Below are 72,089 nucleotides of genomic sequence, written 5' to 3'. Positions count from 1 at the left end.
GTGACGCCAAACATGCGCATAAAAGAGCGTTTTCACACTCGTCGCTTGGCTTATAGATGGCGCTGACTGTCACTCCTACATCTAAATTCACATATAAACCCAAAACTGTGGGTGGAGGGAAAGCCGCTGTGGTGGCTGAGTGATTAGAGCGTCGAACGCGTTATTCGAAGGTCGTAGGTTCGATTCCTGCTCACGGCTGGTTATTCTTTCATCCGCTTTTCTTTCTTATTACTTACATTCCAATGGTTCTAATAACTTCCCCTGTATATTTCTTGGCATTACTGTCTGTTAGATCTCATTATATTATGTTAAAAACACGGAAAAACGAGCCCTTAGGTGTACACTTCTTTCCCTTATTCATTAACGAGGGTCTCGTACTGGCAGACTTGGTGTCATTAGGTTGTATACGAGGGACTATTGATCAGCTGCCCACTCGTAATAAGTTGGAGTGCTACGTGACGCCACACATGCGCATAAAAGAGTGTTTCACACTCGTCGCTTGACTTATAGATGGCGCTGACTGACACTCCTACTTCTAAATTCACATATAAACCCCAAAAAAGTGGATGGAGGGAAGGCCGCTGTGATAGCTCAGTGGTAAGGGCATCGAACGCGTTATTCGAAGGTCGCAGTTTCAATTCCTTCTCACGGCTGGTTATTTTTTCTATCTATCTAAAAAAAGAGGGCGGGTTGCGGAGCTGGAGGTGCAAGAAAGAGTGAAAGTACGAACAGGAACTACTATATAGCCAAAGTAAACGATAAAACCAGCTAGTAATCTTGTTCAGCGTACAGGATTACCAAGAATCTACAACGTGTCTTTCAAAAATAGTGCTTCAATCAAATCAAGTTGGCCTGGTTAGGCATGCTCCGAACTCTCCAGATAACATGCTCTTGGCCTGAACTCCCTCACCATGTGACTTTGTGTGCGAGCCAGATACTACCTTGGTGTGCCGAAACAGTGCCTGACATCTACACTTTTCAGTCAAATAACCTGGCTTGCTAACAAGCACGCGTAGCATTGGTGTCTTGAGTCTGACGTTGAAGTATTTTCTCGTCTGTCCGATGCAGCTGTTGCTCAAGAGAGTGGAAAAGTGAACGAGTGCATATTTGATAAGCACTCCGTGTGTACTATATAGGGCGAGAACAAAGCAAAAAAAATATAGCGGCAATTCTCGTGTTTAATTGTTCAATTTCTGAGCGCTGATTCTCCTGCACGAAATAGTCCGAAGTTCTTGCTGAAAGTGACAACAATGTGGCAAATAACGTAGGCGTAGTTAACGCCTTTACACGCCCGTATTTTGTCATGATTTTGAAAGGGCGAAACGGTGGTTGATATTAAACTCGTTCTCGCTTAGCCCGCAAAGGCACCTCTACTTTTCAATAGACTCAGAATATAACATAATATTTTTTACGCTACGATGGACCTCAGTATCTGCTGCCGACCAGTGTGTTCTAACGACAAGGAATATCTCATGTCGCAAAACCACGCTAATCTCTAAGAATAAAAAAAAGTTGCTTACAGCAGCCAATTAACGGCGAGAAAATAAGGATGGCTGCTACAGGGGTATAAAAATATTTGAGTATGTATGGTTACCACTCCCCTGGAGACGTTGCTTGCAAACAGGCCTATGTAAACGGAGAAAGGTTTTATAGAATAGTCTGCTCGAGGATATCTGGCTATCCTGTGGAAATATAAACGAAGATATGCTTCTTTCAATAAAGCTCATCTATCTATCTATCTATCTATCTATCTATCTATCTATCTATCTATCTATCTATCTATCTATCTATCTATCTATCTATCTATCTATCTATCTATCTATCTATCTATCTATCTATCTATCTATCTATCTATCTATCTATCTATCTATCTATCTATCTATCTATCTATCTATCTATCTATCTATCTATCTATCTATCTATCTATCTATCTGTCTGTCTGTCTGTCTGTCTGTCTGTCTGTCTGTCTGTCTGTCTGTCTGTCTGTCTGTCTGTCTGTCTGTCTGTCTGTCTGTCTGTCTGTCTGTCTGTCTGTCTGTCTATCTATCTATCTATCTATCTATCTATCTATCTATCTATCTATCTATCTATCTATCTATCTATCTATCTATCTATCTATCTATCTATCTATCTATCTATCTATCTATCTATCTATCTATCTATCTATCTATCTATCTATCTATCTATCTATCTATCTATCTATCTATCTATCTATCTATCTATCTATCTATCTATCTATCTATCTATCTATTTATCTATCTATTTATCTATCTATCTATCTATCTATCTATCTATCTATTTATCTATCTATCTATCTATTTATCTATTTATCTATCTATCTATCTATCTATCTATCTATCTATCTATCTATCTATCTATCTATCTATCTATCTATCTATCTATATACATTCGTAAGTTTCTCCACTGTGGGATACGCACTCTCTTCTTGAGTTTCTGCCATGCAGTTTCGTGATTTTGTATGTTTTCCATGACGTCGACGATCACATGTAAGCGAACTCGTTTCAAATACCTAAACCGTTAAAGTAGAGCAGACCATGAGGCAGTACTGACCGAGAGTTGAAACCAAGCGTACTCTTCAGAAACTGCAAGTGGACTTCAGAAGTAGCAAGCGGTAACTGAGATTGCGTTTTCTGATGGCACTTGCCCGAACACAGGTGTCATATTAAAGAATATGGAGGCGACCGTAGTATTTGATTCGGATATGTGGTAGTAGCATTCGAAGTTGGGAATTCGCCTGTCCTGGTGTATTCGTTTGGTTAACATGGGTTTCGCACGCCTCCGAAGGGGATCTCAGAGTCCACGCAGAAAGAGGCGCATGGCTATGTTCTGCTTCTCCAGGTGCATGTGGCGGCGATTGCAGCTGCTCGCACTCTGTGTCACCGTTTAGCCCTTCGTCGAACCTGGCTCCTCCATCCCAACTCCTTGATGGAGAGATCACAACACGACTCTAAAATTACTATTGAGTATCCGCATTTGTGTACTTGTATACATTCGAAAAGTTTATGTGCATCTCAGTAGCGAAATACATTTACGCTATACCGATTATGTTGCAAACTTTACCGGACATTATCCTTTTTTACCGTTTCACCGTTACCTTCCTTTTTTGTGAAAAATGAAAGAACATATTTGCAAAGGCCAAGGATATACTTTTTTTTACTAAAAAAGGCATACATGTGCTTTATGCCCCAGGAAGAATTTGCAGAGAGCTATCCACAAGCACAGAATGGTCTAGTTTATAAAACATATACGCCAATGCCGACTGCGGAATCGCGCTAGCCATATTTTCGATCATTCAGACTGCGTTTATTCGTTAATACTGGCACTTACGCTCGTCTGCAGTAGTAGATATACTTCTTTCGTCGGGAGGCTTCTTTTACGCCCAGCCGACGCTATCTAGAAGACAGGGTATTTCAAAAGCTTCTGTTACTTAAGCACATTTAACGCAACAAGCTGATCTGCGTGATGCTGGGCGTAAAATAAATGTGTGCTTTATCTTCATTTGGCTTGGTTCATTAGTGGTTCGAGTAATAAGCCATATGTGTTTGTGCTGCAGCATTGTTAACAGTATTATTCTGCACTTGATGCAAATCTTTGCGGTATATCATTATCCCCAATCTAGCGCATTTAGGTTGCTGTATTCTTGTATCCTTGTTCGGGGATACTTTTTCCTTTCTTTTTTTTTCAAATGTATGTTCGAGACATATCGTACGTAAAACACAAATTCATTTCAGCATTTTTAAATGAAGTACATGCATTTTGAAGTATGCATTCCTGCGTTCTTCTCGAGCTGTCTCTGACCAGCCCTTAACGTACTGAATATAACTGTTAACTTGAACCACAGTTATTAGTTTCTTTTTTAGACAACTGTTTTGAATTACAGGAAAACCGAAGTGCTGAAACTACTTGAAATAGACAGTGGGGCGTCATCCGGTGCACTTGTCAGTAAAATTCAGCATGGACGATTGGGTTGAACAGCAGCAGCTGGCGGATGCAGCCGCTACAATCATGACGTCGCAAGAAGGTTAACTCGACAATAGTTGGGGGTTTACCATTCCAAAACAACTATATAAGGATGAAAGATGCCATATATATAGAGGAGGTCTGCAGAAATTTTGACCATCTGGGGTTCTTTCACGTCCACCTAAACCTTAGTACATGGACCTCTAACGTTTTTGCTTCCATTGAAAGTGCGGCCGCCGCGGCTGGAATTCGATCCCGCGACCGGCGCTTTAAGAAAGATTTGTGAAGCTGGTTGTGCACAGCAAACGCCGTTTTTGTAATAGGGAAGGTGAGCGAAAGAAGGGATGTTGAACCCTTTCATTCTTTCTTACATTTGCCTTGTCTCTGCAGAATTATCGTCTGTTTCAATTGGGTGCCCTAATCAACGTTACCAAGATACAATTCAGGTTGTACTCACGCGTCAGTAAAGCTGCCACTCGGTCTGGCATGGCACCGTTGAGGACGCAATCACTCCCCCGAAGCAGATGTCCCTGCAGCTGTGCATGGAAAACAAGCAGCAGGTGGCGCGCTATTCTCCACGACCACCGCATGCCTCTAAGAGGGTCGTTGACACGGCCTACGTAAGTAGCTGGTGTCGCTGGCTGACGTCATAGTGAAGCCAGTGTTGTGAAAGCGGTGAAATATGGTACGCACCATCGGCAGCAGAAGAGAATTTTTTCAGTGATGCTGTTATGTTAGTTGACATTCTAAAAGATGGGTCATCCTTAAATTACTATTCCTGGCACATTTTGCGTATAAACGACGGCATGCAAGCCGACAACAAGACGTTCATTTAAATTGATATTAACATCGGCCAGCTATTTCAAGCTCCAAGTGGTGTTCACGGTGGCGTGGACAGATGTCTTACAGTAACGTGATTTCTATGGTATACTCTGCATTTAAAAGAAACAACCCACTGAATATAGCCGAAACACTCAGCAACACAATTTGTAGCGGTGTCCGTGTTTGTCTTTTTAAAAAGAACTGACAATTACGTAAGTTTCTCTAACAAAGTTTCTGCGCACCCGTGCTACTAGGTAATAAATCAGTGGGAATGCAAAATAGTTTGCTCAGATCACAGGAACTGCTTGGAATCGCTGTTACACAAAGCAACAAAACAAGCAAAACTTGGCTATGTGTAGTTGACCCTTTCACTTCGGGCCAAGTGCAACCTACTGCATCTACCTGTTTGTGTAAATTGAGTTGCGTCCGTGACGCCGGCTCGCGCAGCTCGGCACACTCACTCATGTGTGTGAGCAGAAGTGAGTATTAGTGTGAGTGAGTACTCAAGAGTATGAACATGAGTGAGTACTCATGAGTGTGAGTAGTTTGAGTATGAACGTGAGTGAGCGCTCATGTGTGGAAATAGTCGTGAACGTGAGCGAGAACTCATGAGTGTGAGCAGACGTTAGTATGAACGTTAGTGAAGACTCATGAGTGTGAGTGAACTTGAGTGTGAGCTTGAGTGAGCACTATGAGGGTGAGTAGGTGTGGGTATGAATCTGAGTGAGCACTCGTGAATTTAAGTAGAAGTTAGTGTGAACAGTCGTGAGTTTGAACATGAGTGAGGACTCATGAGTGTGAGTGAACCTGAGTGTGAACATGAGTGAGCATTATGATGGTGAGTAGGCGTGGGTATGAATCTGAGTGAGCTCTAATGAGTGTCAGTAAAAGTGAGTATGAGCGTGAGTGAGTACGTGAGTGAGTACTCATGAGTTTGATGAGTTACGAGTATGAACATGAGTGAGTGCTCATGTGTGGAAGTAGTCGAGAGTGTGAACGTGAGAACTCATGAGTGTGAGTAGTCGTGAGTATGAACGTGAGTGAAGACTCGTGAGCGTGAGTGAACCTGAGTGTGAGCGTGAGTGAGCACTATGAGGGTGAGTAGGCGTGAGTATGAATCTCAGTGAGTGCTCATGAGTTTCAGGAAGAAGACAGTATGAATGTGAGTGAGTACCCATGAGTGTGAGTAGTTGTGAGTATGAACGTGAGTGAGTGATCATGTGTGGAAGAAGTCGTGAGTGTGAACGTGAGTGAGAACTCATGAGTGTGAGTAGTCGTGAGTATGAACGTGATTGAAGACTCATGACTGTGAGGGAACCTGAGTGTGAACGTGAGTGTGCCCTGGGAGGGTGGGTTGAGCCGATGCTGGGTGATTGGATCTGGAAGGCCCGCCAGCGGCGGCATCACACCCCTTTGGCCCCGGCTTCACGTGAACGGCACCTCTGGGCTGACCCACCCAGAAAAAATCGGCAGTCGCCCTTTCCTATCTCTCTCTCCCTACATCTCCATCGTTATCTCCCACATTTTATCTGTCCTGTCATCTTCTCTTTTCCATCTACTACCAAATTTCCTGGCGGCAAGGGTTAACCTTGTGTGCTTATCCAACCTAGGATAAACCATATTAGGGTATAGTGATGGCGTACTGTTGGCGTTGCGCAGACGTGTTTACATGCTCTGCCACGTCCCCTAGTTGGGCTCCGTGTTGGGTGGTAGGCGCCATTTCCGAGCAAACACTTTCTTTCATGGGCTCACCAAACCCCTTACTAAGTGATCGCCCCCAGAAAAGGGAGCGCACCGAAGCAGCCTCACAGTTTTCATTTGGTCGTTGCGCTGCAAGACACCGCTCATCATCATCATCACAGTGTGTAATGAAGAATGAAGACTTGTTCGCAAAATATCATGTCATATATTGTGAAACCACAGAAAGAAAGCAACAAACATATCACCGTTTCTAGTTTCCAGATGCCTCACTGATACCATTGGCACTGGCTAAAAAGCCACCAAGATGGCCAGTGGGGACCTGTTCATAGAAGTCAAAGACAAAATACAGTATCAGAAACTAAGCAACCTTGTTGCATTTGGGGACAAACCTCTCACCGTTACCGCTCACTGGACATTGAACACAGTGAAAGGTGTCGTATGAGATGAAGGTCTTGTAGACCTTACCGACAAAGAACTTTTGGACGGCTGGAAGGACGAGAATTTCATACATGTGCAGCGCATTAAAATGAGGTGAAATAATGTAGAACTCTCCACAAAACACATTGTACTGACGTTTAGAACAAACACACTCCCAGAAACAGTCGCTACATGCCAACTCATGCTCCATGTTTGACCATATATACCAAAATCGATGATGATGACTGTAAGCTGATGACTGATGATGAAGCTGATGATTGTAAGTCTGGGGCTGAGGCCCATTGCGCCACCTGTGATGTTGACCATCCCGCTTATTCTCGCTCATGCCCAGCCTGGAAAAGAAAAAAAAAACATTCTCTCAATTAAGTTAAAAAAATGTTTCATGGAAGCCTGACAGCGCGCATCGCACACTTTTCTACAGAAGTCATTCTCTGAAGTGGTGCAAGGGGGGTCAGCACCACTACGGTTCTCGGCGAAGCCCTGGATGACGCCTGGCATGCCGAGGCATCCGCCAGCAGACCCCACAAGAGAAGCAGCCCTGGATGCTCCGCCCTCTTTGATCACGGCCTTACCAAAGGCCCTGTGAACCCTGGCAGCAGCCAGGGCAAAACACAAACTATAGAGGTCCCCTTGACCTCTGGCCCGGTGGGGGCGAAGGCTTTGTCTGCCAAGACAAAGCCTACCCCACGTACACGACTGTCTGGCGGCTCTCCCGAGGCAATAGACACCACTGAACCACCGGCGCCGATTGCGCCGAAGGAGCGGCGAGAGCCCCTTGACCGCTCCAAGAAAGAAAAAAAAACACCAAGTACAAGGCCCCCTAAAGGCTCTGTAGAATACGTCACCCCCAATCCGTACACACAGCACTACTTTACACCCAATATGAAAACTCAAATTATGCAATGGAACGTCAGAAGACTGCTTAAAAACCTCGAAGATGTCCAAGAACTTTTACACAAACACTCGCCAAAAGTGCTGTGTGTACAAGAAACACACTTGAAACCAAAACATACGAATCTCCTTAGAGACCACATCATCTTCCGCAACGATCGAGATGATGCAATCGCATCATCAGGTGGCGTTGCTATCATATTAGACAAATGCATAGCGTGTCAAGATTTGCAGATACAAAGGGCCCTCGAAGCAGTGGCCATTCGTGCTGTTGTCTTAGGGAAACTTGTTACCATTTGCTCAGTGTACATTTCTCCTCATTATCAGCTGCAGAAACAAGAATATCAGTATTTTATGGATCAACTACCTGAACCATATATCGTTTTTGGCGATTTTAGTGCCCACAGTCCTTTGTGGAGTGGCTCATGGAGTGATGCGCGAGGCCGCTTGATTGGGAACTTTATTCTTTCCACAGATGCATGCATTTTAAATAAGAAAGAACAACCATTTTTTGCCTGGCAAACAAAACGTATTCGTGCATTAATCTTAGCATAGTTTCTCCTAGACTTTTTCCTGATTTTAATTGGGATGTTATTAAAAACTCCTATGGGAGTGATCACTTTCCCATGTTACTGAAGACACCAAAAGAAAATGAATTTTTACCTCAGGCTCCAACTTGAAATGTAGACAGAGCAGATTGGGAGAAGTAGCAGTGTCTTAGTACTATATCGTGGGCCGAGATTTCCTCTCTAGGAATTGACTCTGCCGCTATGTACTTCGCTGCTTTTATTATTGACGCTGCTTCAAAATGTATCCCCCAGACAAATTGTGGTCCCTGCAGACGTCGTGCCACGTGGTGGAACGACGACTGCAGGAATGCTCGCAAAAAGCAGAATAAAGCGTGGTGCCTATTGCGTGACTACCCAACTGCAGAGAATCTGATCAATTTCAAACAAGTAAAGCCTCGAGGGCGAAGGACGCGCCGGCAGGCTAAGAGAAAAAGCTGGCAGAAGTTTTTGTCAGGCATTAATTTCTATACAGATGAATTTAAGGTCTGGAACAGAGTGAATAGGATAAGAGGCCAACAGATACACTCACTTCCTCTAGTATACCCTGAGGGTAACAGCCTTGAGGATCAAGCAGACTCCCTGGTAGCATACTTTGAACAGGTGTGCAGCTCATCGCATTATTCTCATACGTTCAAACGATACAAAGAAAGAGTAGAAAGGGAAAAACTTGAACGTAAATGTGGAAAAAATGAGCCATACAACAGACCTTTTCGCTTGGCTGAGTTGCAGGCAGCGCTAAACTGCCGCAACTCAGCAACTCTTGAAGGGACGACCATAAAGGTACGGGCGGAACTTGGTGATTGCCCACACGACTGCGAGGCACTCTTTCTCCGTAGTCGAATAATTCGCCTCGGCACGGGATAGAGAGCGGCTGGCGTAGGCTATCACTCTTTCGATGTCCTCTTGACGCTGAACGAGCACTGCAACGAGCCCAATGTTATTAGCGTCGGTATGGACCTCCGTGTCAGCATCATCGTCGAAATGAGCGAGAACGGGCGCTGATTGCATGCGCTGTCGCAGCTCATCAAAAGCTGCTTGTTGCTCGTTTTCCCAGACAAACGGCATGTCGTCCCTTGTGAGACGAGTCAGAGGCTCTGCTATCTGTGAAAAGCCATGAATGAATCGGCGATAGTAGGCGCACAAACCAAGGAAGCGCCGGACGGCTTTCTTATTGACAGGAGCTGGTAATTCGGCAACAGCGGCAAGCTTGTCCGGATCGGGACGGATTCCTTCGGCGCTAACTACATGTCCAAGAAATTTTAGTTCTTTATAGCCAAAGTGGCACTTCTGTGGCTTTAGTGTGATGTCCGCCGATCGGATAGCCTCCAGCACGCTGCGCAGGCGGTGAAGGTGCTGCTCGAACGTGGTAGAGAGGACCACCACATCATCAAGGTAGACAAGACAAGTCTGCCACTTGAGCCCTTTGAGGACAGTGTTCACCATTCGCTGGAAAGTTGCCGGTGCTGAACACAAGCCAAAAGGGAGCACTCGAAATTGGTATAGGCCGTCTGGAGTCACAAAGGCTGTTTTCTCACGGTCTCGCTGATCTACCCCGATTTGCCAATACCCGCTTTTGAGATTGAGAGAAGTGAAATAATGGGCACGACGAAGTCTATCCAGCGAATCGTCGATACGTGGCAGCGGATACACATCCTTTTTCGTCACGTTGTTAAGCTTTCGGTAGTCGACGCAGAAGCGTAGCGACCCGTCCTTCTTTTTGACAAGTACGACTAGAGATGACCACGGGCTGTTAGATGCTTCAATAACGCCATCGTCATTTGCGTACGTATCGCTTCACGTTCTTTGGCCGACACGCGGTAGGGATTCTGGTGTATCGGACGTGCGTCCTCGTGCGTGATGATCCTGTGTTGAGTGATGGACGTATGGCGGATCTTTGAGCAAGTTGCGAAGCAAGACCTGAACTCGAACAAGAGCGCTCGTAGCGCAGTCTGGTTAATGGTGGACAGATCAGGATTGATGTCAATATTACTCATTGACGTGTCGGCGGTATCCACTATTTCCGACGTGAGACAGTTGGTGACGTTTGCTACTTCGTGGGCAAACGCTATCGAAGTGCCACGGAAAAGATGTCGATGCTCGTTGCTAAAGTTGGTTACGAGCAATTCAGATCGGCCATCACGAAGGTGTATTACACTTCTAGCTACACAAATGCCTTGCTGCAGGAGGTGTTCTAAATTTGTCTCAGCCACCACATCGCCATCGCCCAAACCACGGCATGTTACGTCGACTAGAACACTTGTTCGTGGAGGAAGCGTCACACTCTGTTCAGAAATACGGAGTACGTCGACACGCCTTCCACCATCCTGCACGTTCATTGCTCGCTGGGCTGAGAACGTGACGCGGCGCTCTTGCAGATCAATGATAGCTCCATTTTCTTGTAGAAAGTCAACTCCCAGAATGACGTCACGGGAACATTCGCGTAGAACAAGGCAGCTTGCTACGAATGTGTACCCTTGAATCTGTACTCTAGTTGTGCAGGCACACAGTGAAGTAACGACGTGGCCACCAGCTGTCCGAATCTGCTAGTTATGCCACGGCGTGATGACTTTCTTCAGCTGCGTTGTCAGTTTCCCGCCCAGCATGGAATAGTCTGCGCCGGCGTCCACTAACGCATTAACTGCACAACCATCAATTGTCACTGCTATGTCGAGTGAAAGTCGGCCATCCTTTGCAGCAGTATGTGATGTCGGACCAGTTTCTGTACAGTTCTGCGTCAATAGGAGGTCTTCAGCGCTTTGACGTTCAGCGACCCCGCCCCCAGAGGTCGCTTGGGCTAGGTTTCCCGGCGGGGGCTGGGAGACCGTGTCGTAGAATACCGCTGGGGCGTTGATGAAAATCGCCTCGGTGATGGCGAGCGCGACTGGCGCCCGGCAGATGGCGGTGCATGCCGCTGGGAGAGGTAGTTTTCGATTTCGCGCCGTAACGGCGTGGCGGCGAGTACGCAGAGAAGCCGCGAAGCCCAAGACGGCGATATGGGCACTGGCGGTACAAGTGATCAGCTTCTCCACAGTGAAAGCACAGAAGCCGGTGATCAGGTGTGCGCCAAACACCAGACTTTCGAGGAGACGTGCGCCGATCGTCGATGTACTGAACTGGTTGCACTGAACGATGGGCGACAGAAGCACCAGGGACAAAGGCCAACGGTCGTGGCGTGTACGTGCCTTCGTAGTACAATATGTGCTGCGCTGACTCTAGTGAAACAGCAGGAACAGGATCGACGAATAATGGCGGCGATGCAGCAGGGCGTTTCAAGGCTTCCGCGTAGGTTGCCTCACGGCGGTATTCAGCAGGAGCTGCCACAGCTGTATCATGAGGCAAGGTGTCCCGGAGGGCCTGGTGCAGCTCATCCTTGATCACAGTTGCAATAGAGTTAACTGTAGGATGAGGTGTTACACCAGCCTTTTGTAACTCTTCACGTACTATATCACGGATGAGTTCACGTAGACAGTCGTTGTTGGTTCTAGTGGCGGTGAAAATGTCGGCAGTAGACATGCCACTGACTTGCCTGTCGTATTGGTTGGATCGCTGCTGCAGCATTTTTTCCATTGTCACGGCCTCGGACAAGAACTCCGCGACTGTCTTCGGAGGACTTCGCATGAGGCCGGCAAAAAGCTGGTCCTTGACACCGCACATCAAGTGACGCAACTTCTTGTCCTCCGTCATTCTTGAATCGGCCCGTCGGAAGAGGCGCGTCATGTCTTCGACGAACGTGGTCACAGTTTCGTTTGGCATCTGGACGCGGGCCAGAATAGCTCGTTCAGCTCGTTCTTGGCGATCAGCACTGTCATAGGTCTGCAGAAGCCTACGAGAGAATTCGGGCCACGTCGTCAGCTGTTACTCTCGGTTTTGATACCACGTACGTGCCCCGTCTTCGAGATAGAAGTAGACACGACCCAGTTTCGCCGCGTCGTCCCACTGATTCAAGGTGGCTACGCGCTCGAAATCCGCCAACCAGTCCTCAACGTCCTCGTGCTCCGAGCCATGGAACGTCGCCAGTGCGCGTAGGCTTTCCAACGTGTAGCGGTTCGACGTCGTGCTTCCCGTGCGGTTTGCCAAGGTTTGCACCGAAGCGCTGGTCATGTTTGTCGACGTGGTGGGAGCAGTATCGTCGGCTTCCGGAGGCAATCCCCTGATTCGGTGGCTGGTCCGATGCACGGGAGTATTGACTGGCACTGGACTCGTATCGCGGCTTCCAGGGGGGGTCTACAGCATCCGTGAGACTACCCAGCACCTCCACCAGTTTGTCACGATGAGTCACAAGTACTGGGGGATTTCTTAAACCACCAGGTAGCTAGCACTAGGACGTTGCGTCAGTCGTGGCTGGCTCTCAAGCAAAGAAGCATGCGATCTTATTTTTTCCTCCAGATTGAGAGCCGCTCTTGCTGTCAACCCACTACGTGCTGGTGGCAGTATGAATCTGAGTTAGCACTCGTGAATGTCAGTAGAAGTGAATATGAACGTGAATGAGTACTCATGACTGTAAGTGCACGTGAGTGTGAAGACAAGTGAGCACTATGAGGGTGAGTAGGCGTGAGTATGAATTCGACTTAGTGCTCATGAGTGTGAGTAGAAGGAGATATGAACGTGAGTGAGAACTTTTAAGGGTGAGTAGTTGTGAGTATGAACGTGAGTGAGTACTCATGAGTGGGAGCAGAATTAAGTATGAACATGAGTCAGTAGTCATGAGTGGAAATTTGGTTGAGCACTCCTTAGGGTGAGTAGGCGTAAGTGTGGACGTGAGTATTTAATGGTGTGAGTGTTCTCCATTATGAATGTAAGTACTCTTGAGTGTTAGTAGTCATGAGTATGTATAACGTGTGTGTTCATGAGCGTGAGTAGGTATTGCGCACAGAGACACTGTGACACACGCACCCACACACGCACGCACAAACACACACGCACACACACTGTGAGTTGTCGTGCTGAGGAACTGAGAAGCCCAAACGACGCTGGCGTTATCTAAGGGCAGTTGACTCGACAAGCAACATCAGGCCGCAAAAAATAAGTTCACTGCGATGCTGTGTTAGCTAGGTAACAGGCGTTTCAAGTTGTATGAAAACCGGAAGCTCAGCGATCCGAAAATATTTAAGTTTTCTTCCAAAGACAACTGTCACTTGTGTAGCGCATTTAAATCGGCTAGCGTGTCAAAGACGCTGCCGGGTACGTCGAGCATCACGCGGCTGGAATTCTGATTCTGTGTCGTCCGTGTACGCTGTGTGGCTGGGTACCCTAGGGCAACGGCGCAACGTCACGCAACGGCACCTTCTCTAGGTGGGGCCATCTGTTGAAGGGCGCTGCTTGTTTCGTAGTATTGCGGTCGAGAAACAGTTTTAGAAAGTTACAGAGATACGGAACACAGTTATGGCGCGGTACTACGGTAACGCTACTCTCCTCTAATTCGCGGTGCTTTCGCCACTCCCGATTTCAGTTAAGTCACCCGAACACCACAAAGGCCCTTTGAAAAATTACTGCCACGGTTGTTGTTGCCGGTCAGCATGTACATTTTTCACGATGCACGTTTCCATTGGGGAGGGGAGGCACTTTAATGATATACTTTGTTGGGCACGTTGGTTCATTATGAAATAGATTTGAGTGCCAAAGAATAAGAGACGTGAAGAAAAGACTATACACGGGCGCTCTTGTAGTCGCCTTTCATTTTTTTGGCTGGTCATTCCGCACTTAAATCTCTTCCAAGACGCACTTTAAGCACAGCGACTTGGAAATGAGGAATGCTACCATACTCGCGTATTATATTTGCGTACCATGTTTGCGCAACTTGCTAAAGCTTACTAATGTGGTCATATTCGGTTCCGGTCGCGATATATTGTATACGTGGAGGCTCCGTGTTTGAAATTACGCTTGAAGGGAGGGATATTCATGGTAACACACGGACAACGGGCACCGAAAAATTACCGGACGTGCGAATGTTGATAGGCAGATTTAGGCTGTGTTCTAATACTCACCGTGGACGGCAAATAGACAGCTAAATGAACGGCGGCCATCCTAAGTCCCATTCCGATTCTCACGTAGCTGGGAAATTAGGCAGCTCCGAGAAGACCACATCGTAGACAAATACGATGGAGGCTACTTTGCTGTCTAAAAAAGATGGCGGCTCAGTGAATCGCTCAGATAGATCAAATCTCGCCGGAATGGTCATCTGCACACAAGCAGACGCTTTACCAGACGCTCAATCTGAGTAACGTTCATTTGTTTTTGATTTCAACACGGAATAAGCCAGAAACTACAGCTGTTACGTTTGTTTATTTTAGCTTTTTTTTCCTCGACGTGCGGTGGCGCATCGTCGCGTTAAAGCCGTCCAGAAGTGTTTTGATTCTCGGACAGCTTGGGCTTGGTGCTGTCTTCTAAGCAGTCTACGTAGACCGTCTACGTGCTGTCTAAGAATTGGAACACAGCCTTAGTTGGGCATCTGCAGCAGCTCTGCGGACGCAGCTTGCGAACCACTTCATAAGGTATACGATGCTTCGGCAAAGATGTTGCTGAAACTACACTAAATCTGTCCATTTCGTCAATGAGAGCGTGCGCACGTGGGGCTTTTTGGATGCGCACCTAAATCTATATATCATGAACCGAGACCGTTATGCGCGTTTTGTACACGATTATTGATTGATATGTTGGGTTTAGCGTCTGAAAACTACCATAACATTGTGATATACGCCTTAGGGGAAGGCTCTAGAAATTTAGGCCTCCTGGGGTTTTTTAACGTGCATCCAAATCTGAGCACAGGGGTCTACAACATTTTCTACACGTTACCCTAACATGAGTTATTTAATCATTTATAAAGGTGAATTGTTTGTTGATTGCATATTGTGTGCTCTGTTGAAGGCACAATATATCACTTTCAGATGGGCTTTCGTGTAAGCTCTTGTAACATTTCCATCGATATTCAAGTTGCAGCTGCATAGGCATTCGTCTTTCCACGGGTGCTTTTCGCGCAAGCCCCGGGAAAAGCTTGCACGTTGACTCGAACGAATGGTCTCTCCATTTGCAATGATCTTACCAATGTGTTGTCTACTTCCACAAAGTGATTGCGAACAAAGAACACCCCGTACACTCCACCATCAATGATTTCCCCAGTTCTGTCCTGTTCAACAACTGCCCTGCCATAATACAGCCCTACGCACTTCGTGTAAGGACTCTAGCCAAAGGGACGGGCGTGCCGCTTCTTGAACACGGCTTGGCTTCTCCCGCTGTATATGTCTCGCCTTGGCAGTGGCAGCTGACAGACTGTGCTATGTCTTTTATACAAGTCACCAAGCACGCGCCAGATGCATATATTCATACACGTTTCCTAGAACTGCAGCAAAAATACTCATACCCAGAATTCTACACTGATGCCTCAAAAACTCGCCTTTCTGTCTCCTATGCAGCAGTTGGTCCATCTTTTTTAGATGCCGGTGTTATGCATCCGTACACCAGCATTTTCACAGCAGAGGCTTATGCTTTACTGGTAGCTGTTAAACACATAAAAAACTAAAACTACAAAGTGCAGTAATCTACACAGATTCCCTTAGCGTTGTGAAAACCCTTAAAACACTCAAAAAGCAAAGAAACCTCATTCTGATCTCCCTTTACTCAATCCTGTGCACAGTGTACGCACTAAATAAACATGTCATAGTCTGCGTGGTGCCAGGGCACCGTGAGATACAAGCAAATGTTTTGGCGGACCACTTCGCTGCAACCGCCAAAGAAAAAGCTGCCAGTAGATCAATAGTGGTTCCTGCACTTGACTTGAAACCTTTTCTAAAACAATAGCTCAGGGCCTATACGCAGAGCACGTGGGGCAGACACACACATAATAAATTGCATGTTATCAAGCCGCTACTTGGTCATTGGCCGCCATTATCAAAATTACGACGCACAGAAGTAACACTTGCAATACTAAGGACAGGACATGAATTCACTACGCACTCATACCTGTTGTTCGGTGGCGATCCACCTTTGTGTGAGAGATGTGGCGAAGCACTGACAGTGCTACACATTTTAATCCGGTGCAAAGAATTAGATACCCTAAGAAAACAACACTTTCCACAACAGTTTCCGCTTCACCCTGCAATGTTTGTCGGTAAGAAACCATTTTTTACACATACATCGCTGTTCGGATTTCGAAGACACCTAGGTACATTTCATGTCATTTACTCGGGCCCTCCGTAGCACGACCTATGAACTGAGGTCGCTGCTGCGGTGGCTACATCTCCGCTATGCTTTTATTACGATGTTTAGCCATTAATTTTCACTACACATGTTTCATGTCACCGTCATTATTTTAATGTTGCTATATTTTTACTCGCGTTAGCGCGAGGAATTTTAAGGCCTTTTACAGCCACCTATCATAACAATTATTCACTTGTCTTGACCCACGACCTGGCCCTCTTGGGCCATCGAATGGCCCTTACGCCATGAAACACCACACATCCTGATCATCATCATCAAGGTGCAGCTGTGTGGGCTAAATCTTACACACCGGAGTAGCGAGTGATTCTATAACTATTACAATTAAGTTTCGCGTGACTACTGTTAAAATATAGAAGTATTCATTTTTAGCCAGTCTGATGACACTTGCCGCTGTGGTGGTTACCGAAAAAACAGAGAGAGAGGGTTCATATTCAGAAATATTTTAATAAACTCATTCTGCGAAGCGATTTCGCAAAAGTAAAACAGGAAGCGCGAAAAGATTGTGCGTGATTTCAAGAAAGATAGTTGAGGTAGGCCTCGATTACATGCATCAGTGTGGGAATAGCCAACTAAAAAGTGCGACCGCCATGCGCATTGTGCCACATGGCGGGAAAGAATGCAGAAAACAGCGCGAAGTTTACGTATTACTTGGTATTCCCGGTCCCAAGTAATACCTGCAGCGTTGTGCGAATCCACCAGCGCGTTGCTTGCAAAACACATGTCATCGTCGTGTTAGGCCACTCGTCACACTCAACCACGAAATGAAGTGAAGTATGCGTGAAGAACGCGCAAACGTGTGCATACAGAGCGCGACTGCAAACGGCTGGGCTTGAGAGGGAGAGAGCTGACAGAGAGTGGTGTTGGGCACTTTAAATTTACCTAAAAGAACATAAAGTGTTACGCCCTGCCTGCTGCACCGAAGTATCGCAGGCTGCCAACTTTAAAAATAAAAAAAAATAAAATTTTTTTATAAAATAAAGAACAGAATAAAAGAAAGGGATGACTACCACCAGGGGAACGACAGCCAAGGGAGCGGACAGGGAAATCAGGGAACTTATTTTGTATTTACCATAAACTAATTTACATTCTATGTGTGATCTTCATCTTGACTTACAATGATTCTTCTTTTTTCCCCTTGGGCAAACTAATTTACACACTGTTTTTGTCTTGTTTCGTCTTGGCTAACAATTATTCTTCTGTTGTCTTCTTGTTATGTAGGCTTCTTGTACCCTTTGTAGTCTTAGCTTGGTGTCTTTCCATGGAGTCCTCCTCGATTCTTCACCTGTGTTGATCCCCCCACCTTTTTTTTCCTTTCCCTACAGTTTCCTCACCACTGCCAAGGCTCTTACATTTGACTCTTGATTTCGTATACACAATAAGTAAGGAATTGATGTGAGTTAAACATTCATACCCTCTTTGTTGTTTGTTTCCCCTTTTTTCTTGTATTTCTCCCTGTTTTTTCTTTTCTTTTTTTTCTTACTCTCTTTTCTTTTATCCTGTTTTTTGATTAATTTTTTTTCTCTTTTGTGCACGACATTTTCTTTTTTTGTTTTTTCTCTCTCTCTTTTTTGCATCCTGTTTTTGTTCTTGGTTTTTTTACAGGGCATTTTTTTCATTTTTAAACGCAAGGATCCTACTGTTGTGACATTGGTAATTTGTGTTAGACCAAGGCCGTCCAGGTGAAACGGTTTATTAATATTATTTTCTTTCATTCTCTTTTTGTTTTTTCTAGCGAATTCCCAGCTACGAACATGCCACTGGTATTAGGCCTTTCGAGGTTCTCGATTGCCACCAGTGCGAGATCTGCGGCTCATATACCACTGGGGAATTTTGTCTCATTTTGAAGACTGGTTGTGTGGAGTCCAATTGGTGGGCAAAGCCTTCGGATTTCACCTGGCTTCTCAGCCACATCCTGTGTTTGGAGAGAGCTGACAAGCGACATGCTGCAAGCAACACACAAATTTCTCTAATCCTTGTACTTACAGCTCCACCTGGCTGCACGTGGCTTGAAACTGCTTCTCCGCGATACGAAAACCAACAATTGTGCAGCAGTTGCATTTCACCCCATAAACCTTTTAGACTCAACAATTCAAATTGGGTCACGAAATTTGCAACAGTTTGTTTTTCTAGTCAAAGCAAAACCAAAACACAACAATAAAGAAAGCCGCCACTGCGTTCAAAAGCCCACAAAGACAAAGGCTAGGCACATTTGTGTACTAGCCATCATTCCCACCGTACCACTTTCGAATTCGTTATAGATGAGTTCGACTGTATAAGTATTCCTGTTTGCAGATGGTACAAAATGAAAAAAAAATCAACAGAAACAGTACTAATAAAGAGCCATCTACCAATTTCTACAAACTGTTTGTCTATTCAATTAAACCTGGTATAGATTTGGGTTTGTACATACTCTATTTATTTGTAGTGTTTTTTTCGCTTATTGCATTTACGTTTTTTTATTTTTGCTTATTCAGGTATGCTTTCTGCTATTTTCTGCTTGACGTAAAAATTTGCATTACAATGCTCACAGATTCTGCTCATTGCATTGTTCTTAACCGTCCAGGAGGTTGCTATTGCAATTATGTGGTAATAATCTTGGAAAGCAAAAGGGTAACCTCCAATGCAGCGAGCACGTAGCATGCGCGCGCCATCACTGGTGACATAGCTTGCGCAACGCAAGGTCATGGGTAGGTGGCAGCACCGTATCGTTCTAGCAAAGCGTAGGAAACATCCGTCTTTTGTATATGACGTCGCATTGTCAGCACAGCGTAATAAGCGCGTGGTACCTATATAGAATTACTTATATATGTTTTTTCAAGTATAAACCAACCATAGAATATTGAGGTGTTCATATTGTGCCTCAGATATGAGCAGTATTTGCTTTTAAATTGACAATGCATACAAGTATGAACGCAGAAACGATATCAAGATTGGTGGTCGTTGTGAAAAGTGGTAAACTTTAGCCTAGTAGCTGAATCGTTCCGGTTGACAGACAGACAAGTCGAACGACAGAAGGAAAGACAGATAGACTGACGAAGAGACCGAAACTTTTGCATTGAACTATTTAAAGAAAGACTATTGTAGTCTTTAAAGGGCCAGTAAACAGGCTCCGGAACGCGCAGGAAAAGCTCGCGCATCTTTCGAACGCCTCACCAACCTTCTTTCACACGCAGTGACGTTAACTCGGCGATTGGTGACGTTGACTAAATTACTCTTTATTGATACCTGGTTTAGACCAATCGTCGAGGTGCGTGCTACGTCACGTCGCTGATCGCCAAGTGGACGCGTTTCGCCAAGTATCCTGCGCGTTTCGGAGCCTGTTGACTGGCGCTTTAAAAGTAAGAAGACAAGAAAGGCTCAAAAGCAATGTACGCGCGCACTTTCCCAGTGCGAAAAGACACTTGTCAATGCTGTAGCGATTTCTGAACGTTCGTTCCGAATGTTTTTAGCTGTGCATAGGTCCCCTTTGATCGTCTGACTGATCTTCAGCGGAACTGTAGCCTCGAAAAACAGGAAGTAAACATGCTTATGGAGTTCGCTTCAGATTAAATCTTCCAAGCACAAGACTTACCGCTCTGGGTGACCACGTAAGATCCAAACCACCACTTCACAGTTTATTTTCGCTCGCAAGGTACATCTCCTGAGAACATTTCTGTAAAATCATTTACTAGTAACATTGAAATTTCTAGGGCATTATTCTGTTGCCATGAACGAATTTTCGGCCTATTGATGAAGGCGCCAAACAATACAAAGATTTGCTGCTCCTCAGGCTGCGTGCCTTCGTTATACAATTACGTAAGTGGCATTATGAGGATTCGTCCCCATAATAAAGATTCGTTTTTTTGCTGTATGGAAACATTCCACAGCTTGCTACGGGAAAATACGTGAGTAAGTGTAGGAGGGAAAGTAAAATGTGTGGAATTGACAGCGCTTGAAATTCCCTAGGGCGGAATGAACCATAACTGTGTAGCGCAGATAAAGAGTGAGACTTGCTTAGGGGCTTACGAAAGTGGCTGCTAATATTGCCAGCCGAGTTATGAAGCGAACCGAGCGCGCCTTATTAAAAAAACAAATACAAAACAAAATTGAGCATGGCTGATTACTTCCAGTAGCTTTGCGAGTGCAGTCGCGCGACTGAAAAATCGGTCAGGAAGCGACTAGCCAAAGCAGTCGCTTTGCGACCGTTTGCGATCATTCGCGACTGTTTGCGACCAGTCGCAAATGGTCGCGCGACCGCTGATAGTCGCCGGTGAGCTCCAGCCTTAATACTCAGTGAAACAGTTCGGGTACTTTGTACTGAAAATGGCGTTTACCCGCCTGAGTTTACCCGCCCCGCCATCAACCATTACTTCTATTTCACGGCTACCAGCTCCGTAAACATGGCACAAATTTGGTTTTGCTCGCAGTGGTGAGTTTTTCGGAAGTATTCCTTGAAAGATGAGCAATGCCGGATTTGTTCCGAAGATGCCTGAGAAAACGTTCTGTGGTGGCATCAAACTTCAGTGCCAGTGGCACAAGGGTCAAGAAATAGCATTTAAGGACGCTTGAATTGATGGTTGCAGTTTAGTGTTTTATAAAATTCGTCATAAAGGCATTCACTGACCTCGCGCATCAGTGCGAAAACTGCGAATAGCAGATCAGACACCAACGCTTGCTTGGTCAGTATTCACCTTTCAGTTTGCTTGCACAGAGAAAGATGCCACTTAGACGACAGAGAAGCATACATTCTGAAAGCCCACATGTGCGCAAACATATGTGCATGCATCCGCGAGAATAATGAATGTGTTGAGCAGAGAGCACACTAGAAAAATTCATTTTATTTGCAGTTTGGTATTTCGAAATGACATGAATGGCTGACGGATGCACTTCGCAATCTTTTTACTAATGTGGTAGGTGTGACTGGGGAAAAAATGCGGTGAAATACGCGGTAGATCGCATGTATTTTCTCTGGTTTTTCAACTTTTGTTCAAGTACAACTGAAGCACATTCTGGCAATGAACATTTATATACAAAAATATTTCTTGGAAGAAATCAGAATAGTTATATTAGTCTGACAGAATAGACATTTATTAAAATTAGGAAGTGTCTGATATTGCTTTTTCGTAAAGCATTTTGTAAAACGTGGAACACAAAAAAAGTTCAAACTTTTTTAATACGAGGTTTGAACAGAACCTCTATAGCGGCCCAAGGTAATAGAGTTTTGGGGTTTACCATACAAGAATAAGTTTCAAAATAATTGCCCCAATACTACAGGCGTTCAACAACAAAAAAAAAGAGCTGTAATCTATGAGACACAACTTGCCGCTAAAATTTTGTTTTTTTACAATGGTTAATGTATAGCAACAAAACGGCACAAACTTTGCAGCTGTGTATGCTGCGGTCGATCGATTGTCAGGTCAGGGACAGTTGGCATGGAGTGACCCTTTTGCATAACGTGGCTCTCGTCGTGTGCACTTCGCGTTTGGGGCGAATGCGCAAGTTTTTTCGAGAGGACGTCAGCGTTGGAAACATTTCTCTGGACAGCGGTGGCACAAAGCGCGCCGCTTGGTTTCAATTTTAGAGTGGCGAGTATTACATTCTCGTCGTCTCCGTTACTTTTTCGGGCGCCTCGTCGCCAGCCGGCTCCTTCTTGCAAGACGTGTGAATGGCTAGAGGTGTGTACAGCAGGGCAGCGAGGAGGTTGGATGCTCCTAGAAGCCTGTACATGCCGTCGTACGAGCCGAGGTCGTCACGAAAAAACCCTGAGAGAGGTAAAAAGAACTTTAAAGAGTGGACCTTTTTGGCGGTAATCTGCATCTGCGGTACACGGCATAGTCGGGGTTTTGTATGGGAACATGCAGAGTGACGTTGCCGGTTTTCTGTGCCTGTGCTGAAACAGCTGCCCCAACGTCCACTCGTAAGTGATAGTCTCAACTGTTTGCTGTCAACCCATCGGAAAGGCCTACTTCTGTAGTCTTCCACTGACCACGAGTTCGCGTCGAACGGTGACAGAAGGTTATTGTCTACATTTATTATATTTACTGAAATGGTATGTTTCAACTGAAGAAAGTCATTCGAGATGTCAAGAGAGTGAAATGCATTGTGGCAGAAAAGCCGAGCAATGGGGGTAAATCTATTTTCTGGCCTTCTACTCATCGTTAGGAAAGGGGAGGAGTTGTCAAGCACTCTGAGTCTGCTTATCAGGACTCTTTATATCGTGTATTTTATGATATTTAAAATTTCTTTAAAACACCATTTTCGGGAGGAAAATTGACGCAAGGCCTCTTGAAAAAACAGAATGCCACTATTATAGTTGTATGACTGAAGCAGAAACTCACTCGAATATATTTGTGCGATAAACACTTGTAAATATTTCATTGCTGCAACAGGTGGCTTTTGAATGTTTTGTTTTTATTCATGACATTTATTATGCTCATTCATGAAGTTTATTTGCCACCCGTATTCTCCTAAAAACATAAATATGTTTCAATAGTAACCCGTAAGTATTCTAGAGTCTTGATGATGAGGACGTAGATGGTAGTGCGAGACTCTGTCTCCCCCTGTAAGGCGCAGATAATATGTGTTCCGTGTGAAATCAATAACCTACGCTAGAGTGAGCGGACAACCAGCAGTGGTCGTAGCAAATTTTACCGCCACCTTCTTTGTTGTGTCGGTCGCTTGTTTTACTTGAACTCATTGTGTGTTAGGTAATTGAATTTGGATTGTTTCACTTTGCGACAGTCTCAGCTTATACAAACGGGACTGGTAATAAAATGCACACATAACACAAAAGTCACAAAAGAACACTCCACCCAAGACCTCTCCGGGAAAACGCTTGAGATCACGCTGATAAAGTGAAATATATGTGGACGAAAGCGTGCTCTCAATTAGTCGAATCTTAACATTCGGCCATATATTGCCGTCGCCAAAAGAGTACATTGTGATCGAATAATAATATTTTACTGTATAGAGACAAATTAAAGGTGAAAATTGTATGTCAGCTCTACTATTGCAGCACCCGAGGAAGTGCGCTACACGGCAACCACTGATTCCCGTTTGTAAAGTTCCCAGTGCTCTGTTTGCCCAGGCGTCGATGATACCAATGGTAAGCGTGTAGGGTTTACACGGCACAAGTTTCACTAGTAAGATTCGCACGCGCGGTGTGCGAGATGTGCGCTGCTTTTTGGTTCACTTTATAAAACTCCATCAGGTTGTTTCCACTATCAGAAGTAGTCACGTTGCGATGCATCGCGAACACAGAACACACGCAGAGGTGGCGCAGAGAGAGGGGCTTTTGCTAACACGGTGAGGGGTTGGCGCCCTCTTTTGCGCCGCGCTGTAGTCAGCAATATGTTGGTGAAACGTTTAACTGAGTTTAAGTTCATTATAGCGAATACTTCTTGGTGTATTTTCGTAAATATATTATCTGGGAACTCGCCCGTTTATTTTAACCATTTCAACCAGAGTTTGACCTCTGCTGCACCAGTTACGGCCTGCATTGAGCGCATTACTGTGAGCGTGACCACGCCACTTTAGATGCATGAATGAGCGAGAAGCCGGGCCCCTACAGTGCTGCGTTTTCGACACAAAGAAGAAATGTCTATACTGCCATAACTATTACCCTGCGGTTATTGTGGCTGCAAGTGTACTCTCGGTTTTGTCGCACTTCCTTCGCGTTATACACCCAATATCTGTGTGAAGAGAACTCGTAAAGTTTTTGCAGTTAAGTCCCAACTCTTAAGGCCCGAGAACAAGTCCCCGTTGCTGCACGTCAGCGGGAAGCAAGTTGACACATGTGGCGCGGCACTCTCTCCATATGGACAGAGAAGACACGCAGCTTCCCGTAGCTGCGGTCTCTCTCCATGCGAAGGCACGCACCTGTTGCCACGCAAGGACGCGCTGAAACAGATGCGTGTTGTCAGGCTTTTATGCCAGTGGCATTAGAGGTTTTTAGTTTGACGTTTTTACGCTCCGCTTAGTAGCTAAGCGGAGCGGGAACGCGAGTGCGCATGCGCCCTCCGCTAAGGCCTTAAACGGGTTACCGGAGCGGGGAATACGGTCCGCTTACGAGCAGCCTAAGCGGAGCGCGGTGCGTCGCTGCCGTTTTTGCAAGCGGAAGGCGACAACCCGCGCGCCCTCTCTCGTGCGTGCAGCAACTTTGCTCATTTCAAGATGGCTTCCTCCGGAATCGGGACGCTTTCCGCGAGTGCTGCAGCTTCGCCGTCACTTGCCCAGTGCAAGCCGCGAAAACACAGTTTCAACGGTGAAAAATAAAAACGCCGCCACCACACACGCGTAAAATGCGCAAGCAACACACAGTGAATGCTTGCAATGGATCTGGAACGGAACCTTGCTGGCTTTTGAGCGGCCACTATCAAGTCAGAGCTCGCTTCTTTGTCAAAAAAAATAGGCGGTTGATACATTGAAAGTGGATATCTAAATACTTCATGAAAAGATCATTTATACGTTATTGTTTGGCTTTGTATACGTGAAAAAAAAAAGTTTTTTATTTTGTTTACCGACGATAAAAACGACCAGAGGGCGCTGCAACTGCGAAAGGTCCGCTTCGCTGCCGGCAACGAATAACTAAAAGAGAAAAATCAGCCGCCGCTCCGCTGCGGCTTCGCGCGTGCTCCCGGAGCGGAGCGGACCACAAAAACGTCAAACTAAAAACCTCTATTGACACAGCAGTACCTCTCAGTGACTGCCATGGACAGGCGACTGAGAAGAAAAATAGTCAGACCAACACTTCATTTCGCGTAGATGTACGACAAGATGCTTCGTCATCAGCTAAAAGCGGGTGATTTATTCTAGAGCCAGTGAGTGTATATCATTGCTTAATTACCGTGAAACATCAATCACAAACAGTACTAAGTGATATGCTTTATTGAACGAACTTGCGCCCAGTAAAAGCAAGGCTCAAGCTAATGACAACTGTGTGTGCCGACGTCTGTCGTTGGTAATAATGTCATGGGATCGTGACGTCGACAAAGGAAGCAGACTGAGGAAGCGAACAGCTTCTCGGACACTACGGGTGTGGTTTGCTCTGAGCATTACTGACAATAAAACGGGGTGACAACAAAACTTGACGAGGGGAGGTGACAATATAATGGTGGACTGCATGCCTTGCCTTTTATACATGAGGGATCGAACCTTATAGCGTTTGCCATCGGGCGAGCGGGAGCACTTCAGACACCCCTCAAAGTTTTCTCGCGAGTTGCGGCGCCTTCCAGAGGTCGGGCAGGAGCGGGGACGTAGTGTTTCATTGGTCGAGGAAGAGCACTGTTTCGGCGCCGAGAGCACTGATTTGTGCTCTGTCGCCAACGACGGAGTAAAGAGAGCACGGATGAAGTCATATGACCTTTCTCACGTCACTTCTGGTTTCACGCGTTAAGAAGCGGCGCGCATGGCCACGCAATGAGGGCGTGCTGCATGTCCGTGAAGCGGGCGCATGGGACAAAATTGGTCACATGATTCCTGACATCACGCGCGCCCGCCATTTGGGAGCGTGGTAGGTCCATTCAGGCTCTGACACATCCCCGCTGCTTCCGCTTGCGGCTCTGGCTGCTCGTTCCCCTGGCTCTTGCTCGCCCATTGGAAAGCGCTATTACAGTGTATCGCTTTTTCTCGTGTGAACTCTATACTTCTGGCGCATAATCTTGGCAGAACTGTCTTGAACAGTCACGAATTTTTCAATTTGGCACTGCGGCCGTTAACGAGTGTCTGTAGCAGGTTTCTTGTATATATAGCCCGAGCACATTAAAGGGGTCTTGACACCCAATTTTCAACAATAATCTGTGTTGTGTGGGTTGATTATTGTACGTTAGCAGACAAGTTGAAAAAATCTGAGCGAATTTCATCGAGCTGTTAATGATTAACCGAATATTTTTTTATAAACGTGCGAGCGGCCTGAGAGTTAGGCAACACTGGCGCAATCGCTAGCCGTGACGTCACGAACCGCTTGCTGGGCAAGCGGCTGCACGGTCTGCATTCTGGAGGACGATCGTGATCCGTGGTCAGCTGCGCTTGTAATCGAACTCTTTCTGTGTTGTTGAACTTGCCACTGAAACTAAATGACTACCCTGGGTGGAAACAATGCTACTTTGTTACCCATGTAGCGCTGGTACTTTCAGCAATCCATATCAGAGGTCAGAAAGTGTCCGGTGAATGGGCAATGCATATGCTGTTTGCCACTATGGGTAAAGAGTTATGGAAGCTCCTCGCAGGCAGTGCTTTGATTGAGTGCCACAATCGCTCTTCCTTAGCGAAGCCGTATGCAATCGACTGAGTTCAAGCAAAGATTCGGCCAAAACGTTTATCGTAAGTAACCTGAGCGCCGCGCTGACATGCCGTTCGCTTCGGCTTATGTTTAAATATTCCACACACAACAACCGGTGGAGAAACAACGCTCCCAACGCGCAGCATTGCTACGACCACATCTTTATTATATTCAGCACCGAATATCGTTCATGCCCGTTTGCTAGCTAACAAAAATCTGCATGCTTGGTGACCAGTAAAAGAGCGAGGGATAGTGGGGTGCACCGTCTGCTGCCGGCTTCCGGTTCAAAGAGAGTAGACGACGGCGAACCATTCCGCCGTAAACCTCAGAGTATTCGGGATTCACGCACTCGGTTATTCGTTTATCTTTGTCCTGCTAAACCATAGTTGGTTGTTCAGCCGTTGGCTGCTCCAACGCGAGCGGGAAAGGCAAACACATGTATCGATTCTGATGGAACAAAGAAAGAAACATGAGGTGGGCCAAGGCTGTGAAGAGAACCACAGCGACAGGTTGCCTTTTGGTAGTGAACGGTGGAGCCAGAGTGTGCGAAAACAATTTTTCACAGTTTCGAGTGAATTCCGCACTAATGAAAAGCTTACGCATGAATTGGCTGCGAATATTATATCGCGAAATAAATTTTCGTGCAGGCACGCTAGAAAAATATTATGAGAACGCGCGGGCGAGATGAACCATATGAGATGAGCGCCAGCCAGTGCACCCATATATATGATAAAAATCGCGAAAGCTTCACTCAAGAGCGGTAAGTTTACACGAAGTTCTGAACGAATCGGTTCGCGTTTATCTTGTTCAAACTGTGCACCAGGATGGCTCACGAGAGAAGAAGTGCGTTAAACAAGCGCAAGATTTTGATTTTTCCGCGCCGTTTATATCTGACTATATTGTTTATGTGCCGCCATGCCGCGCAGCTTGACCAATATCAGCGTTCCAATAAGCATCTAGCCTCGACTAAGAAACGCATCCTATAGTGCGCTGAAGGCTATATCTCAACGCGCTCAAAGAGTGCTGCGCGTTATGCCGATCGGCCGATCCCGACATGAACTCTTAGCACACTGCTACAGTCATACCCATTGCGGATATGTTTTAAATGGTAATTTTTATCTGCGGTAACGTATCATACAATAAAAACTGTCTTCTGTATCCACTGACCTGCTAGCCAAACTGGCAGCATCCTCGAGCCGCATAAAAGCATTGCAGATCATTTTGGTGTGATAAAACAGTTTCCTTACTGTCCATGGCTTTCTTAGCTTGTCATCATCGCAATCACAGTTAGCAGAAACAGAAAAAAAAACTTTTAAAGTACTGACATTGCAAGAAGATGTGTTTTTTCAACGAAGTGGTACCAAAATGCACGCATGCCGCTGCAAACCCGCGTAATGCGTCGAACCGGAAGCCGTCGTATCCCGCGATTCCCTGCGATTGCATCAGCGGTCACCTATTCCAAAGCGCTAATAACACTTCCTCGTGAATGCAGCGTGGACACACCCCCGTATCCGAAGCTCGCTTTTCAACCTGACACGCTTGAAATAAGGCTGCTTATCATTGTAGGAAGCCGTCTGCAACGTCTGCTACAACAGCGAGGTCGTTGGCATCTCGGTTCACACCGTATTCGACGCTTTATTTGTCACTCGAGCTGCTGGTGATGGAGTCGAAGTCTAAATGCGCAACGTACACGACGTCGTCGCTGCATATGGTGATGGTACGGGCAACACACCGCAACACTTGTAACCCACCGGCACGTGCGGGCCACGCGGCAAGCAACACTCGCAACACTGACTGCTTGCGGAAGGTGATGTTTAGTAGCAGACGACGACACTGCTCCTTTGGCTTGGGATGTCTCGTACGCCAAGACAAAATGGCGGTGGGCGGAGTTTACAGCCGATAACCTTTGCGGCTTATTTTGAACTGAAATAATCTCTTACAGTCCAAATTTCACACGTGCACAAGTATATTGGACCCGCTTCGTTGTTCACCGAAAATCGTCAATTGTTGGGTGGCCATGTCATGACGCCTTTTAGAAGAAGTTGGTAATCGCGGGTGGCAACATTTAGGTAATAGGAGTATCCTGACACCCTTCAATAGCTCGATATCTTTTGTCACATAGAAAACGCGTTGATGCCTGTTGCGAGGTTGCTTCTATAATTTTTATGTATTGATTTGTGCACTCGAGGCCGTGGATTTGAACCCATCAATTCAATAAGCCCCTCACGCTTGCCACAGGATTATTGAAATATGTTGCCACGTACAGCCTTTTGTGAAGTAGTCCAAACTGTGATGTGATATATTACAGGCCTACCGGGCTTGGCTTGAATGAGTTGCAAGATGCAAAGTAAGCAGACATTAGGTTGTTCGTTGAAAAATTTAGTGAGAAGCTGGACCTGAAATTGTGGAGGAACAATCCCTGAAAATCCTTCAAGAAATAAGTTGTTTCTAAAGTGCATTGACGGAAACTAATGTTCTCACATAATTGGAGTCGACGTTCCATATTAGCTTCCAGACTCGTTATTTGTAAAAGTTCTCTTTATATAGTGACTTCCAACTTAAACAAAGTAGAGGAATCGCGAAACGTTGGTATAGAATAATAAATGTCCCCTGTTCCTTTTTTTCTAGCCCTACAATCAGTATATTATACATTCCGTACTTCGTGAAAAATGATTTATATATATGTAACCTTTGATGAATTGAAGCCACTGTGCGCGTTGTTGTGCAAGTGATCGCATCAGTAATAAAATGAGTTATGCAATCACTTATCAAAGACGATTATTTTCTGATCGCATATTGTATCTGCACTGCTGAAGGCAGCGGATATTATTTTGAGGTGTGCTTTCATCTTCGTCACAACAACATTTCCATGGATACTAGAATGGACAGCGTGCCTCCGCACGTGGAAACATGAAATAACGTCTGTGTACAGAAAACTTCAACGCAGTGTATCTAATAGCTTTCGTTGGCTGAAAGACAGCAGTTAGAGGTGCATATATAGTGTGATGAGAACGTACGTGGTATAGTCTCCTAAAATGTTGAGGACACCCCTCGCTGGTAATGGGAAAGCCCTAGGACTTTCGACGGTGCTCGTTGCACTGGGACATGCAGCAGGGACATAGCACCAAAAATATTCATATATATACATATAATAATATTCCGGGGAAACATTACCTTGAGAGAAAGTTAACGAACAAGGCCTATATATATATATATATATATATATATATATATATATATATATATATATATATATATATATATATATATATATATATATATATATATATATATATATATATATATAAGTGTGTGTGTGTGTGTAAAGCGATGCGAGAAATGTATAAAGCAACCAGCGCACAATCCAAGTTTTCGAATATTATACGAGGAAACCTAACATGCGATTCCTCTAAAGTGGTGTACCTACTCGAATGCAACGTGTGCATATTCAGTATATCGGACAAACAGAAACACCATTTATGATTTGTTTCAATAATCACAGAGTCCATGCGACATCAGCCCAAAATCTACCTCTATCAAAACATCCTTATCTTCCCGACCATGCTTTCGACAAACTATCAGTAACAATCTTAGAGACGGGATTCAAAGCAAACCGAGAACGTGAACAACGAGAGTCGTACCTTATCCACCAATTTAACACCATCGACAGAGGAATAAATGAGAATCGGTGTACACTTGTAGCAATTAAAGCATTAGAAAACAATAACGGCAATAATGAAAATAATAACTGAGTAGACGGCACTGCAGTTGCGAAGGGCACTCGACAACTCAAAATATTTCTTTGTGTAATTACTCTTCCTAAGTAAAGCTGTCGTTTGTTTCTGTTTTTGCCTTGATATTCAATCAATTGTGCCAAGCATGACATACCCTACAGCAACCCTATGCACAATCGGGAGGCCGCTACTGCACACGTAATCCAGAGGCGGGCAAGAATTGACATTGCACCTGCTTGCCAGCCTCTGCAGCAATACGCGGCACCCCTCTTTAAATGACGAGATGTCGACGAGGCGCTGAGTAGTTAACGGCTTAAACTTCTTAAAAAGCTCTTTTCCCCAACACCGAACTGCCAGAGCCAGGCGGCGCCGTCTGGTCGGGAACAATGCATTAGTGAAACGAAGTATACATAGACCACACACATCCTAAAGGTGAAAAGGAGAAAAGGGAGAGAAAGGGAGGGATAAGAGAAAGGAAGAGTGAAAGGGGGTCACCCGAGGGAGTCCACCTTATATTCTCATTGCTTTTTTTTCTTTTTTTCTTTTCCTCTTTTTTCTTTTCTTTCCTCTCTCTCCCCCTCCGATTTAAGATTGTATAACGCTGAGCACCCACAAACTGCACTCTCGATCCTGATAAAGGCCAGACTCTGGCAGAAACAGCGAAATAAACCATGCCGCCGAGTTGTGGTCTACCTTTGGTGAGAAGTGTGAAATTTCAGCGAAATAGTCATGCGATTGGTGTTAAGAAAATATTTAGGCATGTATTCAGGATGCTTACCGATGACTGATGGGCTGCACAGTTGCACAGGGATAAGCAGCAAGCCGGACACGGCCATGCACACGGGAACTTGCTGCGCACCAAATAATTCCGTCATAATGGAGCAGCGTAGCGAGCTCGTCGTGGCCACGAACATAACCAAGATGGCATCGACAGACAAGTATGGCACTGACCACGGTGCATGTGGCACAGCACCATACAAGAGTGCCATGACACCGAAGCACATGGCCGCCATGGTAGGTCGACCAATGAAGCCCATGTCGGCGATGAGGGGAACTGCCACGTAGCCAAAGACTTCCAGAACAGTCGCGTACGTAACTGCCATGTCGGCTTCCGACTCGCGGGCCCCTTTGTCAACTGCGTAGCTGTCGATAGTCTCTAGAAACACGTTGTAGCCGTAGATCTCGACCACAGCGCCGATGGCAACCACGTAGAAGCTCGGCTTCTTCAGGATAGAAAACTTCTCGAGGAAAGACAACGGCACCTCCTCGGCATCCATTTCGTCAGGAACCTTTGGCGGCAGTGTGAAAGACTTCTGACGCACTTGCCCGAAGCCGCCATTTTGAGCTGGATAACCGTTGTTGTTGTTAGAATGAGCACTGAAACAAGGAATGGAGTCGCATCTACGAGCTCCAATAGTCCAGCTGGAATCTTTGGAAGGATAAGTAGCGAGTTTGCATGACGCTCTACGATAAGCTTCATTCTTTCTGTCGACCCTAGCTCGCATCCACAGCCAAAATGCTACTGCCATGACGTGCATGGACAAAGCGCTGTAAATAAACAGAGTTCCACGTAGGCCGTAGTTTTCGCTAAGGTAGGAGAGCAGCGAAGGAAAGGCGAAGGCGCATAACGTAGTTCCTGCGTCGCGGATACCACTGGCTGCACCGAGGTACTTGTTGAAATGTGTGCCCAGTATTACCATGAGGCTGACGAGGACAATACCTGCACCGGCACCTGCAACACGAAATTACATGTGAAGTGAGATTGTCAAAACCACCATGTTTTTTTTAACTAAAGGTGGGTGAAATCTTTTCTCTTCCAAATAACATGCGAATCATTTTTGGCCTTCTTCTTTTGGCTCCACAAAGCTTTCAATTTTGACCCAAATGAAAACAACGTCCATACTATCGGTTGAGCAGCACTGTGATCCAATTCTGTACGTGCTGGCCACGATAAAGCCGATAAGGCTTAGCTTTTAGGTTTATCAGTCCGTCAAGTATAGCACAGCAAATTTTATTTCGCGAGGCATCTTTGTACCTGACCAAGCTAATATAAGCTGAAATGTCGCTCTGTCTACAGCGCTATCTAGAGTACATGCTGACAAGCATCGAGCGGGCTACTTATAGCAGCATAAAGCTATCGAAAATGTCAATCGCCGTAAGCTAGAAACGTTGAGTTCAAACGAAACAGTAAAATCGCATGAGTTTGTTTGACAAAGTGAAGCATCCCAAGATTTGCATAATGGAGATTCAGAAAAGTGAATGAAATAATCGTATTTTCAGACAAGAAGGCGATAATAAGATATGTGAGTATTCTTTTAAAGCTAGCTCAGTTTATAAGGACAGGAATATCGAGATTACTCGCTAAAGTGTCGTTTTTAGTTCCAACACACAGTATAGGGAGCATGCATGGACGGCGTTGACGCTATGCACTCTGAATGAGCAGCCAATTCATTTGTCAGAACCGGCCGTGAAATGCAGTAGCGTAGTCGTGATCCTAGCGTTGGCGTAACTTGGAGGCGTGATCGAGCGTGATAGCGATGCAGAGTTATCTCCAAGGGGCATCCTGCACCATATCAGCGTCACCAGAAGTCTGCACCACAATGCTGTGCGAAAAAGACCACAATAATGATGATGTTTGGTGTTTCGTGGAGCAAGGGCTATTTTACGGCCAAAGAACGCCACATCATGGGACTTTATATGTGACCAAAGATAATGGTAAGTCACTGTCTAAAGGCCCTAAAAATCCGCACTCTGAGGGGGGTATAATAAACTGAGAATGAAAAAAAAATCGTCACTATGACGTGAAATGTGTATACTGTGAGTGAATGGTGAAAGTTCGTTATAATGCGAACCAAGCTGGACATGTATGGCATTAGCACAAGTTCCTTGATCGTCCACGCCCTTGTGTTCAAGGGCCGCGAGGCAAGTGCACCAGCAGTGACCTCTCTTGAGATGTCGTGCTACGACATTCGCGGTTGTACTAATGAAAGGTACGGACGTCTCTCAAAAAAGCCAGCAGTGATGTATGTGTGAGGAAAAAACCTTTATTGATGCTGGCTGTGCCAGATAGCCCTTATCCCCACCGGGCTGGTTGACATCCCTAGTCCGGGACGTCATTAGTCGAGGCTGCCACCCGAGCCCGCTGGACTAGAGTTCGCTGTTCCTCTAGTGTGGAGCTATTGAGTAGGGTCGTCTCCCAGTCCTCTTTGGTGGGGTTGGGAAAGGGGGTTAATTTTGGGTTCATTTGGCAGGCCCAGACCATATGGTAAGTGTTGGCCACTTCCCCACAGTACTGGCACTGCCCACTTGTTTTTGGGTCGTAATATTTGAGTATGGCTGGACAGAGCAGCGTATTTGTTTGTAGGCGCCGCAGGATGCGCTCCTCCGTTTTCGAGAGTCCCTTCGCTGGTGCGGGATACAAGCGGCGTTGCTCAATTTAGTATTCTTTGATTTCTCGAGACCGTGTTAAAGATGTGGGACGTTCAGGTCTATCAGGGGAACGGGGATTTTACCGGGAAGTAAGCACGCGAGCCGCTGCATGTGCAGCCTCGTTAGCCTGTAGACCCTGATGTCCCGGAGTCCATATAGGGCGTTTTGGGGTAGGATCACGGTTCCTGATGCTGAATTTTAAAAGTCTATTAGCCAATGGAGAGATTTCTCCTGCAAGATAGCTATCGCAGGCTCTTCGAGAGTCTGTAACTATTTGTTTTGAGTTTGGATGGGATACTGCCAGTGCAATGGCCACCTCCTCCGCCTTACTTGAGCTTGTGGCTTTGAAAGTGAGGCCGTCCACCTGCGTTCCTTTATGTATTACCGCCGCCGTCTAGTATCCCCTAGGTGACGGCTCGGCCACATCGACGTAATAGACCCAATAACGGGAGCCAAGCCGTTGTTCAAGTGCCTCAGCGCGCGCTTGCCTTCTACCCTGGTGCGCCTCCCTGGTAATATTGCTGGGAAGCGGGGACACCTAGAGTTTTGTTCTCCAAAATTCAGTAATACGCTCCGCGTTTTTGATTTCGCATTCGTGCCGGATCAAGAGGCGGTCCAGTAGGTGCCGCCCGGGGGGCGTCTGCGTAAGACGCGTATATTGATTTGTGAGGTGGGCTTCTTGGAGCTCTTGTATAGAGTAAAAGACTTCCAATGCAGAGAGTTTCTGATTTGAAGTGCTGATGGGTAAATCAAGTGCGCGCTTAATTACTTTCCTAAGAATAGCATCCACTCTGTTTTCTTCGTGTTTAGTCATTCGTAAGTACGGTATTGAATATAGAATCCTGCTAGTTACAAAAGCATTGGTGAGCCGAATCGCGTCCTTTCCTCGTAGCCCCCCGCGCTTGTTTGACACTCGGCGGATCATGTGCCCTACCTGTTCTCCAATTTTTCGTAGCTGGTCCAGCGGGGTGCTGTTTTTTGTTCTGTTGTGAATCAGAAAGCTAAGGATTCGTAGTTCTGAAACCTCTCGTATTGTTGATCCTGATACCATCAAGTTCAGGGTCGTCCTATCTTTAATGTTTTCTCTGATATGCAGGAATTCAGATTTGGGTGGAGCGCACTGCAACCTACACTGGGCCACATAGTCCTCCGCAATGGAGGCGGCCTGCTGCAGGTGGTCTTCAATTTCTCCTAAACTGCCCCGATTCATCCAGATTGTTATATCATCGGCGTATATTGCATGATAAATTCCTTCCACTACTGCCAATGCTTGCGGGATCTTCATCATGGCAATGTTGAATAGTAGCGGAGACAGGAGAGCTCCTTGCGGGGTTCCCCGCGTCCCCATTTTGAATCGTCCATGTTCCTCGTCATCTATGCGAATGAACGCCAGTCTCTCAGAGAGGAAGTCTATGACGTAGGCAAATATTTTCTTACCGCAATGGACACTACTCAAGTTTTTCAGGATGCTTTCATATTTAACGTTGTCGAATGCGCCTTTAAGGTCTAGTGTAAGGATCGCTCTGTCGTTGTGCGTCGAGGGAATGGGTTGGATAATGTCTCGTTTTAGTTGCAAGAGGATATCTTGCGTAGACAGGTGTGGCCTAAAGCCAAACATGGAATCTGCGAAATGCCCCTTGCTCTCGAGGTACGTGGCGAGACGGTCTCTAACCATTGTTTCCATCAATTGGCCGGCACATGAAGTTTATGATATAGGTCTGAGGTTGTCCGTGCTGATTTGCTTGCCTGGTTTGGGGATTAATGTGACAACTGCTGTTTTCCATTCAGTTGGCAGTGGTTGGCCATCCCAGATCGCGTTAATGTACTGCAATAGATGCCCATAAGAATCGTCTGACAGATTTGCTAACAGTTTTACCGTGATCAGGTCTCGGCCCGGGGCAGTGCCCCTGCGCATTAGTTTCAGTGCTGCTTTCAGATCGAACATTTCAAAAGGGGCATCGAGCTGACTGTTTTCTCTACCTGCGTATTCATATGCGTTCCTGTTGGGATCCGTGGTGCGACATAGGTATCTAGCACACAAATCATCAGCCAGCTGGGAGTTGGTTCCCTGAAAACTGTGCAGGACTCGACGGAGCTGCTTTTGCGCTTCTCCTCGGGTTTGGGCGGGGTCCACGAGAGTTCCAAAAAGGCGCCATGCTTTCCTTGTATTCATTTCTTTAGCTACAACATTGCACCGTTTTATCCAATTGGATTCGTTCAGTTGTGCAGCATATTCATTCGCTTGCTTACTCAACTTGGCTATTCTAAGTTTAAGCTTGTGGTTGAATTTGTTTTTCCGCCAACGTTTAGTTAAGCTTCTGCGGGCGTCCCAAAGGTGGAGCAGGTACTTATCGACGGCGGGGGTGTCTTCCGTTGTCTTTATAGTTTTAAGACACTTGGAATTGGCTGCAAGGAGCTGTTTTGCCCATCCCGTATATCCTCCCGCCCCTGGCACAGAGGGGATCACCTGTGAGTGGAAGGCTGTCCAATCTGTCAGCTTAGCTTGGCTCCATGTTCTACGGCCTATGATGCCGGAGAGTGTGATTCTGAGGAGACAGTGATCACTGCCGAGCGTTTCTTCTAAGTTTTCCCATGTTGCGTAGGAAATGTTCTTAGTCAGTGATAGATCCGGGCACGTATCTCGGTTTACAGGATTCCCGATTCTAGTGGGTTTCATTGAATCTGTGAGAAGCGATAGCTGAAGAGTGGATATAAGTTCTGCCAATTTCCGTCCCTTGGGGACTTCGCGGGTGTAACCCAAATGATAGCTGGGGGCGTTAAAGTCACCCAAAATCACCAGTGGGTTCTTATCTGCTTCCTTAATCGCTTTATAAAACATTTCGTTGAAGACACATTGCCTAGATTTTGGAGAACTGTATACATTTAGAATGTACAAGCTAGGATCTCGTCTTTTATTGGAAAGGACTTTCACCATTGTGTATTCATGTGCCTCTGACAGATCAAGGTCTATCTGACAAGCGGTATACTCCTTGTGTACGAGAACACAGGTGGACGCACTTCCCTGAAATGAGTTGTAACCAGGCAATTTCACCTGTAAGCCAGTTTCTTGTAGCGCCAAACTGCAGGGGTAAAATGTTGATTCTGCAGGAAAAGGTTAAGAGTGGCCCTCTTTTTTTATCTTTAAACCCCCTGCAGTTCCACTGGAAAATATCAAGTTGCTGTTGTTTGGAGCTTTTATTATTATGTTTAGAATAGCCTGCCATCATGAATTTATTATGATGGCGTAAACGAAAATATCCTGAAGTGGATTGAGGCATACTTAACGAACCGCAAGCAGTTGGTACGAATTGATGGGTTTGAGTCTGAATCACTCGATGTTTATTCCGGTGTGCCCCAAGGCTCCGTGTTGGGCCCATTGCTGTTCTTGGTGTATATAAATGATGTTGTTGACATTGTTAACCCTCCTGTAAAAATCAAATTGTTTGCTGATGATTGTTTAATCTATGCCCCAGTGACGTGTGCGAATGACCAAATTGTAATTAATGATTGTCTTGATGATTTTCAAACATGGTGCGATAAATGGGATATGAAAATAAATTATTCTAAGACAACATATACGCTTATAACTACCAAGAAACACGTTTTACCATTTACGTACAGCATTGGACCTAATTATTTACCCCAGGTGTGTGCATTTAAATATTTGGGAGTGCATATTACGAATGATTTGAAATGGCGTGCACATGTCGAGAATGTATGCTGTGCCTCTTACAGAAAACTGCGTTTCTTGCGTGCTAAATTATCGAGTGCTACGAAAGACGTCAAGATGCTTGCATATAAAACATTTGTGCGCCCTGTTTTAGAATATGCTTGTGCTGCCTGGAGCCCCCACCAAAAGGATTTAATAGGTAAACTGGAACGAATTCAGAGACTTTCCGCGCGATTTATATGTTCGAAGTAAAAAAGGACTGATTCGGTTACCGAGATGTTAAAATTAAGGGGTTTGGAATCTCTAGAAATTAGACGACAAAAGCAGCGCCTAAAAGTATTTTTTCAGATATTGCATGGTCAAATAAAAATAGATAAAACAATTTACGTACACCCCCCGCATAAGCTCAGCAGCCGGATCAATCATGACGTGGCAGTTCGCCCCTTCGGTGCTCGCACGAACGTCTTTCGCAAATCTTTTTTCCCTGATGTTATAGAAGCGTGGAACAAATTGCCGTGACATATTGTTGAAAATTCTGACGCTAAAAATTTGAATGTGCTCTTGATGTTTACTTTGCCGAGCAATGAATATTCTATTGTGTTATTGTTCAAAGTTGCTGAAAATATCAATGTCTTATTTACTTTCCATATCCCATGCTTCCCTCTCTGTAATGACCCTCAAGTGAGAATTGGCAGTATAAATAAATAAATAAATAAATAAATAAATAAATAAATAAAATTATTGAGGAGGTGTCACTTTCGCCATTGCAGCCAGCGTGGGAGCCTGGAAAGGCGTGGGGGACTCAGTTTGGTTTGTTAACGACTGGTCTATGTTGCTCTCGGATTCAGAATTTGCCAGGTTACGATGAACAATTTTGCGTCGGGGTTGTTCTGTTGTCTTAATGCTAGTTTTGAGTTCGTCCAATTGGGGTGTGAGCCAATTTTGAATGGTTTGCAGTACACTGGCTGTGAGAATTGGCAAAACGCTTTGCTTGAGGTCTTGCATAGCGGCTTGAACTGATAGGTTCAGCTGCTGCGGAATAATGTCTTGTACTGTAAGCTTGGTTTGTTCTAGGATCATTTTGCTCTGCTCCTCAAGTTTAGCCTCTAGTCTGCTTAGTCGACCTTCTATGTCGTTCGAAGCACCTACTACAGTTTTAGACACACTAGTGTTGCCCGATACGTCTGACTGATTGTCCTGCTCATCGTCCGAGCAGTCGGAGGTGTGCATAGCCACCGGTTCCGACGGTGGTGGAGGAGTAGCAGCCTGCGACGCCTTCAGCGCCCGATTTTCGCGTTCCGGAGTTTCAATGCGTTTTTTCATAACTTCCAATTGTTTTAAAATTTCAGGATTGGAGGGGGAGGCAGTGGTGGTGGTGGGAGACTGAGAGGAGACCCCTACCCAATTGCTCACCTGTTTGGGCGGGTTTGCTGGTGGTGGGAGACTGAGAGGAGACCCCTACCCAATTGCTCACCTGTTTGGGCGGGTTTGCCAGTGACGGGAAATCCTCGGCGCCGAAGGTAGACAGCCTCGACTTTTGCCCGGCTTGGGCTTTGATCGGCTTGGGCTTGTTATGCATGGGCTTCGCTTTTTCGTCAGTCCTGAGAGCTGCTGAGGGCTCTTCTTGCTTGTTTTTTTGTCCATGTTGCCGCTGTGTTGGAGCGGGCTTCCATGCCTTCCGGAATTTTCGATGCACTGCGCTGAGCCGGTAAAATGGTTTTCACCGCATATAAGGCACTCGGGCTGACAGTCGTGCTTCACTGGGCCCTCCAAAGTGAGTTCCACCTTCACACCACAGTGAATGCACCGCTGATTGTCCGGATTGGGGCACGCATCCGGTCTGTGGCCCACCGTTCCACACCGGTAACATGCCGGAACCCTTTTCTTGTAGTAGCGCACTGGCATGTTTTCACAGCAGTAGTGAATGAATCTTAGAACGCGGCGTCCTTTGAAGGTCACCACTGCAACATTGGATGTTCCGAGTTTCCGCACATACAAAATTTCGCCGTCGATCCACTCGAGCTTGCGTCGAAGGGATTCCAAAGTTTCATTGTATGCGACAGTGACGACACCCTTGCAGGTTTCTCCGGCTTATTTCAAATGTCCTTGAAATGGTACCTGGCGGTCCCCGATCGTCAGCGTGATGTCCTCGATGAGCTTCGAGGCCAGGCTTTCCGTTTTCACACCTACAACAACGATGTTTTGGTCCCACTCCGGCCACACGGAGATACCAGCGTTCGTGGAGCTGCCGGTGAAGCGCTGCACTGCTGTGCCAATCCCGCCTGGGCCGAACGCAGCGTTCAGATCCATGGTTATTTTTGGTTTCAGCACAATAACCAACTCGTCCAACCGGATTCGAGGCGTGTGTGTTAGCTTCCACGTCGCCAGCTACCGCGGGGACTCCACGCAAGCTGCGGGTGTTGATCCTGTTTTGCGAGCCTGTGGCTGGGCGGTGGCCGTTGAGCCTCGGGGCTTCATTTTAGCGAGCTTCTCTTGCAGTTGGCGAACCATGATCTGAAGATATTCGTCTTCACCTGGTATGGGGTCTTCCCGTGTTTCTGCCACCTCGATGTCAACCCACTGCATCGTGCTGGGGTCGTAGCCTGTCTTCGTGGACGCTGCCATGGCTAGGAAGCCCGGGCGTAAGCCTTGTCGGCGTTAGGCTTAGCTGGGCTCGGGCGTCGCGTGGTGTTCAACCAGTCGTAGATAAGCGGAAAATGGGCCTACCTGGATAAAATAGGTATCCAGAGGTTCCTTAAGGCTTCGCCGAAACGCTGAAACCAATTTCTGGTGGATATTTGCCAAAAGTTCACAACATTTGTCGATTTCCGAAGGAGCCGACGTGACATGCGTCTCACGCGCGCGCTGAAACGCCGCGTCCCCCCGTTTGTGTGAAAAGTGGTTCCCTACCGACGCACATTGAAGGGTGAAGTAGTATCTGTTGTCGGTAGGCAATGGAAAGTGTTGCCTTCTCAGCGTGTCTAACTGTTTACACTGGATTACAATGTGAAGTACGACGAGTGCTTGTCCACATCTGGCACATCGAGGAGCATCGCCACCAGACAAAAAAAAAAAACGAATTTGCTCTCTGTGTATGCCCTGTCCTGAGCCTTGTAACTATTACTTCTTTGTGGCAAGATTTCGATATGATGGCCAATGACCGATTTGCGGCTCGATAACATGGAGTTTATTATCTGTTTGTCTCACGTGCTCTGCCCCTGAGATTTTGAGTTAGAAAACGTTTGAAGTCAAGCGCTTGGATTGACATCGATGTATTGGCAGCGGTTTTGTTTCGCGGATGCAGCTAGCTGAACCAACAAAACGTCGCGTTGTATCTCGCGGTGCCCTAGCACCCAGCACACTGCGACATGCTGTTTAGATGTGTAGACTGTTATAAGTGAGTAGAGCGAGACAAGAACAGATTTTTGTTGCTTCTTGAGGGTATTGAGAGCTTCTACTACGCTTGGGGAATCTGTATATATTACCACCTTTTGAGGTTTATTTCTTTATTGTGCTTATAGGCCGCAAGTATAATATGGGTGTAGCATGCTAAAATGCTCGTATCGGAGTGCAGAACGTCGGCTTCCGGAAAAAGTGGGCCGACGGCTGCGTATGACACAGAAGTGTTGGGCTTTGAGGAATTGGTAAAGAACTCAGGACGTGTGTATTTATGTTGCAGTTTTAGAAAGTACGTTTGGGTATGTGCAATGGACGTCTGCTTCGTAAACTCTAAGAAAGAGACGTCGCAATCTATCATCTGCCACTGCCACGGTAAAAGGCACGTTGCGGGTGCCTTCAAACGGCGCTGAAGTGGCACTCCGGATTCCACCGCTAACCCTCTCAGATGTAGATGGTACGTTTTATACTAGAAAGCCAATTTTTAAACAAAGGAGAACTTGATATGTTATCAATTGTAGACTGTGAAGGGTGCTCATTATCTGTTTCACTTTAGTATAGTATTTAAAAGACATGTTCTACCTCTGTAGATGAATTGATCCTTCGTTTGATTACACGTACAGGCTTTTTCACGAGTCTAGTGCGAAAAGCACCCGTATAGAGGCGAATATTTAGATGATGAACAAAAGCAAGCATCCTTAGGGTAGTACATGTCACAGACTAATAAGTTATTGCCCCATATTCTAAGCAAGTGGTATGAGAACACAAGCTCCTGCGACACTTTCTGTCACTACCCCACGCAGTGTGTTACAACACCTTTGGAACATTCAAGAATTATATGCCCTTGTTTTGGAAGGCTTGATGTGCGGTATGAAGGTTAGGGTTGGGTACAAGATTAAGCCACAGAATTTAGGTTCAACATTAACAGAAAAACCTTCCCCTCGGAGATGAATGTCTGGTTCGGAATGAATTCCACTCTTCCTGGAGAACAATACACACGTGTGTTTTTTGTAGATTCAGTCGGAACCCATTTTTTGGGCCTAATCGGAGACCTTGTTGAAATCAAGCTGAACCTGCTGGTCACGCATTGCTAGTTTACAAGAAGTCGAACTGAGCTGGACATCGTCGACCTACGTGCAGTAGCACATATTGCGGGGGATGGACAAGCGCAAGGAATTCATTTTGATAAGAAAAAGTGCAACTAAGTACACCACTTTGTGGCACTCTTGTTTCTGGGACAAATGTTTGGTAATGAACGCTGCTCACTCGGAGACGAAATGTCCGATTGGACAAGTACCATTAGATTATAGTAAACATTATACCACGCACAAAAAAGTAGGACATATTCCTAATATTCCACACTGCCTTTGTATCGTAAGCTTTTTCGATATCGGGGAACACAGAGGTGAAGTATTGTTTGTGGACGAAGACATGCCGGATCTGTGCCTCGATACGTACCAGATGGTTGGTGGTGGATATATCCTCTCAAAATTTGCACTGCACTTGGTCGAGAAAATTGTTTGTTCTAATAAAATGCACAAGACCACAGTTTTTTATCATTTTGAAAGTTTACACAAGGCATTTGTATGTGCGATTGGCTGGTAACTGCCAACGGTGGATGAATCCTTGCCTTGCTTTAGAATCGGAGTAACAATAGCCTCTTTTCAAGAAGCACAGATAGTGCCAGAAAACCAGATAGCATTGTACAAGGAAAGTTATGTTATTTGTGTTTTGATGAGTAGGTTTTTCACGATTTCATGCAGATCACGGTCTGAACCTGGGCGAAATTACTGCAGGAGTTTAGCGATGTTCCGAGCTCAGGCAAGCTGTAAGTTTGGTTGTATTCCCCGTATTTTGTACATTTGTGTTCTAGTTTCTGCTTTTCTATTATGGTCTTGTATTTTTGCGAAGTTTCGGTATAGTGTGACTAGTTGGACAACCATTCAAAGTTTGTACCGAGGAAGGTCGCCTGATCTTTTAAGCTGCCACCTTGCGGGTTTATGAGTGGAAGTGAGTGTGCTTGTATTCCTGCTACTTATCTAGCCATGTAACAGATTTTAGCCTCGTGTGCACATCAATAGATGCCTGATATAAACTCCTGACAACTTTCTATTTCGGACTGCTGACGCTTTTCTCTGCCTTGAAGCTTCATTTTCTTGAACCTGTCAAGATTTTCGGCTGCCGGTGAGTTCCAAAGCAACCCCATGCCTTGTTTTGCTGTTTTTGTGCATTACGACACGAAGTGTCACCATGGGACGCGCCACTTGTCCGGCAGTCCAGATGTTTGCGGGGTACGCTTGGTTGCTGCGTCAATAAGAAAATCTGTGATAAACTGTACAGCTTCGTCTATCCTGAGCCCCATACGAGAGTCCAACTTAAACGAGTAATGTTACGAGTCAGTCGGTTTCGTTTATGAGCAATTTGGGAACATGCGGATGACATTCATTACTGAAACCTACGCGAAAGTGGTCACTTCCGTAGGGAATACTGATGACGTTTCCTTGAAGTAGAGGCACAAGCGATCGAGGTAGGAGGAGGCTTATGTCTACAGAGGAATGGGTATTCTTTGCAAGAATATAGTATGGGTTGGTTCTTTTTCATTCAGGAGACACGCGCTCGACGAGAGAAGGAGGTGTTCAATCAGTCGACCTTGCGCATCGCAACGAGAGACACTCCATAGCCTGCTATGCGAATTCAAGTTCCCAAGGTGAAGGTTAGGTGCCTTCATCGCGACGTTCAGCAATAAATGATCGGAAATCAAGTTCTTGTAGCTAATAGTTTGGAGGAACGTATACAGTGCAAACTGTGATCTGTTTGACGAAAGCGACAGCTCGAAAAGCCACTGCTTCAAGGGACGTTTGTAGTTGTGTGTGCATGCGATCTTTCGATTGACTAGAATGGCTACACCTCCGGATATTATTATGGCGTCATCACGGTACTTTCGGAAAATAATGTAGGCACGTAGAAATGTTGGTGTGCTTTGGATTTAAGTGTTTGTTTTACACATAGTTGTTCAGATGAGTGTTTGTGTAAAAGTCCCTGGACAGCTCCAAGGTTCCCAAAAGGGCCCCGACCATAGAGTTTCACCAATATACACTAGAGGGACCCCTGGCGATAGTTTCTATGGGAGCTGCAACGTATTGTGCTTTAGCGAGCATCAGAATTATGAGTATGACATACACTTGTCTAGTCTTCGCACTTTACGTTCGTTCTGGCTTCACGTGGCTTGAAGCTGCTTTGTCACAAAACGAAAATCGGGCAATGTTCGACAGTTACTTTAGGCTTACCATTTCAAATCGGGTCATGAATTGAGAAACGGTTTTTCTTTCCTTCAAAACAAAACCAAAACACAGCAATAAACGAAGCCACAAGGGCGTTCGCCGCCCACAAGTACGAAAACTAGGCAAATCCTTGTCATACCCACAATGCCGATGCAGGGTCGCTGAATGATTGCAGCGGCAGTGTCTCCTCTGGTTAATTTTAAGAAACTTTTTGGCCGCGACGTTTTATTGTACAATTTGTGTGTTCATGATGAAGGCCAGGTAGTGCTGTGTGAATGAAAAACAGGTGGCTGTTTAAGCGGGAAATTGAAATTCAAATAAAAGGGCCGTCATCAAGCCGCGCTATCTATTTTTAGGTTTTCTTGGCGCGCTCCAAGGAGCAACGCCGATCTTTCGGCACCAAGGTGTGCGCCGTATCCATTGCCTTTTCGGAGGCACTGGATGCCCGCACATGCGAGCTGGTTGTGCGAAGTTAAGGCCTCGCCTGGTGAGGGGAAGCCTTGAGACCGGAGGACCCTGGAGGGTCCGGTCTCAGTTCGCTAGTAGGCGGAATAGACTCAACTACTACCGCCTTGGGAGCAGGTGTCGCAGCCAATGGCTCGCTCTGCGCAGGCCGAAGGAGTGGCGAGGGCTCATGTGACGGTGCCCCCTGACCCGCCACATCAGCGTACGTTGGGCAAACCTCTCCTTCATTCTTTCTTAAACAAAGTCTTTTATTTCACCTTCAATGTAATATTTCTTCTTCTTTTTTCCGGAAAGAACATGACCATGCATATGCACCATGATTTCCATCACAGTTCAAGCAGTGCGCAAGTTCTGTGCAGGTGTCGGACTTATGGCCTGGCACTCCACATCGTGCACAAGTTTGGCTACCTTGACAGCTTTGCGAGCCGTGGCCATATCCCAGACATTAGGAACGATGACAGGAGTAAGTATGTATGACCTGACAGCAGTTTTTGTATAAACGATTTGAATGCTTACAGGCAGATTCTTGGAAGCAAAGACCAGTATTCTGTATTTTCATTTATTTATTGCCTTTAGTGATCTTTATATGCTCCATGTTAGCCCCTTTCTTGCTCTTCCATTCTGCAGAAGTTCAGTTCCGGTCAGGTGAATGAAATCTGCGTCAGATAGCGCACCGCTAAATGAGTTCATAGGCCTGTGCGGTGCGAAACTGATTGGTTTGTCACTAAATGTTGTAAGGAACTTCAGCTTTTCAAATTTGTCTTTTCCGGCAGTTCTACAAGTAAATCTTCACTGGCCATTTCGGTAACTGTTTACCAGTCACCAAAAGTGCCATTAAGACACCTCGCAGGTACAAAGGGTAATAGAATTCTGGCTTGCTTATTACTTTTATCACTGTTTATAACATGAAAGCGAAAGATGTTTTGTTGACCAATTGATAAACTCGTTCTTGGTGCGTATCCCGCTTTGGCGAGGTACAATAAATTTGGAGGGGAAATGTTCTATGCATGTTTAGTGTATTTTGTTCAGCAGCGTTGGCGGCCGCCCACCATGGAGCCCAACGGGGGCACGCTAGAAATTCGCGGATGCTGAAAGCTTGCAGACGCTAGCTGTACAAGGCTTCCATAACGGAATGCGTCTAGACCAAGATAGGCTGTTTTTACAAGGTGAACCCTAGCCGCCAGCAAATTTGTACGAACACGAGAGTGACAAGTAGACAGAAAACATAAAACGTGAGAGAGGGAGACGAAGATGAGAGAAGTTAGAGAAATGAAAAGCTGCTATCAAATTACCCTGGGTTGGTCAACCCCGGGGGGAAATCTACGTGAAGCTGGGGCCAAAGGAGTGCGTTGCCTCCGCCGGTGGGCCTTAAAGGTTCAATCCCCAGGCGACGGCTCAGCCTCCCGAAACCCTTTTTCTATGGACACGGCTAAGTCACGCATGGTTGGACGTGTGAAGAGGTCATATATCTCCTTCGTAGGGGTCCGTAGAGTCGCTACACAGCATGCACATGCTCTATCTTACGCCCTGGAGGGGAAAGAAACAGCTATTGGCACGTGGAAAAGACGATGCTTTTCGTACTGCACCCATTCAAACTTCGTGTGGAAGACTGTGTAAGCGACGTTAACCTGTGGCCGTGCGTCCACAGCTCCAATATTCCTGAATTGCGCGTTTAGAGAACGAGTTTTATTACTTGGGAGCCATCGAAGTCAAGAGAGGCCCTCGAGGACCACAACTTTGTGACGAATGGCTGAGTGTGAGAGCTGTTGGTGAAGGAAGTGGCCGCAGACACCGTGATCGTCTTCACTCAAGCACAACTTGTAAGATTGGTAGGTCACTCAACTAAGAATAGTAGGTGGCGATGTCTAGTATGGGACCCTACTGGCGTCAGCTACTGGCTGAGCTCATCAGAACGCGCGAAGGTCGAAACAGCCCAGCAGTATCGCCTCCTACTACGGCCCGGTTGGCTTGGGGACAGGGGGTACAGCAATAATGGAAGGGCACATCATGTGGTAGATAGTTTATTGATTATTATTTATTATTTGACAATACTGCTAATTCCTCTTCTTCAGCGTGCACAAGTGACTAAAGTACTCGGTGGCTGACCAGAAGGTGGCGAGATCGAGTCCCGACTGCGATGGCTGCAATTTTGATGCATGTGAAAATGCTGTAGCCACGTGTTGTCAGATCTGGGTGCAAGTTAAAGGGTCCCTCCAACACTATTGAAGCACCTGTTTTTTATTTGTGGAATACGTAGACCGATAGCTGGAAAGAAATTCAGCATTCGTCTAAGCACGCTTTTCATATGATTCAATATTTTATTCACGCAATGAATTCACTACATCGCTGCTAACTGCATCACCACGTAGTGGCCTCGTCACAACTTTGCGGACGGAAATGACGCTGGAAGGTTGCCGCCAAATTATTGAATAAATGCAACTTTGGAAGCGATTGTAGCATAGGATCAAAACTGAGGTGACTAATCTGTTTCAATTTTTGTCCCTGTGCTTTTCAATCAACCCCTGAACCAATCCCACAACAAAGAGATCGCCGCGACTACAAACCACGACAGAGACGCTGACTGCCATCTCGCCACTAGGTTTTCGGCTTGCGCGGGTTGGATATCCTTACGAGAGACCTCTCTCTCTTTCTTCCCTCTTCCTGCTTTTGAAAGTTTGCGAGCTGACTTTTTGCGCACGTGAGCTGTTGATGGAGTGCAGTGCACCATTGTTGTTGGTCGGACGGCTCACCAAACAACGTGCGAAGGGTCAACAGTACTTTGCTGTCCTCGTCGTTCCACGCGTTCCTTTCTTAGAATAAGGGGAGGGAGTGACTCGGAGTGTAAAAAGAAAAACAGCAGAAAATACCTACCTTCGACACAGTAGCTCCCGCGCACGTTCTGGCAAGCCAGGCATCAAACACAAAGTCAACAATGCTTTGGAAAAAAAAGCAACATTAGGGTGCGAGTTTCCCCCACGTAGGCGCTTCTAGCTCATTTCATCGGGGCAGCCTTCCGAGTGAAATATGGTCATGTGACCCCTCGAAAATAGAGTTGAGGGTCGGCATTTCTTTCTTTAAGGTTTAATTTTCCAAGTAAAATAACTTCAGATTGAGTGCCGTTATCTCTACCTTTCTTTGCTGCATTAGTCCGTCTGTACTTCAGTCTACACAACACAAGAGTAAAACTTGGGGGGTCGAGTAATGTTGGAGGGCTCCTTTAAGGAATCCAGGTGGTTGAAATTTCCTGAGCTCTTGACAACGGCATTTCTCATAATCATAGAAAGTGGTTTTGGGACATTCAATCCCACTTATAAATCATTACGGCGAACTCCTGGTGGAGTCAATGCAGAATGGTGGTTACAATCAAGATTGACGCTTGAACTTTTTGGTAAAAAACAGTAGTGTGAATTTAAGACGATATAAATCAATGAACTTAAACAGCTCTCAAAGCAAAACAGGCGCACGAAATGTGTGATGGGGAAATGCAGCAAAAACTAAGACAATGTGCTCAAGCATAAGTATAAGGCAAATACATAAGTAGTACAAAGAAAGAAACTTCACAAAACCAACTGGCAGTAATCTGTCGAACAATTCTATGCTATTGCTTTCAAGAGTAGGTGCACGTAGGTCCTTGCACTGATTGATCGTTCACAGGAAAAAAAATACTTATAAATATCATTAGCAGTTTGATATGGAGTTATAGATGTTCGAAAACTTCCCTCCACAGTGCGAGATACTGCTAAAAGGCAGGATTAAAGTGTCTCAGTGCTGAACGTGGTCGGCGAACACTGATCAGGGACCCGTATTGCAGCTTGCTTTGTTAACCTTCTGTACCAAGTGCTTGCTTGGTTACTATGCGCATGCCCCGCCGCGTAGGTCTAGTGGCTAAGGTACTCGGCTGCTGACCCGCAGGGCGCGGGTTCGAGTCCTGGCTGTGGCGGCTGCATTTCCGATGGAGGCGGAAATTTTGTAGGCTCGTGTGCTCAGTTTTGGGTGCACGTTAAAGGACCCCAGGTGGTCAAAATTTCCGGAGCCCTCCACTACGGCGTCTCTCATAATCATATCGTGGTTTTGGGACGTTAAACCCCACAAATCAATCAAAACTATGCGCATGGCAGCTCATTGATGATCACTTTTTGTCGACTACACATGACAGATCTCAACCGTAACAGTGTATCGGTAAAAGCTTTAGAAGCCGTCACATGTTTTCTTACCGTGCAGTGCACCGAGGGTGACTGTCATGCATGTGACGTTCGGAGAGAAGGCTGCGCCGATCAATGGCGTCCAGAGCAGAATGCTGCCAAATAGAGTTATCTGGTGCACGGTGAGAAACTTTTGTAGGAGCACCACAAAGCAGCCTGAAATAATGAAAACATTTCTGAACAAGCGGCTATACACACCGCAATTCTATCACTCCATTTTTGAGAGAACTTTGCAATGGTGCATTGTTCAACGTCCTAGTTGAACGTGTCCTAGTTATATATATATATATATATATATATATATATATATATATATATATATATATATATATATATATATATATATATATATATATATATATATATATATATATATATATATATGAATATAATTATGGTGGATAAAATGAAATCAGTCGTACACCGCTGCAGACTTTTCTGAATAACTTTAAACCTGTGCCATTATAGGATGTATGACTAAGTCGTATAGATGAATTCTTCCGGACACACTTCACGATAATGTGGCAGTGCTGTTGTCGGCTGTTTGGTTTGACTTCGAAGGCGAAAGACGCGGTAGCTATTGCAGTTGCTGCTGTGTTTTCGCTGGTGCGTGTGCAGTTTGTGGCCGTTCAAAAAAAAAAGCAAAAAGTGTGTACCGAAAGTCTTTCCCGTTCATTTGCGCGGGAAGGCACAAAAAGGGTGGGCCAGATCTTTCATCTTTTTTTTTTAGTTTTCTGGTGACGAACACACCCGCAGATCAGCCGCAGCTGCGAAACGCGAGAACGTGCCTTCGACGCTGATTCATCGATTATGTTTTGAAACGGCTTACCCCCGCCCCCCCCCCCCCCCACAAAAAAAAAAACGATTAGCTCTTTCTGGCATTGGAATAAGTCATAGAAATACGCATTTTCAAAAAATAAACCGTGGAGGCGCATCGAGCACGTTTACCTCAAAGCAGGTTAACGTACTGGATAGCACAACCGTATTCGAAGCATTTTCACGGTTGCCATTGTTGATATAACTGCAAGTCATTGACATGTCAAAAAGATAACGTCATGCTCGCGTGAACTAAAGGTATAGCTGTCAGTTCAAGCCCACGAATAAACAGAAAGGAAGAGAGGACAAGCGCTTGTGTCCTGGGTACTAGAAATGAATTGCAACAGAATTGAAAGTTGGGCTATTTGGATATGCATGGTATAACTGTAAGTTCAAGCGCACGAATAAACAGAAAGGAAGAGAGAACAAGCGCTTGTGCCCTGTGTTCTAGAAATGAATTGCAAAAAAATCGAAAGTTAGGCTAGTTGGATATGCATGGTATAACTGTCAGTTCAAGCGCACGAATAAACAGGAAAGAACAGAGGACAAGCGCTTGTGCCCTTGGTACTAGAAATGCATTGCAACAGAATTGAAAGTTGGGCTAGTTGGATATGCATGGTATAACTGTCAGTTATACCTGTCAGTTATGGTATAACTGTCAGTTATATCAGTTATACTGCTTGTCCTCTTTTTCTTTCTGTTTATTCGTGCGCTTGAACTGACAGTTATGCCATGCATATTCAACTAGCCCAACTTTCGATTCTGTTGCAATTCATTTCTAGTACCCAGGGCACAAGCGCTTGTCCTCTCTTCCTTTCTGTTTATTCGTGCGCTTGAACTAACAGTTATACCATGCATATCCAACTAGCCCAACTTTCGATTCTGTTGCAATTCATTTCTAGTACCCAGGGCACAAGTGCTTCCTCTCTTCCTTTCTGTTTATTCGTGTGCTTGAACTGACAGTTATACCATGCATATCCAACTAGCCCAACTTTCGATTCTGTCGCAATTCATTTCTAGTAACCAGGGCACAAGCGCTTGGTCTCTCTTCCTTTCTGTTTATTCGTGCGCTTGAACTGACTGTTATACCATGCATATCCAACTACCCCAACTTTCGATTCTGTTTCAATTCATTTCTAGTACCCAGGGCACAAGCGCTTGTCCTCTTTTCCTTTCTATTTATTCGCACGCTTGAACTGACAGTTATACCATGCATATCCAACTAGCCCAACTTTCGATTCTGAACTAAAGGTGTCACTCGATCATCGAGCCAATGATCGAGCTTGTGTTTCTTCCCGCGTTATCAAAATAGCAGTGAACGAAAGATTGACTTAGATCATATGCTTTTTATGATTATATGTGGCTACCATGACACACTTGACACAAGGGTATTGGGCAGGGCTGTTCTGGCTGTGGTGCGCTTCACGAATTTTTCATGTCTGTGTGAATTTACAGAAAAACTTTACTCGGGAAACTTGCCGAGTAAGTCTACGTTCCTTACGCATTTCGCAGCGTTGCCTTGAGACTACACATTCAGCCACGGACCTTACAGGTGCGTAACCGTATTGTCCACAGCACGTTGTTGAAGCATTATCACAAGCGTATGGTGGACGAAAGCGTCGCCGAGGTCACCTTGATTGTCTGCATGAATAACTTCTCCGGCACATTTGTTATTGTAAGGATTTACCGTAACAATTCGAGGTTGCGCATTTTTACACCACGCATTTGCATATTGTACCCTAGAGCCGTTTGCTGAACTGGTTCTATACTTGCGATAGTACAAGTTAAAATGTGCACGTGTGACGTAGGCTACAGCAACGATGATGACATTTCACAAATGAGCTACACTTCCGCTGTTAAGATGCCTCGTATATTTTGATGAGGTTCTCAAATCTAGATATGCACGTCAAGACAACTCATATTTTCATTTCAGAACCCATCTACCGCCACTGGAACTTTCTCTGTATATAGGGGCCGCCGCTTGTGGACATGCAAGAGGCGTCCCATGTGCTGTGCTCGAAGGCAGTTTGTGTACCTGCTGCGCTCGTCGTCACGTGATCACAGAGGCTGGCGGGGTGCTTTTAGCGGGGACGACTGGGTGAGCCAACGTTCCGTGACGTCATTCGGCGCCTACCGTGTTTACAAACATGAAATAGGTCTCTATACAAAATTCTTCTATTTCTTGCGTTGAACGCTTCACCGCCGCAAGGAGGGCACTGATCTTCGGGCTCATTGCGACTTTACGCAGTGTGGTGAAAGCACGAAACGTACACACCAGCCCCTCACAACGAAATGAGCTCGGGTGCATGGGGCGGGTAGAAAACCTTTGAAGGGCGCCCTCTGAATGGTTTAAAGCTCAGAGTACTGATAACGGCAAATGGTGTCTATTAAGCTAGTAATTAGCAGCTTGAATGGCGCATGTCTGTGGCCGAGTCGATTTGCACCATGCGTTGAAGAGAGACTGGACGTGGGTTTGACTCCCGGCGGCGGAAGTTGTTTTTTACCAACTGTAGGTGTATTTCAATAAATAACTTATTCACGATAAATTTATCTCCGTAGAACTTTGGTGGAACCCCACATAAACCACTTTGCTGTTAAAAAGTCACACTTTTTCCGAAAGGGCGATGCACTGAATGTGCCGAGCTGTATATTCAAATGTTTTACGAAGCAAGGCTAGTAGTTATAGGAGCAATAATACATTTAATATACAGGCGCTTGCTAAGTAACAAAGTTTGTTGTGGCGCGACAACAGTAGATGACCACAACAAGGCAAGTGCGTAGTGATGGCATTCATATACATATTCAGGCTGGTGGTCAACTCATTTAAATCCGTTTGTGTGTGTGTGTGTGTGTGTGTGTGTGTGTGTGTGTGTGTGTGTGTGTGTGTGTGCTGAAAGCGCAGCCAGTAGAAGCTCCCGCCTGCTGTGGGAGCCCAAGTTGCGCGCTGATTGTTGCTGCGATAGCGCGGCAACCACGAGCGCTGCCCTCCCCCTTGTTCACTTACGTGATAAGTGCGCGCGCAGATGACTCCGGCCGGAAAGGCAATGTTGGCTCCGAAGAAAGAGGATATATAGCGCATCTTTTTCCGTATAAAAATACATACATATACATTTATGTGAATGATGGTGGTTCCAGCGATGGCGCCAACGACGGCAAACAACAGCGGAAACTGTCCTTATAATTGATATGGCTATAAATTTCTGTTCGTCTCTTCGCCAACACACTGGCACCAGTGCCGTGCTGCATATTCTAACACAGGTGATGTAACGACCAACCGTAATGTGGACAAGTTCTTGTAAATACAGCGGGGAACGCAAACGCACAAAGTATTCAATTAGGTTATCAACGCACGCTTAGTTAGGTTTCTTGCGAAAAGAAAAGCAGTATCCTACTAGCAGTATGAATTTCAGGCAAGGAAATCAGCAGAACGGACCTCGCTGCGCGTGAAGGATGAAAGAATAAACAACATTGAAGGTAAACGTTTGACAGTGGGACTGTTCTTGGGCTGAAAAAGGGCATGTTCTTTGATTTTATATAATAATCTTTTCCTTAAATTACCGTTCTATAGAAGGCACCCCTTTAAATTTGACCAAGAGCTAATTGTCATCAGCAGTACAATGCGCTAGTGAGAATGATGTGTCATCTAGCTACATGTATATACCCAAAGGCGTAATGCAGGGCTTAAATTTGGGGCCACTGCTCTTTCTCTTATATATTAATGGTATAGTCAACATTTCTTGTACTCTCTCAATGGTATTGCTTGCTAATGGTATAAATATTTTGTTCCCTGGGTTCGATAGAAAAATAGTAGCGAGCGACGCAAACACGTGGCTCTGTAGACTGTGCGAATGGTCGACAAGACATTCAATAGGGCTCAGTGTACTGAAGACAAAGCTTATATTATTCAGGCTGGAAAAGAAGACTATTGACAATGAAGTCGTTATTTATTACTTTTCGCAATACTGCTCTATCGCGCATGGACTCCATTCGATTTAAGGTGTAATCAATATAGCAAGCCTAACTTGGGCAGATCAATCGCGTTAATTATATGTGTTCTAAATAACTCAAGTTCTATGGGTATTATCCAGAAAATGAAAAATTTGTTGCCATTATGGTTTAAGAAGCAAATGTACTACGCTTAGTGCAATCATAGGTTCATAAATGCCTGTTGGTTTGTGGAAGCACTATGCGGTTTAATTTGCAATCCCTATTTGTTTAACAAAAAAAAAGCCATTCGTGTGAGCAGTAATACGAATTATCGAGACAGTAGAAATGAATACTGGAGCGAACTGGGTATACTAAACATACAAAACTTGAAAATCTTGTAGTTGGCTTTTGAGACACACCACCTGAGAACGACACTAGCTTTTCACTCACTCTACACAAACCTCAAAAACATCCGTCTTATACATTTCCCCATGTGAGCTGCAGGAAGAACAGAACACAGACAAACTATGATTCGTAAACGTTGCGCTACCAGATAACGGCACTATTGAACAACAACAAAGGTGTAGAAGCAATAATAAGAAATCGAAAATCAGGAAAAATAGTGAAGTGTCAGGTGAGTCAACTGCTTTTTTTCTAGCTTAATTTATTGTGTTTCATTCAGTGCATATTGCCCTATATTGTGTTTTATGTTTTTTCGCTCAACAATGATAAGTTTTATTACATATTTACCGGTAAATTTTATTTATATTTCTATATTTATCTAAAGTTGTACATCACCTACTTCCAATATGTAACATTTTTAGGGGCTACGTTTTTGTTGTCATTGCCTACGTACACACTTTTGTTGTTTCATATAGGAGGACCCTGTCAGGAGCAAATGCCTTTAGTCCTCTCTTTCCGAAGTGTAATTTTTCTGCATTTGAGTGAAATCAATTCTAATGTGATAGGCATTGTACCTCACAATAAAGGACCGCTAATCGAAGGACACTGCGCTCCGCAGATAAATGGCTGATTCACTTCGCTTCTGAAATGTGAGTGGCACGCTCAGTGACAGGCGCGGAGATGGGATTTTTATGGGAGCAGCGCAGTGGCGTAGCCACAGGGCAGACCAGTGAGTCTGTGACACCCCCCCCCCCCTCCCTTTTCCAAATGTCTTCTCTATGCGCAATTTTAGGACCCTGTCATCAAACATCAGCATCATTCCTTTGTGACACCACTAACAGGAAAGTTCCGCTGCCGTCATGTAAAAGGCAAAATATGCCTCTGCAGTTTCGCAATGGTCAGCCGGTTCAACTATTTTGCCGTCTAGCACCACAGTTGAATGAAGAATTTTCTTGCAAATAGACCTAGCATATATGTTATAGCACTGGGCTCTGTCTTTTATACGTTATTCATGTGAACACGGGCACTTTTACCTTGTAGATCATGTCTTTTTTCGACGCTTGTACATAAGCTTCTGGGCACTGCTCTATACGCAGATAAAGAGCTCGCTGAAATCACGGTGTGGTACGCTAAAACAATTTGTATTGGAGAGAAATGTAGGCGTAGGTGGCGTCGAAAACATAACAGAATCGATTTCGTGCAAGCAATATGTGTTCGCTGAAAGGAATATGCCGTGGCTTTAGGTGTCCATGACTTTCCCACTTGCCAGCGCTCATGTTCGCTCTTTGAAACATTTTTCGCGAATTTCCCTTCAAAAACAAACATGCACATAACAAGAAAACAAGGCCATCTGAGCCTTTCATAAACATCCCACATGAACGAATTTGAGCATGACCGAATTGGTTGGCAGCGGTCTGTTCCTCGCTTGTCTAGGCACACGTGCGTTCATGCGGTGACGCACAAAGCACCACGATACGCACAACGAAACCTCAGAGGGCCGCAGAAGAGGCTAGCACACTCGCTCTTCTAACTGTTCATTGCGAAGAGGTGTAACAGCGGCTCGAAAGCCACTGCCAGAGACTTCTAAAAGAGCCACGAATCAACAAAGGCTGCCATGATCTTGAACAGCTCATGCGACTCGACACTCCACCTTCATGCGACTCGACAACATGAGCGGCTTCATGTGACTCGATTCTGCGCCTCGAAAAGCTAGCAATCCCTGCCATAAGACAAAGCAAAGATGTCAAGTGAAACTTTGGAAGGGAAATAAAGTGCCGTTTCAAATCCTAGACTGTACTCACAGAAAAGCTACCAGTTGGAAACATTTTGAAACAATTTGAAAAGTGACTCCTTGGACATTTGGAGGCTGTTCTCAATTCACAGTTGCAATAATAACGTTTTCTGTCGTGCTAGTTGGCACATGGCTCAGAATTGGTGGTGTAAATTCAGGCCAGTAGTGAAGAAGACACTAGAAATGTCGAAAAGCGCGTGCTCGCAACTAAACTTTACTCTTCCGAAAGCTTCGGTCAAGAACCCGCAAGCATGCGACTACAGCAAACAAAGCAAAGTAACAATATCTAAAAACACCGCTTGATCAAAACCTACGATCCAAAAAACTATTCTCAGTTTGATGAAAATTAATATAAGGGACGCTGACAAAATGGTCGCCAGCTTTCTGCATTGTGTATAAGCTCAGCCAATTGCCGTCACCACCTTGTCTTCGCTCTTCCGCAAAATGAAAGTGCTGCCCAGCAGTGGTTCACCCGTGCAACCCTCGCAGTGATGTGGCAAATGAAATCCGGTCCCATTCCTTAAGCGAAGCTTTCTGGAAAATGAAATTTACTCGCAAATGTCTGCTTTTCCACGTATTGAGTGTCTTCTTCGCTTCTGTCTAACATTTGCACCATCAATTCAAGTTCATCACAGTTTCAACTCGATATAAGAAAACAATGAGGACGCTCGGATTGCTTAGAATAATGAGGAAGCTCGCAAACTCTATAAAGAAATGTTTTGCCTCTTCGGAATACAGAACTGTACCTTATTGACAGCCAAAAGCTACCAGAGCAATTGTTTTGCCCCGAATCCACTCATACGCTTGTGAAAAGTTCATGAGGGCTGCCCGAGTGGGGCTCTGACGTAGAGCCTCCTATGTCGCCCGGACAGAGGGGGCACTATGCTGCTGTGACGCAAGTCACGTAGACGGTTGGTTGCAGCAATGACGATATACGCGGCCTCGCTGAGAGGGAATAAAGTGTTCGTGAGAGAAGGCTGAGGCAGAAAGTTGCAAAGAGACGTTAAGTGCTATGAGATCACGAAACCAAACACAATTTTACTTAGCACCATCCGCTGAGTAAAAGCACTGCCGACTGCCTAGTACACTGTCCCGTGTATTTGCGTAGTGTGCAGCCTCGTCAAATAAAAGCTAGAGTCGTGGGTAGAGCACCCAGACCTTTTATTTATTACAGCGTACGCTCGAAGAAATACCCGCCTCTGCGAAATGACAGGAACATCACTGCTTTTTCTTTTCAGTTTTTTTTTCTGAAATAAAAAAAAAACTTAAATGAATCGGGTTCGGTGCTGGGCCAGGCTAGTTCAATAATTCGGTTTGATTAGTATATCCTAAGGACTTTGAAGATTTGCTGAGGAATTCATTTTTCTTTGTATTACATAGAACACTTGATACCATTGAGTTTTGTCAGATAGAGATTTACCTGTATATCTTATTTGCCATCGTCAGGTGGCTTATCAGTGCTTACGAAATGAATACATTGACTATTCGTGTCTTCCAGCACGGCTCGTCAGTGCTCCCATTAGCTTATATAAAATGGAGAATGATGTGCACGTAGGGTTGGCCGAATTGCACGGCATTTCGTCGAAGCTGCCTACGCTGTTCACGCGACATGAAGACGAACCCTTGAATATGCTTGAAAATTGTGGAAGGTGTGACCTACCAATCATTCGGAAACTATTATTTTGAAAACATACACTACATTTTCACACAAACAGCTATTCGATGCTTGCCTTGGGAAGGCAGCGAGATTCCGTGCTGTCGAAAATCCTAACATACGTATAATTGCGCCAAGTGTATGCGTTTACTGGACGTACAGTTGAACCGTGTCGCGGAGGATGCAGTTACTACTCACTTCCCGAGTATGTCATTATGGTGAACACGCTTCCTGGCCAGGAGGCGGAAGTGTAGTCAGTGGCAAATGTGTCCATGATGGCGACAAAGTAGAAGCCCGAGTTTATCTGCGTCGCCATATTAAAAAATGACGCGATGGCTGCTGCAGCCGCAATGCCCCAGTTTTGATCGATCCCCTTGGGTGGGACGCGCCGCGAGAGCCGCCTCTCGAAGCTGGACTTTCGTTGGTCGGTTCCGGAGGACATCTCGAAAGCAGCGCTTGACCTGCAGCAACAACATTGCAAACTTTATTGTTTTTGTTTTCACAGAACACGTATTAGTTCCTTGAGCGAGAAATTGGCACATCGTATTTTATATGAACTGCTCGTAAGCGAACACTGGGACGAAAAGAAACACATACGTACAAAAGCTCTTCCCAATGTCCCTTATCGGGGGAGATTCTCGAAGCCCCGCTGTGGTGGTCTAGTGGCTAAGGTACTCGGCTGCTGACCCGCAGGTCGCGGGATCGAATCCCGGCTATGGCGGCTGCATTCCCGATGGAGGCGGAAATGTTGTAGGCCCGTGTGCTCAGATTTGGGTGCACGTTAAAGAACCCCAGGTGGTCGAAATTTCCAGAGCCCTCCACTACGGCGTCTCTCATAATCATATGGTGGTTTTTGGACGTTAAACCCCACATATCAATCAATCGATCGGGGAGTTTCTCGAACTCATGAAACACACAAAGTAAGCAGTCGATTTACCATGGCACACGTAATATTATTATGCCAGCTGCCTAAATATATCTATCGTTTCAAAGAAGGACGTACTCTAAAAGTAAATTGGTGATATTCAATAGAATATTACGCCTTGATTCACCGTCAGATATGCTACAGATGACCGAATTAGAGCCACTATTTGAATAAAGAGAACAGGCATGCTTGGATTTCTTATCTTAGGTTAATTTTTATAAGCTTGGAAATAACTCGGACGATTACTTTCTGAAACACATCGATCTAGCCTCACGTAACAAGCAAAACCATTGCATCAAACCTGTATTCGCAAAAACTAATTTATTTTAATATTAAATGTTCCTTCGAACAATTACCGAGTGGAATTCATTATATTGTTCTTCACCTTTGGTACGCAGAAAGTTTTGAACTTTTTGTTTTTGTGTCGCTTTATGTCCCTCCTTTCCTGCTTGGACTACTGTCTGCAGTATTGTACAAAATAAAAAAAATAAAAATATGATGTCTATGAAAACCTTTATGCAGTGAAATGTAAAAATGCTCTATAGTATCTGAAGAGAACCATTGTTTTCGTTAGGCAGCGTGCCACTGGAAGTTACGAAAAAAGCATGTAAAGGCTGGTAGTGATCGCAGATCCGTACCATGACAGTGAACAAGTTAGAAAAATACGAATCGGGGGCGGAACCACTTATGGCAGGCATAATTAGAATATGAATGATAGTTACGGTATTTCTCAAGAGAAAAGCACACTGTAAAAGCCCTGGATGCCCGTTGCTGCTTACCTACGGCGCCGGAACCTACTGGAAGGAAAGCGTTGTACTGAAAGTGAGGATGACGCAGGGAAGTATAGAAATGAGAACGATAGGAAAATATAGCACAACAGGACATCTGAGTGGCTCAGAGAACAGACGCGTGTTAAGGACATCACAGCCAAAATATGGACTAAAATGGGCAGGGCATGTAGCACGCAGGTACGATAGCAGATTCTTGTTAAGGGCAGCAAGCTGGATTCTAATGAAAGCCAAGCGCGTGAGGAGGAGGCATAGAGTCAGGTTGGCAGACGCGATTACAAAAAAACAGTGGTAACATAGCCGCAGCAAGGACAGGACACGTCAATTGTGCAAATATGGAAGAGGCCTCTGCGCAGAAGAGTCAGCATAATGACGACTATACCGACGATGAATCAAGTGTTTTCGTCACTGTCGTCGGTACAGCGCAAGACTCGTGTAGGTAATAAGACGAATATCAGCTAGCAACTGAAATAACATTATTATTTTCACAAACAATGCAGAAAGAGGAAGATGGCAGGATGCGATAAAAAATTCGTAAACAGGTGGCCGACCATTCGGCACGCGGACTTGTTTTATTGAAGGTTTCAACTTTGAATACAAGGCCCCAGTTGAAACATCGGCTCTTGAACGCCCCCTCTCCCCAATGCTTGCAATTTTCTTTTATGTGGGAAAAATCATAGGATATAGACTTGTCCGTTTTCTCTCTATGTGCCCGTCACGGTACATAACGTGCAAGGTACCCATTAAAACCGTAACATTCATGATGTAGGGAGGCACCCCCTTCCCTACGCCACTGTCCCATTTGTCGTTCTGCTGATGAGCGAAGTACCCGCTACACATCAGTAGGCTGGTCTAGTGGGTTACGGAACTTGACTGCCCTACTGCAGGTTACAGGATGGAATCCCAGCCACGGCTGCCACATTTTGGATGGATACAAAAAATGTTGTAAGGCGGTTTACTTAGACTTGGACGTATGTTAGAAAACACCAGGTTGCCGACTGGTCCGGAGTTTTCCACTAAAGCCTGTCTAACAACAATATCGCGTTTTGGGACGTAAAAGCCCAACAGCTATCATGAGAATGCAAGCCCCGCGTTAATACAAGTTTTCTTCTTCGCAATTTCTCCTTTATAAATCCCATAGAAATACCATTACTAAAATCAGATGCTTGAATTGAATATACCTGCTTCTACATCTGACTATTGTTTGATTTAGGAAAAAGTGAGCGAGATTGAAAGATGTAGGAGGTCCTGGCTATGTTCACGGGAAAATTTTTGTATTGATGTGACGCCCAGTTATGGCTACGAAGCGCTGGGCAGGCATGCGATGAAATTGTGTAAAATTGCGTAAATTATATCGTCATTACAATATTCACGAGTAAGACGCCCTATGAAAGCACCGTCTACAAGCAGAACAGGTGGTGAAGCAGCGCACAGGTGGTACGCCCGCTACAGCACATCGCAACCTTGAGTTTAAGCAGAACACTGCACTCCGACAGGGTTGTTTAACCATGACCGAATAAATCACACTGGTGTTTTTTTTTGCGCCTCGAAACCTTCGGCTGTAGCAGATTAGCATACTAGCACACCGCATTCTAACCTTGACCAAACAAGGGTCTCTTACATGTTCTCCAAGCAGTATTTATGGCCATTTCATGCAGTGTACAAAAATTGTGTCGAAACGAAGTGCACGTTTGGTTTATAGTTGTATGCCCCAGTAAACGTTCGCTTGAACTTCTGGGTAGAGCAAAACCTGGCTATACTTTGCAGAATCAGAAGAGTACGTATACAATGATTTTGTTTTACATTTTATGATATTTAAAAGAAAACATAATTAACAGACATCTGCCCTTGGCAAGGTAAAAATTTGTCCGATTAAAATCGACCATCCAGCTCCTTCTAGTCTATAGTTCTTAGTATTAAAATTGAAAACTGGCCTTAGGTTTCGAGACTCTTTCGGCTTCCTTTTAAAAGGGTGACGGTTCGGCCAACTTTGAAGCTACCGACTTTTATTTCTACATTTATTCACTTCATAATTAAAGAATAGAGATAATAATGGCTGGATAGTTTCTCCTGTTTGTATATATTTTTTATAATAGCACTGTAACCATACTCAACCCCGCCACAATATGATCACCATATGGGGCCCCAAGCACTTTCAAACTCAAGTGTAGCTATTCATGTTAGCAGAGACTTATGCATGATAGTTTCACTACCATGTATAAGCCTAGCTTTGAGTCCTACTCTAATCTTGATTATTATGATCTGCATTCACCAGCATATTTCACGTACCGATGACGCGGCTAATGCTGACAGTGGTTTTTTTTAGCCCACTCCGCGTAAAGCTGTTTTGTCAATATCTCCAATGTGTATTCTCGCCGTTCCTGGGTTGACCGTGGCACATACGTGCATTGCAGGGACAATTGTTCTCAGCTACGTGCATGCTCAGCATCAACACTTGAGTAAAATAATGTTTCCTATCGCTCTATCCCAACACGTGAGTGGTAGAAATGCTTTTACGATGCATACAAGAGCGAAATGATGTTACTCTTAGCATGACCTTCCAATTGTGTTCATCGTATATTCACTGATTGCTCTGCCAATTTTACCACGCTAAAATGACAACCACGAGACCACCAAGGTGGAGGTTGTTAGATAGATAGACAGACAGATAGATAGATAGATGGATAGATAGATAATTAGATAGATAGATAGATAGATAGATGGATAGATAGATAGATAGATATGCTCAAAGTCACCAAAGTTCGATAAAGAATGCTTCGCATTTAAAAGCATCGTTTACCCTGAGCTTCGAGTCGAGGAAGTTGCAATAAAAACAGGGTCCGAAAGGCATTTCCTCTTTTTGCTTTCTTTGGGGCACACTGTAGGTCGTTCCGCTTTGGTTGAGCAGAGGCTATGATGCCGGCTGCAGACCTGGCGGTCGGGGGCTCGATACTTGCCATGGCAGTCACATTTCGAAATAGTAGATAAACGTGTAGTGTGCGATGTCAGTAAGCGTTCAAGAACACCAGATGACCAAAATTTCCAGAGCTCTCTACTACGGTGTCTCTCGTGACTATATCTTGCTTTTGGGACTTAGCACCTCATATATCATTATTATTTTATGTCTCCGCCAAGAAACTAAGTCAGGCTAGCCATAGGGAAGGCGATATTTTGTGTTTGTGCCTGCGCCTGTGTAGATATTGCCATTAATTTACATTCTGCAAGGTGAAGCTTGAGGGTCTCTTGTCTTTTAGGACGGCGTCTTTGGGATGTTTTTGGGTTATATTACACGAATCACTTCACTTGAAAAAAATTACCGCTAGTGCGCATGAATTTCGTTTTATTTTCACCTAAACTACAGGTGGCTTACGTCATGACCACACCATGCTCGTACGCCTACATAGCCTACGGCGAACCACTACGGTTCCTAATAATGCAGATATTGAAATCAAACCTGTACCTAAATATTTTTGTCAATCTGTGTCCATTATTCTTGAAATGCTTATAGACTGTGTATAGACTGCCTAGAGTGCGTTTTCAGAATGAAAACATTGTTACACATCCAAAGGTTTATCATCTAGCCAGCCAACAGCTGATGGGTGATCAGAGCACTACAGGATTGTACAGTATCTCTCTTCGTAATAAGAATGTAATGAGCACTACAGAAAAAAACTATGCACCATGATCCAAAGATGACGAATGGTCTCTTTTTTCTTTATTTTGGTACTAATTTCTCCAGCCCAACTCTCGATTTACAGGTGAATAAATGGAGATTTCAGTCTTTCTGCGTACGTGACAGCCTAACAGACAGTAGTTAATTTGTTTGTTATGTGCCGCCTGCAATCAAAACTTCCATCTCGCATGCTTCCATTTTAGTGTATTTGAAGATGCCAGCAACATTCTCACAGATTCACTAAGCGCTTAGTCATAGCTACGTAGAAAGAATCGTGCAACTGAACTGCGCGCTAACTTCTTAGCTGACTTTTGGTAATTCGCTTGGACAAATTTTCTGTCATCGTTGTTTACGCTCCAGTACTACAGCCACAGTAGTTCGTTCTAGCCGAGCAGATGATTACGTCCAGAGCTCTGTTTCGTGCGTCACGGCTGCTGAGAAGAACGAGGGTATTCAATAACGATGAGCCGAATAACCATTCGAAGTTGCTTTCAATCATAACTGACTCAAGCGAAGGCATATTTGCTTGTTCGACTGAACAAATTGGAAGCTAAAAAAGACGAGCTTGAATGCTGTTGACAAACGCTCCTATACAGCGGCTGAGTGCTGGCGGTGACGCATACGCGTACAGTGGCAACAGCCCGTATGGAAGGACTGACGGCTAGAGTAGGTCGACGTTGGTTATGCGACTAATACTAATGTAACATGACGTTGCTAATCGAATATTCTTTTGATGCAGTTGTATTACGCGAATTTCAGGCACTCGAAAACATACTGCAGAGCAAGTGCGTGCTCTCTACATATGTCAACGCATACGTATACGTGCATCCATCACATAATAAAAACTAATAGTAGATAAGCGTTGGACACTGTATACGATAACGATTTGAAAATACTTAACAAGTAACAACCTCGGTGACTCGCTGATACCTTCTTGATGTCAACCTTGTTTGGCTATGCTTCTGCCATTTCACGTGTCTTTGTCGAAGCTTTTGCTAATCAGTACCATAAATGGCTATATATGCTTGCTCCCTTATTTGAAATCATTTGTGTGTGTGTGTGTGTGTGTGTTTGTGTGTATGTGTGTGTGTGTGTGTGTGTGCCTTTACATCTATTTCTTTCTATAACGTTTGTGCAAACGTTTTCGCAATTTTAGTTTATCAATAATTTATAGAATAACCGTTTTCAATCTTTTCAGAACTTCTTAAAGTACGCTACCCCTGATTTGATGTGCCGTTGCTGATGCTTCACACAATGATTGAAGGCGCCCTAGAAGCCGTGATTGAGAGTTAAAGGTCATGGAGGATGCTACCGTTTTCAGCGTGCATTGCCAAGGTCCCCTCAAGGTTATTTTGATCATTGGGAACAGCAGGAACTCCGGTGGTGCCATGGTGTCAGATCGAGGTTTTACAGTTGGTGGCACAACGTTGCCCCACCCATTTTGGCCAGCAGCTCGGACACAATAAGAGTTGTGTGCATCGCGGTCTCACTGTTCAACACTTCTGGCCCCGTTTACGCACGGACTCACCTTATCTTAGTATGCTCCGTGGAAACACGATGAACGATTTTTTTGGGTATTCCATACTCTTCTGCGATCATCCGAACACTTAATCGCCTGTCATTGTCGAAAACTTCATGCAGTTTTTTTTTCGTGCCGAGTCGTCCGTTTGGGATTTTGTCGGACGTCTCGAGCGGTCCTCGTGTTGACGGACTACTGACCAACTCGGACCCCTGTGTGCCGCATCAAGGTGTGGTCTTTTCGATGCCTCCTTGACGTAGACTTTTTGAAGCGTATAAAGCGTTTCCGCCTCGTTTTTACTCTGTTTCAAACAAAACTTGACTGCGTAACGCTGTCGAAAAACCGGTTTATGCTTTTTCTCTACGAGGCTTCAGTAGACACCTACGTGCGTAGCGTGACCTGCCTCAGCAACCACTCGCAGGAGACAGAAATCGGTCTGGTTTTGAAGCTTATTTGTTCCACTGACTTTGCCTGAAGCGCCTCCCCGCGAGGTGACATTGCAGACCCAAAATAATAAAAAAACCCGTGAGCTTTCAGTACAGACCCTGAACGTCTTTTTCTCCCTCGAGTCAGTGACTCGCTTTCTTTCTCAGTACTTTTTTGTCTTTTTTTCTTTGCTTATTTTTCTATTTCCTTTGCTGTCCTTCTGTATTCGTGCTCCCCACCTGCTTTCTATTCTTCTCACCCTCGTGTATCCAACTCTCTTGTATACTATACTATACAACGCTGTGCTGTGCTCCACTGACGTTTAAGAATAGCGAAATGGTTTACAATGCTCTCGCCTTCAGATCTTGGGGACATGGGCTTGAGTCTGCCTCGCTAACAATTTTTTCACCACAATTTTCTGTCTTCCGCCATCTTCATTTTTGTCTTTTCATATCTGTACTCGTTTTCTCGCCCATCAAAGTTATTATATAACTCTGATGGGCGCACACACCACAGAAATGGACACATCCCATTGCATTGACTGACTAAAAATTGAGGAAACAAACAGGTGGCAAAATTGGTTGGAGGACGCACGTTGTTGCTTGACATGTGTATGCATCTGTGCAGAGTGCATCGGCGGTAATTGAGTGCGCGCCGGTTTATGATGAAGATATTTTTGTTATGTACAACACTCGACTAACCTCGTTCATAACAGCTCTGCTGTGAAATTTCTGGCGACACGCTCACAGTGGTCTATAGTACATGGTCATAGTGCTCAACTGGTGACCTGCATGTAGGTCGCTGGATCGAATCCCGGCCACGGCGGCCGCATTTTGGACCAAGGCGAGAACTCTGAGGCCCGTGTGCTCAGATTTCGGTGCTCAAAAAAGAAACCCAGGCAGGCGAAATTATCGAAGCCCTCCCCAACGGCACCCTTTATGTTCGCAGCGTGGTTTCGCGACGTTAAACCACCGTAATTATGATTAGCGAAATTGCTGGCTAAGCTACGTTTTGAGGCGTCTAATACTACAGCCACAAGCTGTATATTTGTTTCAAGGGAAGGGTGTATCCATGTGGAAATTTCCTGTTTTGTGTGCTTTCCGTAATGTGTTCACAACTCTTTTGTCACGCCTGCTTGTTTCGGGCTATTGTTATGAATAGTATCTAGTACTTATGAACCATAGTTATGGCAATGCCAATGTGTCTTGTTCATTTGCTTGGATATTCGAAACCCTGCACACAACCCGATTTTGAAACCCCGCAGCCGCTGTGCCCACGCACTGCAGTGCACAAGTGCAATACTGTAAATGTTACCTTATACGCACAGCTTTTTGTTTAATTCTGCTCATTGCTACTCTAAGTGAGACATTTAGATGGTAGCCAAGACAGGCAATACCACATATACAGGAAAAAAACTGACATTTCAAAATCAAAAACGTTACTATTGTTTCCTTAAATTGCAGTGAGCTGGTGCGTTTTATGAACAGCTCACAGCAGCCTGGTGGAAAGAGGGACTCACTGTAAAAATATTTTAGGTGTAAGACCATGTGTGCGAAACGTGATTGCATAAAATGCGGTTGGTTTCGTATTGTGCTCAGCAGCTGTTAGAATTTATTCAAGTAGTTCCACAACAAAGAACCCCAGGTGGTCTAAATTTCCGGAGCCCTCCACTACGGCGTCTCTCATAATCATATAGAGGCTTTGGGACGTTAAACCCCACATATCAATCAAGTAGTTTCACAATATGTGTCGTTGATACGCGCAATTACACGTTTATTGTACTTCGACACTGGAACAATGGCCTTACCAACTGTAAATCTCTTGCTCTAGGAATCCACGTGTCGCTTTTTCGCCAAGTGGTGGTGTGACCGGCAGATGAGGCACTCTCAGAATTCAAAACAGCGCTTATGCACTGCAAGTTATTTCAGTAACCTTCAGTTTTCTATGAAGAGTGCCTTGGTGGAGCAGTGGCTAAGGTGCTCGGCTTCTGACCGGAAGGTTGCAGATTCAATCCCAGCCGCGCCGTGCAGCCGCAGTGGTTGCAGTTGCAGCGATTGCACGATGATTTCGTCTACTGGTGCAATGTTAGAAGACGGTAAAAACACTAGATGGGCGAAATTTTCCGAGCCCTCGACTGTGCTTTCTGTCAACATTTACCGTGCTTTCCAGGATGTAAAACCTCATACATTATTATATGAGGTTTTTTATATGAACTTCTTCATGAAACAACTCAGAGTATTATACAAGCCACGAAAGAACTTGCTTCTAACCCTCATGCCTCCGAAGAAATAAGTAAAGGAGTGACATGTTACTGCGAACGTTTGACCATGTGTGTGTCACTGCATGGACACTTTGCATGATGCAGAGGTCGTGACATCGCATCCGCGCAGCGGCAAGCTGCCATTCAGTCACTTTTATTTTCATTTTCTTCACTAACGCTGCTCTGTAGTAGAAGACTCCAATATACGCTTCCTTCCTACTTAACGAGCACAACTACGCCTGTTCGCTGCTGACCCACTTTGGCCTTTTGGCTTCCCACTGCGCAGAATGTGTATGCACGGCGATGTTTCAAGACATGAAAGTATCGGCGTGCTCTGCTGATTTGGTAGAGAGAGGTGTCACCGAAGCATTTATGTGAAAATTAGCAAAGGGTGCGTCAGCGCTTTCTCATTTGCACTTTTTCAAAAAGACACATATTATTTAGTGGCACCTATGTTACCACACGCATAACACATGACACGCTTCGGTGGCACTTATAGACGTGGAGGCTGATATGCTTTCTTTTATTGCGGCCTACCAGGTTTTGATTACTGAATGTGCACTATTTTTACTTATACATCCTTGTTTTGTTTTTGCTTTTTTGAGTCGCTACATAAGTCTTCCCATGCTCGAAATAAAACTGAGTTGTTAGGTGGCGCATTACTGTGTGTTGTCCTTCGCTTTTCCTTCGGTCCGTCTCATATACAAGACGGCGACGTGTGAACTAGCCCTCGTAGCAGCCTTCCGAGCGTGTTCTATGCTTCCCTGGCAGTCTTTATGTGTTGGAATCCTACGAGACAGTCTAAATAAAAACGCAGCGCTAAATTGTTCTGACTTTTTTGTGTGTGTCGTTCGTCTACGCTTTTTGTCAGTGCTGGTCAAAGATGTAGCTTTGGCAGCATGACTGGTCGAAAATAGGGGTTGCCGTTTTCTACGAGAGGAACGAAGCGGGTTCGGCAGCTGAGGTAACTGCTCACTGGGTGCGCGGAAGCTGCGCAACAAGTCATTTGATTGGAACTTTCACACGCGATGTCTCCTTACCTTCCACGCTTTTTGTGCGATCAAGTTTACACTGATGCTGCGCATACAGATATATACACGAATATGCAAATTTTTCACCGGGTCGCGTCAACCTTGACCACATTATCTGGCGCTCTCTCGCTGTGGCACCACCAAATGCGCTAGCCCTACATTTAAGATAACCACGCTCGAGCAGTGGGAGGCTATGCTGCACAGCACTGCAGACACTACGGCTGTCCGAAGACTCTATTCGCCGTCTGAGGAACGGGGACTCGTGGCCCGCACCTTTCTTGATCACAGTGAGCATACACAATGAAGTTTTGTTTCTTTTTTTTATATCTTAGCTAGATTGCCCTGTAACTTGTTGTATCTACAGCGCAACTAAGTAGGCTCCTAGTAAATTAAACAACGTTGTACTTGTTGCTTGAATGCTGACTCTAAGGTTGCGGGATGAGATGCCGCTATAGCGATTGATGAATTCTGTATGGTCGAAATATCCGGAGGCATTCATAACGACATCTCTTATAATCATGTGGTTACGGGGCGTGAAACCCAAACAGTTATATTTTTACATTTGACTTGCCTAACACATATAGCGAATATTAGGTACTTTAACTTTCTTTTCATGTTACAAGCCACTTCGACACGGTAGTAAACTGGTTACGGTGCCCGGCTGGTGACCGTAAAGTCGTGGGTTCATTTACATCTACACGGCATTCGAATTTTGTTAGAGACGAAATGGTATGGGGCAATGGTGACAGCATTCCACCCACGACCTTCGGACCTACAGTCGAGCAAAGAGCAACACCCGATAGCAAAAATTTTCGCAGGCTTTTTTAATGGCGTGCCTAATATTCATATCGGGGCTTTGACACCTGAAACCCCAGAAGTCGTTATTGCGTTGCGTGCCAGCATGTCTTAACGTTCTGCGTCATCATGTACATCGTCTTTTCCTCTGAATTATAACAACCTCTGAATATTCGCGATTGATAGGAAACATTCGGCACTTGATGTTTTGTTGACTTAGGTCAGTGCTTGACGTTTATATATCACGTAACGGTATTCGAGAGCATCACAGGTCTGTAATCTCTGTGCTCATTCGCTGCAGTTGGCGTATACTAAGACAACGGTAGGTTCTGGCGTACGGAAGGCACTATTTCATGTGAAGTGCACGCAGAAGTTTGAAGAAAGGCCGCAGGAAACACCAGATACGTCGTTTGCTAAAGCGCTTCACCGAAGACCCTATACAAGCGGAAGTAGAAAAACGGCAAATTTAACGCCGTTGCAGAAACGTTAATTGTTTACCTTCCTAAACAGAAATTGATATAGGGATATGTACTCTATGATAAATCACTTAACGCACGTGTCTGATTCTTCTAGTTTATGTTTAAATTTCAGCTTCATCTTTCTGACAATACTGCAAACGTCTCTAAAGCTTGGCATACTCGATTGTGTAGACATAGGCATTAGACAATAAACATCGATAGATCGAACACCACAGGATCAATATACTTAATAGATAAACTTACCGTTTTTCGGCCATCATGACGGTAACGGCTTATTGCGCACATGGAAGGACGCATGCGAAGCGCTTGGGACTAGTCTGGCAAGCGACGTAACTGTGCGAGGTGATCATTGTTGGCGGCAGCTGGCGTCGCTTTGATCTCATTTCGTGCGGCTTGATGGGAAGCCGCATGTGCACGGGCGGAGCTGTCGGCCATGAGAATTAGTTTTGGCGTTTATAATTTTTTTTTGTTTTGCGCTGAAATTCATACGACCTGCCCCGCCAGGCGTTGTTCATAAGGCTGAATTTGACAACCGTTTGCACTCGTAGAGCAGTGAGATATTCACTTGCCCAGCTGTAGGCGCTTGAAGTGAGTTGCCATTGCTGCGTAGCTTATAGTGAGTCTATACGCTGTGCATCAGGCCATGTAAGAAAGTTTCACGAAGTCTTCCGAGGTGAAGAGGTTCAACGAAAGAGGTTTCTCATGGTCGGCATTTACTACGGTGCTTGTCTGCTGACGCCATAAATGCTTTTTCAATCCAAGAGAGAGAGAATTAACATTAGTGGGCTTGAGCATTCGATGGTACGTGCTTGCACCAAATGGCGTGATTTCTTACTCTCAGGACCCGTATGTTTCCAGTAATTCTGGGCCCCTGGTTGTCAATGCAAGCTGAGTCGGCTGGGCGGCGCTTGACAACAAGGTCTCCCATCGCTCGGGGGGTTCGTGATTGGGTGTGTTGGGGGAAGGGGAGGGGGGATTCTATTTGATGGAGGCGAAAATGCTAGAGCCTACTGTATTGTGCGACGTCAGTGCAGGTTAAAGGGACCCTGATAGCGTTCTGCGATTTTGTTCAAACACATAAAGGTCATTTACTGGGGAAATTAAGCGCTCTGCGTAAACTTCCCAAGTTACTACTACAATTTAAAGTTGAAAATTGCTGTGGATCACCGCGGATCAGCCAAACGTGTAATCAATGGTTCATTCTCCGGATGACACCCCCTAGAAGTGCGATGTGACACAAGCTACTAAGATCAATGCGCGTAAGAACAGATGGAAGGTTGGTGGCACACGTCGGAGCAAATGTCAGCCACTCCGCAATCTTAGTCTCTGTTGCCAGACGGCGTGAGTGACACCGGGCACACTGGGCTGTGAACTCCGAGATTGCGCGCAACCTGTAGCTGCGCAGTTTCGGGAGTGATCACTTTGCGAAGCTGAAATCGTCGAGCGCGCTCATGAGAGCTCTGTGATTGCCAAATATGCCAGCGTGTCTCATGAGTTGAGAAAAAAAGACAGGGGTGAAAAGGCATGGGATAAAATTGTCCATAGCGACCTTGCTACACGGCGTGCCACTAAATTTGTCGTGCGAAACGTTTGACGATTCTCTAGCCGAAAGACTGACGAGAAGTATGGGCTTTATGATGTGAAAACGGGAACAGCACAAGCCTGCAGTGTTTCTTGATTGAGGTGGTTGTTGCGCAGAGTAAGGTGCTTAAGAAGACTTTGACCTAAATGAAATGCATAGTGATTGATGCATTCTCAATTAAAGAAACCCTGACTGTGAAATTTTATTATTGCCCTGATAATCATGGGAAGTGTGGCGAAACTGTCCTTGTAAAAAAGACGTGGCGTGCAGATGCACAACAAGGTACCCAGGACTGTAGTTGTCTAGCGCACGAAAAAACACGGACTGAGAAAGACGGGACAGGCACTATTTTTCTCCGTCGGTTTTTTTTCGTGTGCTAAAGAACTACAGTATGACGTACCAACACGCCCAAAATGCTATGTTAAAAAGCCTCGACCACACAGATGCCCGCGTCTGTGATTCTTGACTTTTTCATGTTGTCGTTGGCACATTCTGTCTTTTGAACGTGAATGCTATACCAGCTAGCTCAGATCTGTGTTTTTCAGAAGTTTATCCACTAGTTGAAGTTGGTATTGCGCCATTTGTAAGATAATATTCGGCAGGCAACGCTGTAGATAGCTCACTGCAGGAACGCCGGATAAGTTCCCTTTTGCCTACTACTGGGTGTCGCATGATGGGAAGTTGGTTGGCGTCAAGTGTAATCTCCCGACTTCTGGCATTGCGTGTGCAGAACCGCTATTAAGACACTGTTTGCAGATGCAAATACGGCCCGTCGTGGAGGAAAGATGCGTGGACGCACGCCTACAAAGGGTACTGAGCAACAGGAACGCCGACTAAAACTTGCAGATTTTTTTTTGTATACATGTTCCCACGCTATATGTTCATTCGCGATTAATCACTTCCAACTAGCTCCACTTTCTGTGCCTTTTTTACTGTGACTGCTCCGTCAGGTAACTAATGCATCTGCGT

At 45.2% G+C, this 72,089-nt stretch overlaps 1 protein-coding gene across 1 annotated transcript; it reads right to left on the bottom strand.

Moving 5' to 3' along the window:
• Positions 1–21,413: 21,413 nt before the first annotated feature.
• Positions 21,414–69,904, bottom strand: LOC119168588 (monocarboxylate transporter 12). Its single transcript, XM_075890800.1, has 5 exons — positions 69,782–69,904; positions 57,841–58,103; positions 49,064–49,207; positions 31,387–32,340; positions 21,414–22,357 (listed from the first exon to the last, which is right to left on the bottom strand). Exons 1-5 carry the CDS (start codon positions 69,796–69,798, stop codon positions 22,188–22,190), a joined length of 1,548 nt encoding a protein of 515 aa, XP_075746915.1. The 5' UTR covers positions 69,799–69,904; the 3' UTR covers positions 21,414–22,187.
• Positions 69,905–72,089: the final 2,185 nt, after the last annotated feature.

The sequence above is a fragment of the Rhipicephalus microplus genome, chromosome 3 (assembly GCF_043290135.1).
Source record: "Rhipicephalus microplus isolate Deutch F79 chromosome 3, USDA_Rmic, whole genome shotgun sequence".
Lineage (NCBI taxonomy): Eukaryota > Metazoa > Arthropoda > Arachnida > Ixodida > Ixodidae > Rhipicephalus > Rhipicephalus microplus.
Note: the sequence above shows the minus strand (reverse complement) of the source record. Positions and strands in the feature narration are given on the sequence as shown.

What these genes read in the sequence shown, in the direction of transcription:
- LOC119168588 (XM_075890800.1), bottom strand. An exon ending in CACCCTCGGTGCACTGCACG is followed by an intron (nt 32,341 to 49,063) that starts GTAAGAAAACAT and finishes TTCGTGTTGCAG; the next exon opens with GTGCCGGTGCAGGTATTGTC. An exon ending in GTGCAGCCCATCAGTCATCG is followed by an intron (nt 22,358 to 31,386) that starts GTAAGCATCCTG and finishes TACCTCTCTCAG; the next exon opens with GGTTTTTTCGTGACGACCTC.